At 37.9% G+C, this 72089-nt stretch overlaps 1 protein-coding gene across 1 annotated transcript; it reads left to right on the plus strand.

Annotated features, from left to right (window-relative positions):
* The first annotated feature begins 408 nt into the window (after positions 1 to 408).
* Positions 409 to 35913, plus strand: shisa9b (shisa family member 9b). The gene is given in 5 exon segments (XM_079865978.1): positions 409 to 729; positions 732 to 1258; positions 6173 to 6294; positions 29620 to 29772; positions 33978 to 35913. Coding segments are annotated over 5 exon segments (1299 nt in total). The 5' UTR covers positions 409 to 630; the 3' UTR covers positions 34376 to 35913.
* The last annotated feature ends 36176 nt before the right edge of the window (positions 35914 to 72089 follow it).

Genomic DNA, 72089 nt, shown 5'->3' on the forward strand with positions numbered 1-72089 from the left:
CCCTCAAGAAACCAAAACAAAAGGAGGGGCGGGGTTTCAAGGTTTTAAACATTTATGTAAAATCTTTTTTAGACGTTTATAAATATTGTAACTCGGGGCTAATATCGCACAGGACTTTCCATTGTGCTTCAACGCCTAAAAGTGGCATAAAAATCCTCATCATGAGTAGCCTATCCTATTGAACGACATAATTCGCACATTGCAGTTGGCTATTTGTAGCGTATGAGTTGCGCATTCATTTACGCGCAAAATGTATAGGCTTCTTTTTGTGAGAATCACAGGACTTAATATTGATTGACACATTCTGCTCTCTCTCCTCTTAATTCTTTTGCTGCTTCCTTCCATGTGCCCATACTTGGGGTCCCCTCCTCCTCTCTCATCATTACGCATTCAGTCTCACTCAGCGCTCCGTTCAACCGCAGCTCATTGCGATCCAGGCGCTCCACGCTCCCGAGTGCTCAAGAACGCCGTTGTTCAAGGATAATATATATTAGTAGATAAAACACAGTAGTGTTTATTGGAATGCCACACTTGATAAGATAGAAATCTCCATATTCAATCATTTGCATACTTCAAAACCTCTATAGACTCATTGTGGCGTTGAAGTATCATCAAACATGATCATCTCGGATGGCGGTGATGTTTTTGATGGAGATATGCGTCCTGACACTTCATGACAAAAGACACCCAACTCTGTCTTTCAGCGTCCGTTCAGCCGTGGCAAAGAAGAGGAGAGAAGAGAAGAGCGCAGGATGAAAAGCACTGGCTTACTACTGGGTTACTTTTTGATGAAAGTTCTTGTGTGCGACGCGGAAGGAGAACCTGGGAAGAACCTGGATGGTCTGGTGACAGCGTCAGGGTCTAACGACTCTAGAGACGGGGAAAACAGTCTCTCTGAGACCCCTCACACGGACAGGTGTCGGGGCTATTATGATGTGATGGGTCACTGGGATCCTCCGTTCGTGTGTCGGACGGGTAGTTACCTGTACTGCTGCGGGACCTGTGGCTTCAGGTTCTGCTGCGAGTTTAAAAACTCCAGGTTAGATCAGACCACTTGCAAAAACTACGACACCCCGCCGTGGTCCATGACGGGCAGACCACCGCCGAAGATGATGGACCAACACGATCCGACTAAGGATAAAGCGAATTTGATTGTGTATATAATATGCGGAGTAGTTGCTATCATGGCGCTGGTTGGGATATTCACCAAACTTGGCTTGGAGAAGGCGCATCGACCTCACAGAGAGAACATGTCCAGGTAAGAGAGGTTGAATAGCCTAAGTTCAAGTTCAAACGCTGTTGTATTGTCTGCGTGGTTGTTGTGGAGCTGCGCAGTTTAGAGACGGATAAAATCAAATGGGATTTCAAAAATCAAATTCTTCCCAAAACAAATTAGGCCTGAGCCGTCTTTTACATATGCACTCTGCATATTAATATGTAAAATTAACAGAGTGATATGCACTCTGACTGCATATCAATAATAATTTTTAGATATCCTTTGTATTTTTTTATAAACTGTTGTAAATTGTAATCTGTCTAGTTTATCCCATAGGAAAGAAAGGAAATCAAATGGGATTTAACCAAATAACCAGGGTAATATCCAATCTACATTTTACAGCTTAACATTGATGCATTTGTGTCTTGTCCTTTTTAAGAAGTTGTAAATTGTTTGTGTTGTTGTGGAGTGGAGCAGTTTATTCCATGGGAAATAAAAATACAAATGAGATCTTATTACCTCAACTGTTTCTTGTAGACAACAATGATATTACACAGAGAGAAAATTGAGAGTTGTTTACATAAGTCACTTGCTTGTTTCAACTTAAGAGTTTCAGAAGAGATCTGACACAATCACAAACTGTTCCAAAATCTGCAATCAGATGTCCTACATTTGTCCTAAAGAAGGTACAAAGGGTCTAAAGAAGGTCTAAAGAAGCACCCCAGTGACAGCTTTTTGTACCTTTTCTAATAGAGTGTAGATTAAATATTTATCAAACTCTTCCTAAATTATAAGAGCTTTTTTATTTGAATTAATTTAATTAGCTCAACAATCGGACTGTAAGTCAATAATTACCTCAGTTGTGTCTGTTTTTATTTTCTCCTAAGGAGATTTTATAAGTTGATATCAATAATGAAATATAATGCTTATGCCTTCAATGAGCAAACCTCTAAGGATGACAGTTTTTCTCTGGGATGTCATTCGGCATAGCTCAAGGATTACACTGACACAACTATCTCTCACCATGACTTTGTGCTTTTCCCTGAAGACACAGTATAAAGTGTTGATAATCAGAGAGAGCTGAAAGCAGGTGTACTACAAAATATACTGACTAGCATTCAGGTCTAATTCATCTGTTGATCAGCAAACATTCATCAACATCTCTCTAAGTCTCTAATTATCTCCATGGCGAAGCACAGATTTTGTCTGAAAAAGCGTCTACTCCAAACAAACAAACACAACCACATAGACGCTTACTCATCTAAACATCAGTAGAGAGGTGTCCGTGACATTAGTAGGATAATGGACACTGATCTGTGTCTAATGATACTAATATTTCAAGGACATTCTATTTGTGCACTGACCTTTCATTTTATCTTTCACTCTATTTAGGCGTGAACACAATAAAAACTCACATGGGCCATAGTATCCTATCCACCTCCCACAACCAGTCATTTACACCATTTTAATTGAGTGCCTTTTGAATATGTCACTGTACTGACTTGCACAATTTTAATGATTGTTCAGAATGGTTTAATGTATCTCCACAAAAAGTTATTATTTTTATATATTTTTTTTTTACCATTTAAAAGCATGATGTGAATTAATCTATTAGTTTTATGTACATGAGGTTGTTTGAAGACCCCAGGAAACCCAAATGGGAATTTCGTAGCTTTTAGATCGTAGCTGTTAGGTCAAGTCTGTTAGGTCTAGCATATGCTACTATACTCTTAAATGCTGAGTAAAGCTGTCTTTTAGCAGTTATACACAATTTAAATATTTATTTTCACGGAACACAGACTTAAAGGGATAGTTCACCCAAAAATAAAAATACGCAGCATGTTTGAGCTCAAGCAATAACCAACGAGGTTTATTCTCGTGTTACGCAGCACGTTTGAGCTTCAGCAAGAACCAATGAGGTTCGTTCTCGTGTTACAAAGCACGTTTTAACTTCTGCAATAACCAATGAGGTTCATTCTTGTGTTACGCAGCACGTTTGAGCTTCTGCAAGAACCAATGAGGTTCATTCTTGTGTTTCGCAGCACGTTTGAGCTTCTGCAAGAACCAATGAGGTTCATTCTTGTGTTTCGCAGCACGTTTGAGGTTCAGCAAGAACCAATGAGGTTCATTCTCGTGTTACGCAGCACGTTTTAACTTCTGCAATAACTAATGAGGTTCATTCTTGTGTTACGCAGCACGTTTGAGCTCAAGCAAGAACCAATGAGGTTCATTCTTGTGTTACGCAGCACGTTTTAACTTCTGCAATAACTAATGAGGTTCATTCTTGTGTTACGCAGCACGTTTGAGCTCAAGCAAGAACCAATGAGGTTCATTCTTGTGTTACAAAGCACGTTTTAACTTCTGCAATAACCAATGAGGTTCATTCTTGTGTTACGCAGCACGTTTGAGCTTCTGCAAGAACCAATGAGGTTCATTCTCGTGTTACGCAGCACGTTTGAGGTTCAGCAAGAACCAATGAGGTTCATTCTCGTGTTACGCAGCACGTTTGAGGTTCAGCAAGAACCAATGAGGTTCATTCTTGTGTTTCGCAGCACGTTTTAACTTCTGCAATAACTAATGAGGTTCATTCTTGTGTTACGCAGCATGTTTGAGCTCAAGCAAGAACCAATGAGGTTCATTCTCGTGTTACGCAGCACGTTTGAGCTTCTGCAAGAACCAATGAGGTTCATTCTCGTGTTACGCAGCACGTTTGAGGTTCAGCAAGAACCAATGAGGTTCATTCTCGTGTTACGCAGCACGTTTGAGGTTCAGCAAGAACCAATGAGGTTCATTCTCGTGTTACGCAGCACGTTTTAACTTCTGCAATAACTAATGAGGTTCATTCTTGTGTTACGCAGCATGTTTGAGCTCAAGCAAGAACCAATGAGGTTCATTCTTGTGTTACGCAGCACGTTTTAACTTCTGCAATAACTAATGAGGTTCATTCTTGTGTTACGCAGCATGTTTGAGCTCAAGCAAGAACCAATGAGGTTCATTCTCGTGTTACGCAGCACGTTTGAGCTTCTGCAAGAACCAATGAGGTTCATTCTCGTGTTACGCAGCACGTTTGAGGTTCAGCAAGAACCAATGAGGTTCATTCTCGTGTTACGCAGCACGTTTGAGGTTCAGCAAGAACCAATGAGGTTCATTCTCGTGTTACGCAGCACGTTTTAACTTCTGCAATAACTAATGAGGTTCATTCTTGTGTTACGCAGCATGTTTGAGCTCAAGCAAGAACCAATGAGGTTCATTCTTGTGTTACGCAGCACGTTTTAACTTCTGCAATAACTAATGAGGTTCATTCTTGTGTTACGCAGCACGTTTGAGCTCAAGCAAGAACCAATGAGGTTCATTCTTGTGTTACGCAGCACGTTTTAACTTCTGCAATAACTAATGAGGTTCATTCTTGTGTTACGCAGCACATTTGAGCTCAAGCAAGAACCAATGAGGTTCATTCTTGTGTTACGCAGCACGTTTGAGCTCAAGCAAGAACCAATGAGGTTCATTCTTGTGTTACGCAGCACGTTTTAACTTCTGCAATAACTAATGAGGTTCATTCTTGTGTTACGCAGCACATTTGAGCTCAAGCAAGAACCAATGAGGTTCATTCTTGTGTTACGCAGCACGTTTGAGCTCAAGCAAGAACCAATGAGGTTCATTCTTGTGTTACGCAGCACGTTTTAACTTCTGCAATAACTAATGAGGTTCATTCTTGTGTTACGCAGCACGTTTGAGCTCAAGCAATAACCAACAAGGTTCATTCTTGTGTTTCGCAGCACGTTTTAACTTCTGCAATAACTAATGAGGTTCATTCTTGTGTTACGCAGCACGTTTTAACTTCTGCAAGAACCAATGAGGTTCATTCTTGTGTTACGCAGCACGTTTTAACTTCTGCAAGAACCAATGAGGTTCATTCTCGTGTTACGCAGCACGTTTGAGCTTCTGCAAGAACCAATGAGGTTCATTCTCGTGTTACGCAGCACGTTTTAACTTCTGCAAGAACCAATGAGGTTCATTCTCGTGTTACGCAGCACGTTTGAGGTTCTGCAAGAACCAGTGAGGTTCATTTTCATGTTACGCAGCACGTTTTAACTTCTGCAATAACTAATGAGGTTCATTCTTGTGTTACGCAGCACGTTTGAGCTCAAGCAAGAACCAATGAGGTTCATTCTCGTGTGTGGAGAGGACAGAAAGCTCTCAGATTTCATCAAAAAGATCTTCATTTGTGTTCCAAAGATGAACGAAAGTCTGGAACAACATGAGGTGGAGTAATAAGTGACAGAATGTCATTTTTGGGTGAACCATTCCTTTAAAAATATGTATGACTCATCTTGCACAAAGGGGTGTATCTAAATTTGTATCCAATCAGATTCTCTTCAGAATGAGAACGTTCCACCCACTAATACAACCTGTCAGGATGTAGCAAATTCATGGAATCTGATATGAAACTAAAACTTATTATTGGCTATTAAAAAAAAAAAAGTTTTTCTTTTTCAAATGCGTCAACACAGGAAAGAAAACGGCTTCAAGTTATTTTATGGTGTATTTAATGTACCACACTCATTTCGGTCTAACATAACAGATCGTTGTAATCCCTCTTTGTCAACATTTATTTAAAATGTTCGGAACAAACTTTTCGATGAGGAAGTGTCTGTCAAGAACAGTATAAATATCTATTGAATTGCTCTACATCAGGGTTCACCAATCTCGGTCCTGGAGGGCCGCTGTCCCTGCAGAGTTTAGCTCCAACCAGCTCCAACACACCTGTTTGAAAGTTTCTAGTATGCCTAGTGAGACCTTGATTAGCTGGTTCAGGTGTGTTTAATTGGGGTTGGAGCTGGTTGGAGCTAAACTCTGCAGGACAGCGGCCCTCCAGGACCGAGATTGGTGAACCCTGCTCTACATCAATTTACAGTTTTTCTTTGTAAGATGAGTAAACAAAGTCTTTCTCCATAGAGCCCTGGCCCAGGTGATGCGCCAGACAGCTCCAGGAGAACACGTGGAGAGGGAGGAGAGTTTGGCAGTGCATGGACAACACTACGAGAACATGCAGGCCAGAGCAACAGGAAACAACCTGCGTAAGTAAATCTGTTCCTTACCATCAGAGCTCATGCACAACAGGTCGAATCCATGTCACTTAAAGCTCAGTTTAGCTCGTCTGGAAAACACTCTCCGCTGTGACAATCCAATAGTAGCAGATGCATCTTCTTCACCCCAGAGAAGCAGCTGTGAGGTCCTATGGTTATTCATCAGTAAATATCTTCGCCTGCTTGATTCGACTCCTACTGAGAACAGGGGAAGTAGTTAGAGAAGACCATTTTTGTCATGTCCGGTGGGCTGCAGTAGCACTTGTGTGCGTTTATAGTGATCATTTAACATGCTAAGATAGTAATTACCACAGGCTAAGTGGCTGACTAACACACAGAAAGCACACACATTCTCACTCACACACACAACTCTATCTCCCTCTCTCTCTGTTCACCTCACTCATGCTGTTATTTTATGCAAATAATACAAATGTGCAGGAAAATATGATAACTAGCGAATTGTCACCCTAAAATATCCATTTTACTTTGGCAAGTGTGCTAAGTTCTTTTATAAAATTGATAGTTCTGGTCCTGGGTCCTGACTGATCAAAAATATATTATAAAACATATAGTTCTGCTGATTAGCCAATATTATAAAACTGATCGCTCTGAGGCTGGATGCTGATTGTTCAATACAATTTATTATAAAGTGCATATTCTGTTCCTGGATGTTGATTGATCAATACAACAAAATATAAAACATATAATTTTGCTGATTGGTCAATACAGAATATTATAAAATTGATATTTCTGGACCTGGATGCTGATTGGGCAATACAATATAAAATGCGTAGTTCTGGTCCTGGCTTCTGATTGGTCAATACGAAGTCCAAGACATAATATACAGTAGTTACAGCTTTTATGTGAAACAGCTGATCACCATATCAAAGCTCTTATTATTTTGCAGATTATTTTTGTCGCATTGCAACGCTCTATTTTGTCAGGGACTGTATCAAAAGGATGGTTATTAAGGACTGAAAGATTTTGCATAGTAAAATAACGAAAATGGGTGTTCTTGATATTTTTAATATGTAGAAACCATTTATTAAAGCAATAAGGCATTCGAGGCTGTACTGTATTGTGAATATGGTCACTACTGTATTCATTAGCTAGCAAGGCATCTCATACTGTATCTAATTTCTGAAATACAACTTCCCTTAATTTAGCTGAGGGAAAAAATATTAAACAGCACCTTTCAAGTCGATGTAAATATGCCATTTGCAAAAAGATATTTGTGATGAAAAACAATCACAGTGAAGTTTCCTCCGTAAATAATGATTCAAATGAAATATTACAAGATAGGAAGTCTAATTCAATAAACTTCAGCCCGCAGACAGCGCTGATTTACTAACATTGTCTCGTGGCATGTCACAGTGTTGCCATGGTGCTGACGGAATCCCAATCGGTGTCCCAGTTGTCTTCCGGATGTTTAGATCAACATGCCTCGCGTCGAGTCAAACAGTCACACTTTATTTGATAGCCTCCTAATGAAAGTCAGAAAAGCAGTTGTAGCAGATGTCGTATGCTCTTTTTATAGCCCGTGTGTTTCACGAAAACACTCCGACGCATGCCTGGTAAGATATGTTTAGGTATCTTAATTGCTGAACAAAGTCTGGTTGGCTTTTATTTCACCACATTGTAATTCAATGGCCTGACAGCTGTTGCTTTAACAGTGGACAGGTGAAAAGCTCTTTGTTGATTTTCGACTGTTATCACAATACAAAATGCACGCTTGATTTTTCCCATTGGTCTCTGCTCATTCTCTGAGATTGAAGAAAGGGATTTCGTGGAAAGGAAACAAACCGAGCACTTATAGATCGCTGTCAGCTCTGAAAAAGAGAGTGAGAGAGAGTGAAATCTGTAGTGCACACCCATGTTATTTCTGCAACAACACTTGAGAGGCAATGGGGAGTGTATGTTAACAGGCTGGCTGAGTGATTGAGCTTTCTGCTGAAAGTGCAACGGAGCACAGCGAAGCGACGTGCAGGTGCTGCTCCTCTAAAGAGCTGTCTCTACGAACTCTGGGGAGAAAGAAAGTTATGAGAGAAGGGCCGTCTGCAGGGAACTCAAAATGTCTCGCTGAACAAAGCAGGGAAAACATGCAAACCTCTAGCTTGCTCACATTCAAGGCACTGCGGCCACAAACCCATTAACGTGTTTACTTGAGGAGTGCTGACCAGTGCCACACTGGGACCAGGGGTTGGCTTGGCCTTGTTTTGTTAAACAAGGTTACACTCAAGAAGTAAAGCATTGAAAATTCGAGAACCATGTCATTCATGAAAGGTGAGAAGTGTGAAGATAGTGTAGAAGTTAGTGACAGAGGCGTAGCACAGCGTTTGAATCATGTCTTCCTGACACTGTTCTGCTCATGTGGGTGACAAGTTTAGATATGACCCTAAATGTACACTACTGCTCAAAAGTTTGGAGTTAGTAAGATTTTGAATGTTTTATAAAGATGTCTCTTGTGCTCACCAAAGCTGCAGTTGTTTGATCAGAAATACAGTACAAACAGCAATAGGCCTATTGAGAAATATTACAGTTTAAGCAGTGACGTGCAGAGGTGTTCTGAAGTCCTCACAGTTTTTAATTATTATTAATAATTATTAAATGATTAAATGAAAAAAAATTGCATTATAAATAAAATGTAAAATTACACTTAATGTTGTCACATTTTCCTGGGTTAAATAAACATTATAATAAATCAAACACATTTCTATTTTGTATTTTTATATTACCAATGCTTTTAATGTTCTATTTATTAAAACCAAGTATACATCTCATCAAGTTAGTTTCTTTAAGCAGTTTTACATTTATTGCGAAATGGTGTCTAAAGGCAGTAATAATTTAAACAACACATTTTATTTGTGAAATAATGTCGAGCTGTTCTTTTTAATAGTCAACTTGTTTTCAGATCATCAGCCATCAAGCTTGTAAACACTGTCTGTCACAGACATGAAGATGTCACATTTTTATATCACATTTTGTAATATTTGTGTTGTAATACATTTGCATATAATATTTTCTCATCCGATTTTTTTGAGGAGCCACTGCCTCCCTTGCCTCCTCCTCGGAAACACCCCTGAGTTTAAGATGATTGTTTTCTACTTTAAAATACTATAAAATGTAATTTGTTCCTGTGATGTTATTTTCAGCATCATTACTCCAGTCTTCAGTGTCGCATGATCCTTCAGAAATCATTCTAATATGATGATTTGGTGCTCAAGCAACATTTCTTATTATTACCAATGTTGAAAACAGTTGCTATATATTTTTGTGGAAACCGTGATACATTTCTTTCAGGATTCTTTGATGAATAGAAAGTTTAAAAGAACAGCATATATTTAAAGTCCGCGTGAACCGGAAATTGCAAGCGACTTTTCTCCAGTGTTGTGACGTATTTCCCAGTGAAAAGGAATATTGAACAGAGGGCAGGGTTTTACTCTAGCGCTCCTCCTCTCCATCTCTGCTCATAGAAGACTAACGGTTTGAGGGGAGTGGTTAAGCGTTTCGCAACCCAAGCCGTCAAACCTACATCATCAGAGAAGGAACGCCATTCCAGACTGGAAGTAACTTTTCAGACTTTGATTAAAGATTACGACGGCAAACAATTTTTTTCTGTGTATTAACTTGCACGGATTAATTTTTCACCACAAGACTAGTAATATGCGCTAACAAAGTAAATAGGGTCAATTTTGATTTCAGTTGGACTTTAAAATATAAACATTTTTTTGTTTTATTATAAATACATTTTCTGTCACTTTTGATCGATTTAATGTTTAAATGTTTAAACTTTTTATACATTTTTTGACTTTTTTTGTCATTATTCAACCATCTTTTGGGGGAAAGTGGGGTGAGTTGTGCCAGTTTTTACTCAAAGTGACTTTAAAGTGAGGCCATGGCAGTAATGCCTTCAACTTAACGATGTACGTATATTTCAGGATGTGGTGCATCCCTGAGAACAATAACTTTGGATCTGAAATAAATTGTTTCAGAAATATAGCTTTTGGGGAAAAAGTGGTCTCATGGCACAACATGCCCCTGGTGCGGGGGAAGTTGTGCCTTTGGGGGAATACATTGGGGTAAATTGTGCCAGTGATTTCTGAAGTAAAACAGAACATTTTAATGTTATGAACCATAATGCTATATGAAAGCAAGACAAATTCAATAAAAAATTACTCATTTAAGGTTTATTTAGATATTGTCACCCTGGAATACCATAGCATGCGTTTTTCCTACTATGGTCAATTGCATAGGGATTTTGTATTGAACATAACTCTGGATCACAGTGTCATAGAGACAAGGGGGCGGGCTCATTTTACTCAGACGACCAATCAGTCTCTCAGGATCATTGTAAAGCTATCAAGCTATGCCCTAGCAACCACTTAGAGCACCATAGCAACACAATATATGATATTTGTGACTCATTTCAGGCAAAAAGGCTTTGGCAATAGATGCCTGTTGACATAGCGCTGTCTGTCAATTATGTAACATATAAGAATAAAGTGACTAGGCTAATTTCTAAACATCCTATTGTGACATAGGCCACTTAAAAACGGAATAAAACTTCTCTTTAATAACATAGTGCAAACTCAAAACTGAAATCAGTGTTAGCTAAATTAAACAAATAGCAGGCAGGTCTAAGTCAAACAATGATGAGGCATGCCCATCTCCTCACTTCTCAAGAGTATCCCCTGTGAGTATGTAGGTCTAGGTGGTCTGGATCTGGCACAACTTAACCCAGGCCCTTTGGCACAAATCACCCCAGACCCACAAGTTTGAAAAACTAGCATGATCCAGCAGTTAAGAGCTAACATCATGCTAACTCATTGTGTAGCCTACTAAAGCACTAAAACATGTGTGAAATGTTCTCAAACTTGTCTATAATTGTTCAGACACTACAATAAAAAAAACCTTAATCATAGAAATTTTACTTTGAAAGGGAAAAAACAGTTTTTTGCACTAAAATGTGCTTAACTCTCATGTCATGTGTCTCTCTTCTTTGGAGGACGAGTAAAAGTGATTGCTTTTCAAAATTATGTGGTCACATGACCAATTTCTTCTATGGTTTTCCAGAAACAAGGGGTGGAACTACTTCCCCCCTGGCACAAATCACCCCACTCTCCCCTATCTCAAGTCAGGCCAACAAACAATATTTTCCGATAGATTATGCTAATGTCCATAACCATTCTAAAATGACTTTACGGCGTATTTGCACTTAATCATGAAAATATATTCATTAATGTCTTTTAAATTACATTTTGCAAATCAATATTGAGTTAAAAATGGTGAAAGTAAATATTCCCTAATCGTTTTTGTCTTCAGTTAGCAAGCTAATACCTTAGCCTACCAGCTTAGCAGCACAGTGCTGTCTGGTTAAGAAAACCAGAAAATCAAAACCTCTTTTGATTAGGATCACAATGGTGCTACATTTTTGCTATCAATGGAGAAAGATGCTTTTTTTTTTTTTTTACTTATGTTTTAGATAAACTGTCAAGCTGTGGCTAACTGATGAATCTAGCCAAATCTGGACTCCCTGGTCGTTGAGGCAACTGGTTAATTTAACTGAAAGGTGGGACTTCCTTATTTGGCGTATCTTTCTATGAATGGTCCGTTTCCTCCTCCTCAAACTGTCTCACTGCCAAAAATGTCCATTCACTCTCTACTGTATCTACCTAATAAAGAGGCAAAAGCCCCAAAATATCTCTGTTTCACAACACACACAGACTTGACATTACGCTTGATATCCATATTGACAACCTGAGTCATCTGGTGACAGGGAAAACAGAATTAGCATGAGTAAATCAGTCACTGAAATGCAATTCATAGTCCCAATCCAGCAATCCGGGTTAACCAAGCACAAGAAACTCGGTTTGGCTTGAGTGCTTTATGTATTTACTGCCCAACCACTATACTTTCCATTACCATACAGATCAAATTTGCACAATTAGTCTGTGAAGCACAGAGTTCTGCTGTAAAGTTCAGGCCCAAACATTTACCAGCACAAGCTGAGAGTCTGTTTTTATTTAAACAGGTGACAGCAATAATATATAATTAATTCACCCCAGAGCCAGTGTTTGTACAGCACACTTTTACTCATGAGAATCTGCTTAAACTCAGAATCCGCTGGGCAAAGAAACTGTCGGTGACTCATTGCTATGCCAGTTAACCTAATCAACTCTCAGGCTTCTGTTTACACACCAGAACAGCTTACAGCAGTTTTTAGAGAGCTTATAGGACTAAATAACTGGTAGAGGTGAAATCAGCATTAAAATGAATGAAAATGCAATACCGCATGGAGTTCGTAAGACTGCAGCTGAGTTGCATAGTCATAAGCAAAAGTCACAGCTGATGAATCTGTATTATGATAATGCTGCGCCATCTCTGTGCTTAGAGTAGAGAAACACAACAGAAGAAATCTTTACCTGGAGTGAATATTCCTGTCAAAAGTCCTTGAATTCAGCTGTGGTTTAGTTACACAGACAGCTTTACCTGGTTTGCTGCACAGCTTGTTTCCATGGAGATGGTGAAAGATTTTGCTGACCATTGTTGTTCTTCCCCATGCATGGAAAAAAAATACAACTGAAAAATATGGCAAAATAAAGCATAATAATGGGATCCGATGGCTAGAAGATTTATGCCAGATGCATAAATGTTGCAAGTGATTTCCCATTTAGCAAGATGGGAAATAATGACCTGCTCATGAATTTGACCACATGTCAGTCTCAATATGACAGACACTCGTCACATAGTTTCATCATGTCACAAACTTTGTTTCCTAAATATTTGCCAAAAATGTGTCACTTGGAGGGCAAGTGAGGAAATGGTGCTGAGCTGTGTTTTTTTTTAGATTCTTAAAGTCTGAGACTAGGAATGCACAATATATCACTAGCATATTACTCATATATATGTATATACAGTGCTATGCATAAGTTTAGACACCCATGCTAAAGTTGACTAAAAAGAGGAATAAAAAATCATCTTTTGGAAATTGAAATGAATGCCTTAATTGAAAAAATTAGGAAAAATCCAACCTTTAAGGACACCAATTTTCTTTGTGAATGAATAATGTACTTTTTCTCAGAATTATGAGATATAAACTCACAAATGCGAGTTATAAAGTCAGAATTGTTGGATATAGCTTAAAAGTTTATATCTTGCAATTATTTTTCTCAGAATTGTGTGATATACTGTTTCCCCCCCCACAATTGCAAGTTTATATCTCGCAATGTTTTTAAAAAAGTCAGAATTGTGAGATAAAAATGACCTTATTATTCATTTTTATTCCGTGGCAGAAACAAACTTGCATAAAGATCACATTGAAAATCTGGAATTGGAAATTTTATTTAAACCTGTGAATAATCAGCCAGTTTTGGGATCTTGATTTCATAATATATATATATTTTTATCACAGAAAATGTTATGCTCAGTTTATAATGAAGAAAAAAAATCAATGAATTGCAAAAAGGAAGCATTTTCGCTAGTGATCTCACTTCTGGACTCTATATCAAAGTACCACGGTATTACCATCGTCTGACACCTTCACTACACCACAGTAATTTGTTTGTAATGCAGTAATTTGAACATTGCTGAGAAATGAGTGGCCATTTAATTCTTAAAATTCTGGTGGCTGAGATATATCAGGGAATGGTTTGAGAGTGCAGCTGAAATTACTGTTATTGATTTTAATGAATTTAGGCAAGGACAGATAGAGCCTAGGCAGTCAGATCAATTATCGCATCTTAAACAGAGTTCCCTCTTCCCTCTAATGCCCCTCCCCCCCCCCCCCCCAAGAATAATTATCAGTTCATTTCCTGCCAGTCGACGTGCTGACAAGTAGGTGGCTATGTAAATCAGCGGCATCCGAGGAAGGCTGCGATGACTGGCAAGCAATGGTGTGGACTTCTCAGATCGCATAGGCTCTAAGTTAACACATTATAATTAGAAAAAAAAACCTGCACACCATCAAAAACAAGCAAAACATATAAATAATCCCCGATTGGAGCTGTGACATAAATCGCCCGTCTGGCTCGTCAGAGGGAGCATGGAGCTCACACTGCTAAAGCAACTGTTGAAAAGATGAGAGCTGAGAAAGGCTGCTTTTTCATCGGGCCCAAATTGGCTCTTTGAGAGCTGTGTCACAATAGGAGGTGGATTGCTTCAGACCTTCATACATCCCACCATCAGTCATACACTCCCACGGCTTGAGCTGAAAACGGCCGTAGATGATTGTAGAGGAGCAGTTGCCCACTCCATGTTAAAGAGGTCACGTCAGTGGGAATCCAATTTGATCTTTTAAAAATCTGTTTGAAAGACGCAAAAATTACTCATTCTAAAATCCGTCAGAATCCCAAAAAATTTACATGAGACCATTTCCTATTCTGTATTCGGAAACTTGACTTTGAAATAATGGACGATGTGTAGCACCTACAGCTCTGCATATCCTTCTGAGCCAAAGAGCGGTTGGTTAGAAACCGCTATTTCTAACAAGATCATTTCAGTCTTATACTATGGGTTTGTTTGGTACAGAGCAACTCACGACATGCGGAGGAAAATATAGGTATCGTAGCCATGAATTAAGTATTTGTTCCCACAACTTATTTATTGCAGATTATTATACTGGAATATACAACTATATACAGAGTGCTGCACATGGAACAGAAAACAAAAACAAAAAGATTGTTACCACATTTTATTAATTCATTATCTTGATAAATCGCACATTGTGTGCAATTATAGCATAGTTAATTAATACAGTATAATATCCTTCATTTGTGTAGTGCAGGTTATTTTGCCATCTTCTTCCATATGATGCAGAATTTGTAAAGGAAAAAAGTAAGTAAACCAGGAACGAATGGAAGACAAAAAGTTGAATCAATAATTCTTAATAATTTCCCATAGCTCAATAAGACTATACACACAATATTCTGTGCCAGTGCAGATTAATTATGTTTCTTATATTTCTTCTTAAAATGCTTTTTATATTTCAAGCGTAACTAAAAAAGTGAATAATCACCTATTGAACAGCTCAGTGGGCTAATTGTAGGCATTTTTTTTTTTTTTTGATTTTTGCTTTGCTTTCCAAATATGGATTATTGCTGTGTACATTTTCCAGTATTCGTCCAAATGTATTCTGGAAGCATAATGGCACCCTACAAGAGCTGTTATTGTTATGCAAGTGCAGAGCCGTCATAAACGACATGAAAATCATTCTTCACTTTGTGTTTGAAGAACAGCACAGTTATAATGATGGGAGGGCATTCAAAGTCCAAATCAATGCAAACTTTGTCTGTAAACAAGACAGCATCATTAGAAAAAATAGTATCTTGAGAAATGGCATTTCAAAGAATGTCATTTCAAAAAGCCTATTTCACAACCATTACACTGACTCCAAACAATTAAAGGAAGGTAATGTAAAATAAAGCAAAACAACAAGATATCTTTGTCTGTTATGGTCTGTCCGTGTTTTTATTTAAGCATTTCTGCCACGGTGTCAACATGCCATCCCCCTGCCGTACTGGACGACTGACAGGTGACTGTGTGTTCCTGCTCCTATCATTTGTCCATGGCACAAGCCTCCCACAGCAACTGGAGCACTTACGGTAGCATGGCCTCTTTTTACCGCAGGTGGTCAAGCAGGGGAGAAGAATTTCCTCTCAACTTAAAAACCATGTCATTGAGTGGATATCAGACCACTTCCTCTCAGTCAAAATGTAAGCCCAGTGGTGATGTACAACTCCTGAAATGGGTCAGTCCAATCTGGATTTTATGGCACCGCTGTAAGAAATGGGTCCACTTCACTTTTTTTTTTTATTGGTCTACATTCTTCAGTGGCAGAATTTAGTCCAGAGGGCATTTCATCTTCCAGAGTTTTTGGACTGAGTGTTTGAAGCGTTTACTGAGAGAAAAAAAAAAATCAGGTTATAACTATGTTTAGCATTTAGAGAGCATTCAGAACAGACAAACTGAGGAGTTTATTAATGTATGCTGATTTTGAGCTTATTTTCAGTCTTCAGGTTGCATGTAGTTAGTGTTTATTTACTGCGTCAAATTTATTATAGTGAGTACAAATTTACCCAGTGTGAAAGAAACACAAAAATACTATAGGGAATTCATTAAGAATTGTGTTCATATTGTCATTTAGCTGTCTTACACTTCTGTAGTCGCCACCGCCACCTAGTGGATTGGCTGTATACGACGCAGAACTATAAATGTGAACAGCCATTGTGGAGATGGCAATGGTGTAAAGGTGCAGTCACAAAATGGAATTTTGCAGCCAAAATGGTCCATTGTCTACTGTAAACAGTGTAGCAATGTATAAAGCTCTGACAGAAGTAACTGGTCAACGTGGTGAATCTGTGACCAATTTGAACCCAATCTGCGTGGGAAATCTTTTGAGCTCCCGAAATTCCCAAATTCGTGAACTCCTATGGGAATTACTGGATTTCGTCCGCAAAATTTTAAGTTATAATTAGCGCACAAAAGTGACCTTAAATGGCCTTTTCTCCAAAAACAACACTAGATTTACAAATGTGTTATGCATTTTATCTTCATCAATGAAAAAATATATTATTGTTAAACTGTGAGCTCACCATTAAGTGAAACAACATTTAATGGCACTTCAATGATGTGAACCCAAAATTATTTGAACACTCAAGCCACACTTGAAAACGCAGTGTGGTGCAAAACATCAAACCAAATAGCATCTGTAAACAAATAAACTGTAAACTCTTATCTAAATCTACAAGGCAGTTGTTTTTAGCATTTTCAAGGTTTTTTTATTGCTCCATTAGTTTTATGTAGCATACTATGTCTCACATTTTGTATTCCCATGTTATGCCCTCTGGTCACTGTGGCGTGGCGCATTGAAAATAAAAAAACATGTTTCTGCTGTTATCCATTTTTTTCCAATCCCAGCCTGTCTGTCTCTCAAGGCTGCATCGGTACAATGTGAAGCCATTTTCCGCAGAGGAGCAAACAGTAGTACTAATAACTTTGGGAATATTTGAAGGTGGGTAATGGGTAATGCGGTGCCGATCTCTGTCCATTAATATTTATTGAATTTGAGGATGTGGGGATATTGAATATTTATGGATAATAACCACATGAGGCAGTGCCATACTAATGATGTGGTACAGGCAGGCATGAATTTTGGAAAATGTAATTTGTTTGCAACGTAATTCAAGAAATGCTGGTCGTTTTCAATAATTGTGGCCTGAGACTTTAAAATATTGTTGATCGACACAATATCAACCTCTAAGTCTTCTAAGCCATGGCAGAAAGTTAAGTTCAAAGACAAGCTAAAAGTTGAAGTTAAGCTAAGCTAAGCTTAGTTAAGAGTTTGGAAACATTTTATTTTGATGGTCCCTTTTGAACATTCTGTTTACTATAAGTAACTTTGTAACTACATGTCAAAAGCAATCATCAGAGTATTAGTAGACTGTCTGCTTAATATCTGCTAACTCTTATTGTGATGGTCCCCCAACCGACATTCTACTGACTATAAGTAACTTTGCAACTTCATGTCAACTTATTCTAAACCTAACCTTACCAGTCTACTAATACTATCCTAACACTCTAATGAGAGTTTGTTGACATGTATGTGCAACATTACTTATAGTCAACTGAATGTGTTAAAGGGGCCATGAAATAAAGTGAAACCAAGAGTTTAAGTTGAGTTGAGTTGAGTTGAGTTGAGTTGAGTTGAGTTGAGTTGAGTTGAGTTGAGTTGAGTTGAGTTGAGTTGAGTTGAGTTGAGTTGAAGGAGCTCTCTGTGGTGGACACATTGTTCTGCTGGAATACACCAAGACAAAAGGCAGGCTAAAAGTTCAAGGAGTGCCAGAAAATGAAACATGTATGCCAAGGCCGCCACAAGGCAAGCTTACCAAAGAGTTGCAGAAGATATGCTCACAGTCTTATTTATATTTACCGAATACTCTATTATTTACCCTGTTTACTGGCATTTCTTGCTCTGACTGAACAGAGCACAACACTGGCGATAAAAACCAGGGAAATAAAAAACAACTTGAGGCTTGTAAGGCTAGAGTTTGAGGTCTCGTCAGCCTGTCAGACCCAAAGCAGAGAACCTTTAAAGCTTTAGGAAATAGTGTCATCTAATGTTTTTCTCAAGTATCTGAAAAACAAAATAAGACATTGGGTCCTTTTTCATTTTATCAAATGTCAGATTATGTGCTGGGATGAGTGCAGTCCACATCCATGTTTGAGACTTTGAGGCATATTGGGGTCCGTGCCCATATGTGACATACTTATCCTAAACCAATGGGCCACTGACAGCACAACATCCAAATTTCCTGGGGAGAGATGAATATGCAGACGTGGGTTTCCAAATTTAAGATGGCTGCCCACGTGTGGAGTTGTGTTGAGTGCGTAATGAGTCATGTAATGGCAGATCAGGAAAAAATCAAAGTCAGAGCTTGTCTTGTTTTCTTCTGGCATTATGTTGTTGAATCACATGATAAGCTTTTAAAAAATACCAAACAAGGAATGGAAAGGGTATTCATGCATGACAGAAAGGGCTTCTGGGAATTTAAGAAAGACCTAACAACACAGTGTAGGTGCACAAAGCCTTCATTATGATATAGTGGTGGTGAAGATTGAACCGCATTTCCACTGTTCAGCACCCAGAAAAAGCTTTTACACAGGCTTTTGTGGATTTTTTTCCAATCATGTTTTTGTCATTTCGAAAGTAAAGGCTTGCACACCGCAGAAATCACGTTCTTAATCAACATTTATGTCTTGTTTCCCCAGCCTAACAAGATCAATTTACTTAAGATAAAAACTTTATTAGATATTAAAAACTTTTCTTAAAGCCCCCCTGTGGTGAAAATCAAGCTTTTAATGTGTTTTATATGTCTATGTGGTGTGTTTAATATGCTTTAAGACAAACCATGTGTAAATTCATAAGTCAACACCATTGCTGAGTATTTTCTCCATAAAACTGCAGTGAACCAAAGACAGTTTCAAAAACACGTTTTGAAATCGCTGGTGTTTCTGACGTCACAAACTACCTTGTAATCAATCAGGGGTGCGTTTCCCAAAACCATAGTTGCTAACCTGTTAGCAACTTAGTTGGTTGGCAATGGGAAATTGCATTGCAACCAACAAAGTTGCTAACTTAGTTAGCAACTATGGTTTTGGGAAACACACCCCTGGTCAATGCGTGATCGTCAACGAGTGGATCTCTGAGCTGGTGTGAGTGAGTGGAGACGGGGCTAATTTGCATATTTATAGAACTTCGTATACTAAAAGATGCAAGGGTGTAGAGTTACATTTAAGCTATTTTAAGGCATGAATAATTTTTGTGATCAAAGATTAGTTTTGGGGGTTAAAATATTGACTACAGGGGGACTTTAAGAGAGTGTATGTCAGAGAATGAAATTGTTAATTGGCAAAAAAAATAAATAAATAAATAACAATAATAATTTTGAAACAATCTTTCTATCTTTGTTAGATGTATGCTTAAAGGAGAACTCCGGTCAATTTTAACATTGAGCTCATTTTTTTGTACATTTGGAGTGCTGTCAGTACAGAGAACAACGACAAAAATCAGTGTTGCCTACACCGAGTTATCCTCTTTTTAAAATTTGCACCCTGTTGACTTCAATGGGGCAAGCTTTAAACCTGCTTTTAGCCTCTTAACATCCTTGATGTGTCATTACAAGTGCACAGCCATGTGAGTGATTCCTTCAGAGTGAACGCGGGTGAATCTGACTGCAGTAGATGTGAAAGATATGAATAAAAATGATATTTATTTAGCCAGCGCACATACCTGTATTTATTTCCTGTTTTCGGTCGAAGTCCATAGTAGTCGATTGTTGACTGATCTTTCACATCTACTGCAGTCAGATTCATCGCGTTCACTCTGAAGGAATCACTCACAATGGCTGTGCACTTGTAATGACACATCAAGGATGTTAAGAGGCTAAAAGCAGGTTTAAAACTTGCCCCATTTAAGTCAACAGGGTGCACATTTTAAAAAGAGGATAACACGGTGTAGGCAACACCGATTTTTGTCGTTGTTCTCTGTATTGACAGCACTCCAAATGTACAAAAAAATGACCTCAATGTTAAAATTGACCGGAGTTCTCCTTTAAAGTAAAAACAAAAAAGGGAAAAAAATTGTTACAATATTTTTTCTTTTACAGCAAATAAAATATTAAGTTGATGCTGCCAGTAAAATGTTTCTGCTCTAAAACGTGTTACAGGGTTAAATAAAACTGACAAAATTTTTAAATAACTTCAAATTGGTTTTATTGTTTACTCCCCCTTATGTCATTACAAACCTGTATGATTTCTTTTTTTTCTGTGGAACATGAAAAAACATATTTTTATTTATCCATACAATGGAAGTCAGTAGTTACCAAAAGTGTTTGGTTGCAAATGACAGTATTTTAATTTTTGGGTGTTTAGTATTTTTATTTTTATTTTTTTTTGTAGCATTTTTGTCAGGTTTTCCAGTAAAAATATCGAAACATGCTTAAGATAAATTTAACAACTGTTGTTAGGCTAATACGTAAAATTATTATTATTTTTAAAGATGTACGTATTTTTACAGAAAAACAAGTCATAAATACTGATTAAGCTGATTCTGCCAGTAAAAATGTTTCTGCTCTGGAAAAAAAATGTGGGTTTATTTTAAGGCAGACATTTGACAGTTAGCCCGTCATCAGTAACAGGAGATGCTGAAGGTCATAACACACCTGAAATTAGAAGGACCACAGACAGACACCAGCCAGCCTTTCAAATGTTCCATACATACACATACCATAGCAAGATATCCACATCCTTTCATGTGAAAGGCGAATGTAGTGGAAAGATGATAAATCCATTATTTCCGTTCCAGCTTTCAGATCGGTTCCAAAGTTTTCTTTGTGTGACAATGTCTGTGCCCTTCCCAAGTCACTATTGTGTTTAGATCCCAAAATACTCTATTGCATTTTTAATGAGGCCTTGCAAACTATCTGTGTCTGTTTTTGACTCACTTTGACTCATTTGAGCAGGTCTTTTTGTGTCCTTCTAATTTAAAGGGATAGTTGACTAAAAAATTAAAATTCAGATATCATTAACTCACCCTTACAAACCCTATAAAGGATCATTTTTCCCTTTTTAATGACATTGCAATTAATAGGCACTAGAGGTTTCAAAAAGGACATTGCACTCGGCCAACCTTATTATTGATAACATTTTGTTGACGTCTCCATTAGAAAGATATGAGCTAAGAATCTCAATTATTGGTGTCTTACAGCTACAGAGGATATTTCCGATATGTCAAATGTGTCTCTTCATCCTATTTAGTTAAGACTGTTTTTTATCAGACACAACATGTACTTTCATGCCCCTCTCTAATGTAATTAGCTTGGCACTGATATCTGGTTTTGACCAGTGGGAAATAAGGCTGTAATTAGCCCAATTTCTGTATTCATTATCTCTTTTTATCATTGAGATACAGCATTAAGTGGGCTCCTTCAAACTAAAACTTGAGACCACAAATACTGGATTTGGATGTTTTTTTTTTGTTTTGTTTTTTTTTATTCTTTTGAACTTAAAAAAAACCCTCCTGTTTGTGCTGTGTGATGTACTTTAAGTACATCCCAGATGCAAAATTAAAGGAGGAATTAAAATATGCCATAAATTCAAAGTATGCAGAACGTGTGTGTGCAGTTGCAATGTAGAATAATTTAAGTGCCTATTTATGTCCAAAAACCTGTGATCTAAAGATGTTTTTGGTAATATTAGATGTATTATTTATTAGAGAAATGCAGGTATATTGATTATTGTTTTCTTCGTGAAAAATTCAGCACAGGTCTTACTAACATATCTCCTTGGACCAATGTTTCTCTTATTGCAATATGCACCGAAGCATGTTTTTCCATTACGTATTGACGAAAATGTCTCATGCACCCCCCCCCCCCCCTCCCACCTGCCCATACCCCCCCAAAAAGCTGACCTCAGTCATTTATTAGCTATGTTAGATAAGGCTTCTGAATCACAGTCCAGGAGGGAATAGAACTGTGCATGTAACATAACTAAAACTGGCATATTCATTAAGTGCTCTCTTCAAAAATGGGCTAAATTCCAATCAGACTTCTTGGCAGAGCGAAACGATGAGAACCCAAAGCTGGGTGACATCTCACGCATAGCTGACATCTCCTCCCAGATAAACGGCCACTCGCTTTTTCTCCCTCTCTCTCTCTCTCTGAAACGCTCACAAATTATAGCAATTTCTGTCAGTCCAGCATTTATAGTTTTGTCACTTGAAAATCAATTTTTTTGCCAAATACAATAAGCTTTGTTTGCTATTTACTGTAGCTCCTGACCAGCCAAGGAGGTCTGTATTACCTGGAGAGAGCAATATGTTAGCATTCCCATTGAACTCCATGGCAATTGATATCTTTGGTCATGGATGCTTAAAAACTTATTTTTGAGACAAACACCTAAGCCACAACATAACTTACTGACTTTCTTATATATATATATATATTATGTATATGTGTTCGATATGTGTGTAGTAGGAATGTAATCTGGACGTACTAAATTCATCATGTTATAATTATCATGTGACCTACCAGCGTCAGTTGTGTCACTTCACTGCCATTCATAAATCCTCTATAAATCCATAAAGCCTCATGGGATATTAACGCGTCCATCATCTGCACACTTCAGAATCTCGCCGAAAGTAGTAGGTTATCCGGTTACTTTTTGCCTACTCTTTTATGAGTGCTGTGAATTCGGACATACTACTTTTGTCACGTACCGTTTTTCACCTACTATATAGTAGGGAAGTATATGCGATTTCTCCTCTATTGACGAGTTTTTCTAGCAATCCCATAGAATGTAAAAAAATATGGATAGTGTCCGTGACGTCACCCGTAGGTTTATGAAGAGCATTTTTGAAGGCTAAAGTGGGTGGAGCCGTCGCCATCTTGGCAGCATGTGCGTCACTCCCGGATAAACGAAAATGGGCAAAGAGGCAGGGTGTGGGTGGAGCTGAGGTGCCTGGATGCTGAAACCACGCCCGCCTAGCTTGACGTGATCAAGTTAGCTCAGGCTAAGGAGCTAAATAATGCTATGCTACTGGCAGTACCGTCGCAGGCTGTGCCAAGTGTGTGACCGCACAGGGCCTCACGCTAAAGTGAAAGCTGACTTGATGATGTAAAGCCAATAATTAAAGTTCATATTTTTCCACTTCGAAATAGTATATTATTTAAAAGAAAAAGCTAGAATAAAATTCTACAGGCCATGAAAGTTTTGTAAATATGATCGAAAATGCTGACTACTTTTCTAGAAAACTCCAGAGGGCGTTAAAGACTTAAGGATGTTTATATATTTTTTCCTTAAAAACACAAGACAGGAATACGGATTAAGATTTTGTGCAGTGTGTGAGTTTTATCATCTTTTCATGGAATGATTGTCCTCCACAAAAGATTTACTTTCTACTGTATCCACCCAAATGAGGGACCAGACAATTGTGAAAGATGAACCGCTGTCCTTACTGCATCCTAAATCAAGCCTACTCATTACTGGATTTGAGGTTGCATGGCAACGCTACAAAGAAGGCCAAAGAAATTAAAGCTCTCTACAGATGAGGAATCAGAGGCTAGTTATTCCCATGTCGTTTCTGGTGCGTCTTCTCATAGGGTGTGATTGTACTGTATAAGCAGTGAGCCAATCCAATTATCTGAAAGATAGGATGGTTTGTGGGCCACAAATAATAGGAATCATCTCCTTTCCACCTTCCGGTGCTTTTTTCAAGCTGGTTAAATATGTGATTTATACACAGGAGGGACATATTAATTTACCAGAGTCAATATATGATGTTAGCAGCTCTCTTCTAGGCTTCTCACATGCTGTATATTGGATAAACACACTGCTAATCAATGCTTGGCAATACTGGAACACCAATGTGAAGAAACATAGACTGTCTGTAAAAGGCATGAGGTCTAATTAGGGCTGGGTGATAAATCAGTATTGATATTTATAGAAAAAAAAAGATTGGTGTGTTGTGTTGCTAAACAGTCTGTATGTTCAAGTCTTTATCTATCTATCTATCTATCTATCTATCTATCTTGCCCATATCAACCAGCTCTAGGCCAAATATGAAGCGTACATCTCAGGGTTAATGGTAATAATGTGAATCAATTGTAAATCAGCATTGTGTCTTGTATAATGCCACACGTGTCTTTCGGCATCAATACTAATAAGCAGGAGGTAGTATCATACTCTGTTTGACTAATGACCTTGTCAAAAAGAAAATTCGTCACTGTCAGCAGATATTAAAAACCATTACCTGCCACCATGCCTACAGCTGCTCTGTCAGACCTAGTGGATGCCACAATCGAGTTAGACTGAGTCTGCAGAAACAGCATTTCAGGAGTTTGGTGTGAAGAAGCAGGTTGCGTCAGGTTAAGCTCAGCGTCTGAAGGATTGATTCGGGAGACACTCAATAATCATTCAGGAACCGCAGGACAGGCATTTCATTTTCTGCGAATGGACCCTCAACCCTGTCTTTATTACAGTTCCACTGCATAATGACTTATTTCCATCCCCTCTTTCGATTATCGAAATGGAATTAATCTTACTGCCTAAGAGATTATGGATCACAGTGTAATTAATTTCCTCACATTTTAATTAGATATTCTGCACACCTGGTTTATTACCTGATGCATTTATGGGAGCTTCATGTTTAGGAGACTGGAGAACTGTCAAACTGATTCTAATTGTCTGGGTTTATTTTATTTATGGTTACAGTAATTTCCTTTATGAGCTAAACTTCCAAATGATCTAGGTGATTGATTATATGAATCAAAAGATGTGATTTGCTCAGTTTCTTAATTATCACCACACAAAATAAAACTTTTTTTCTAGAAAAATAACGGATTCTTGAACTTTTATCTGATCTTTAGTGGAAAAAAATATTGACTTCAACCAATACAAGTCCATCTAGTTTAAGTAGACATCTTAAAAACACACTGGGTGGATTTTAATGAAGACAAAATGCCATTGTAGTGTCTGAAACATATCTAAGGGACTTAATTAACTGATTTAATATGTATTTGTTTGATAAGAAAATACTAATATAGTGCTGCAGTTATGACTTCAAAACCTGGAAGACTAATTCTCCTCTGGTTTCCTTGAGATTTTCCTATGGGTTTTTAGAATATACTGTATATATATTTTATATATATATATATATTTTTTTTTAATGAGTAAAATAAGAGTCTGTGGTAAACATAACTTGACGATACCTTGCTCTACAAAGTAAATTACACACACCCTTATCGAAAATTAAAATTTTGAAGCTGTTGTGTTAATTTGAACTCTTTCCCCGCTAGCTTTTTTTTTTTTTTACTGTTTTGTTCTACAACCTAAACTGCACAAACTCAGAACCCAAATGTTCTTATCTATTTACTTACATAACTCTTTCTTCGCCATTGACTGTATTTTCCGTCATTTAAAGCTTCCCTGCCATTGACAACATTTTCAAATTGAAAAGCCATGTTTTCACGGGGGCGCTATTACACATCTTTTGAAAGAGTACAGAAATCTCCAGATCAAAACACAGGTGAAGAAGTCGTCGAACGAAGTGATAGAAGTATTGTTGAAGTATAATGTTTACCCAGGATGAGGTGAAGGACTGTGAAGCTTGTGTTGATGGACTCGATCTACTCCATCTAGATTTTGATCATCGTTCTGAATCCAATCAGGATGTTTTGTGAAAATTATTATTTTTTTACATGCTGGTGCTAACTGGCAACTTTAAAAAAAAAAAAAAAAAAAAACACTGATGGAGAAAGAGTTCAAATTAAAATGACAGCTTCAAAAATTGCGTTTTCGATATGGGTGTGTGTAATTTACATTGTAGAGCAAAACGTTCAAGTATCATCAAGTTATTTTATTTTACTCAAATTGAAAAACTCCATAATAATACCCTATAGGATTCATATGATGATGATGTAACATTTCACAATTGCTTCTTGTTCACCACACAGAAATATTTTATTTATCATTGGAAAGTGTATGATCTAGATCCATTTAGACCAGTGTTCCCAATTCTACCACCATACTGCACATTTTGAATGTCTTTCTTATGTAACATAGCTGAATCAACTCATAAGATCATTAGTATTGGCGTTATGAACTGAACAGGTAGACATATGTGTTAAATGTTTTATGATTAGGCTGTTCCTGTAGCTCAAAGATCAAAGATCATGCTTGATTCGAAGGGAATGTTTGAAGTGACAAAATGTACAGCTTGAATGCAGTATAAGGGTACGTACACGAAAACGATGTGCTAATATGGAAAAGTTTTTTCTTTGTACAGATGACAACATTATACCACAGTGCACTCGAGCCGAATGCACATACCTATAGACACAAATTACATAATCTATAATTTTTTTCATTCTAAGGATGTTAATCTTGATAACACTGTAATAGCCTATTACTTTGTCCTCTGGGTAAATTTCATCTTCACAAAGCCAGAACCAATTTTAGAATGTTCTCCTCTGATATAAAGTCCCTTTTTACTTCCTTTAAGAAAATGTAAAATCCTTTGAACACAAAGGCAAATTTAAAATGTATCATCCTTGAGTCTGTTGTAAGGAACCTTTCACTTTTCATGATGACATAATGTTATATTGTGTTGATTTGTGTAATTCTTATAACCACTTGTGATGATGTCCACCCTTATTTCTTACTGTTACACTACAGTTTACACGGAGATGATAAGGGTGTCGTTTTCAGAAACTTGCACTTTGAAACCCATTTTCAGGCCCCGAAAACGGCATTGTTGTGTAAACGAAGGGCCAAAACACATAAAAAAGTATTGAAAACGGTGTCATGTGAATGGCCCCTCAGTCTACCTAAAGTGTAAATGTAATAAAAAACTGCATCAATTATTTTTTGGTTGAATCCTATATTTAATTTCATGTATATTACTAAAACCAGATGATTGTCAGAAGTCTCTGAAATGAGAAATTGTAGTGTCGTTATCCTTATCTAACCTAACGCAAACATGGATGCTCTTGATTTCTGCTTAGTTTTACTGTTGTTTTCCTGGCAGCTCAAACAGTGGAGCATGTTAGCAATGCCAAGGTCATCAACTAATAAAATGCACATCTTGAATGCTGTGTGAGTTGCTTTGGATGAAAGTCTCTGCCAAATACACTACCGTTCAAAAGTCCGGGCTCAGTAGGATTAAGATTTTTAATAAAGATTAAGGATAAAGATTTATTTCTCAAGGACACATTAAATTGATCAAAAGTGACAGTAAAGACATTTAAAACGTTACAAAATATTTCCTCAAGGAATGCTGAAAAAATATATATTTCCGTTTGTACAAAAATATGAAGCAGCACACCTGTTTTCAACATTGATATTTGATATATTGATATTTGGCTTCAGTCTAGTGCCTGAAGTGTGTGTTAAGAGAAGAGCCCTTCAGTAAGTCCTGTGATACAGATGGTACAATCTTGTAGCGAACAGCCATCCAGCTAGAAGAAATAGACTTAAAAGAGGTTTCCAAGACAACAACAGATCAAGGAGAGTTCAACAACTAAAACACATCTGAAGAACGGGAAAAGATCAGACAGCACTGTTGCAGTGTGGCACAATGCCACAGAGCACAGTTTCCATCACGGACACAAACAGACTCGTTCGCAATGAAAGAAGTGGACGGATGGTGCCCATTACAGCTAGTCTACTGTTTCCTAATTCCTTTCCAGCATTTGGCTGTATTTTCTCTGTCTCATTCGACTCATCAGAGTGGTTAGAGATAATACCCACAACATCTGGTTGGCCCCTCATGCCAGCCGGCAAAGGGCCAGTCAATTTGCCATGCTCCTGCGCCCCCATTCAGCTGGCCAGATGTCTACTAATGCAATCTCTAGAAAAGCGTTTATGATTTGCACCATCTGCGACCCTCAATAGGAAAGTCTTTGCTGTAATCAAGTGTGAAAACTTGTGAAACAAACAATTAATTTTCCATTGTGACCATCGCTTGCCAGTGCTTTTGGCATTAACGTGTTTTGACATTAGCAGTTCAAACGGATTCGATTAGTAGCCCAGGAGAGCCTGGCTGGAGCTCCAGAAATCCATGACTAATGATCTGCTTCCTGGGGGTATAGAGTGAATCACCAAAGAGAAAACTCACAAGTTGCGTTGATGGGTCGATGAAACAGGCCTCAAGCAGCTTAAGATATTGTTAAATGTTAATTTAGCGGTCTCTGATGGGAGGTATCCCAACTGCTATGAGCTTAAACAAAAGAAAAGGCACTGAGAATGACTTCTGAGGGTGTTAATGTGTAGAAGAACAACAGATTCTCATGCAGCATTTAGCCTTCCCGAATAATGTGTGTAATGCTCGCACACAAACAATAAGTAATGCCCAGAAGAGTCATAGTCATTCAGATGCTTGTGCCCCCTCAAGTGGATTTTTAATGCTACTTCTAAAAAAAAAAGAAGGCGTTTTTGATAGTTAAGCTGGATGGTTATTGTAGGTAACACAATAAAATAAATCACCCTCTCACATTGTTGGTCTAAATTGGTCAGTTCAGCAGAGTGGCTCCAAATGCACACCACTTTCAGTTGCCTAAATACATTAAAGTGTTAGTGTTTTTGTGTGTTTTGTGTGTTTGTGTACAAACATATAGTACATGCATACATACCTAAATTATTTAAATGTATTATAATTCAGCCAAAAACTTGCAGTATAATATATAAGTAATATATTTGGTCTGGTTTTTAAGGTCCCCTTGCACACTGAATGAAAACTTTACCACTGGACCAACACTTCCTGCTCTAACATGAAAAACATTATTTTATTTTTTTTCATTTTTCATTTTGTAACACTTTATTTTGATAGTCCACTTTAGACATTCTAGAAACACGCACACACACACACACACACACACACACACACACACACACACACACACACACACACACATAAATAAATAAATAAATGGGTGCATGATCCCACTGGATTCCTTTTATTTTAGAATAAAAATATTTAGGAAAAAACTGAGATCCTTTGTGATTTACCACTCATATCTGTTATTCGTTTCTATTTCTCTATCACTAAACTAACAATTCCTGCTCTAATATGAAAAACTACAAAGATGTGAAAAGTTTTTTAGTCCTGTCTGTCTTCATGTTTTATGTCATTTAGAGCACCAGATGAGCCAGGACTGACACTGAATCACCTTCAAAAATAAAAATAAAGATAGATGATAGATCATGGAAATATTATTTACCTTTCATATCGGTTATTCGTTTCTATTGTGTGTCTCTTTGCTTTAGAGTGTGCCCAAATGAACAGTGTGGGGTCTGGTTCATCTCTGATGCAAGCCATGACACAATACCCTTCGCTTGGACAGGTACCTGTAGCCCACCCCTATGAGCCATCTCAACCTGGAAAGGAGCTCAACAAGTACGCTTCGCTCAAGGCTGTGGGTAAGACGGCCATTCTTAAATCTGCCTGTATGTGGGTTTGATCAAAGCCTGTTCTCCTCTGGAAAAAAAACAAACAAACAAACACTCATTTTCTTGAATGTTATCTATAGTTTTTAAAAATGCTATTTTATCGATATGAGATCTGGCTTCCATAAATCTACCATTGTTCGGAATTACAAATGTAAGCAAGTCATCAAGTATTTAACATGGTATTCTTTTCTTGTTGTGCATTACTCTAAAATACAAGAAATAATGTTTGAAAGTCTTCAATATAGCCACCTTTAGTCAGAGTTCTTGATCATGTGATCTTGGTCTGAGATCTGGTTGTTGGACTGGCATGCTGGATTTTAGGTGGTCTCATATTGGTCTAGATCTGGATCGTAGGGGTCTTGTCTTGACATAATGTCTGTCCTATGTCAATATTTAGGGTCACTTACTGTTACAGTATTTTGCTTTTTTTTTTTTTTTTTATATAGCAAACACTTACAAGCTCAAATGGCTTTAATATCGGGAATGTTTATATGAGTTTGAATATATTTGCCATTATTATTGTCCAACCCAAAAGAACCAGCTCAATTGTTAATTTTGAAACATGTCCTGGCAGTTTAAGGCCTGGTTTCACAAACAGGGCTTAGATTAAGCCTGGATAAGACCTTAGTTCAATTAGGATATTTAAGTAGCTTTTATAAACATGCCTTAAAGGAGAACTCCGGTCAATTTTAACATTGAGCTCATTTTTTTGTACATTTGGAGTGCTGTCAATACAGAGAACAACGACAAAAATCGGTGTTGCCTACACCGAGTTATTCTATTTTTAAAATTTGCACCCTGTTGACTTCAATGGGGCAAGTACTAAACCTGCTTTTAGCCTCTTAACATCCTTGATGTGTCATTACAAGTGCACAGAAAATGTGAGTGATTCCTTCAGAGTGAACACGAGTGAATTTGACTGCAGTAGATGTGAAAGATATGTATAAAAATTATGTTATTTAAGCCAGCGCAAATACCTGTGTTTACATCCTGTTTTTCGGTTGAAGTCCAAAGTAGTCGATTGCCGAGTTCATTGCGTGATCATTGGTAACTAAACCTATGTGCGTGAACTCGGCAATCGACTACTTTGGACTTCAACCGAAAAACAAGATGTAAACACAGGTATTTGCGCTGGCTTAAATAACATCATTTTTATTCATATCTTTCACATCTACTGCAGTCAAATTCACTCGTGATCACTCTGAAGGAATCACTCACGTTTTCTGTGCACTTGTAATGACACATCAAGGATGTTAAGAGGCTAAAAGCAGGTTTAGTACTTGCCCCATTGAAGTCAACAGGGTGCAAATTTTAAAAATAGAATAACTCGGTGTAGGCAACACCGATTTTTGTCGTTGTTCTCTGTATTGACAGCACTCCAAATGTACAAAAAAATGAGCTCAATGTTAAAATTGACCGGAGTTCTCCTTTAAGGTCCTTGCACACTGAATCCGAAATTTTCGCATGCGTTTTTTCGTATCCGTCATTCTGTGGCTCTAAACTGTCAAAACACCATTCAAATGCTTGTTACGGATGCGAAAAACGCAGAAAATCGAACCCGATCCAATTTTTTTTTTGACGGACGAAAGTTTCGGAGGCAGTGTGCAAGTGTGATTGACATAACGTGAGGTTGTATTTATTTTTTAACGTGCGAAAATTTCGGACACGAATTTCGCACTCAGTGTGCATGGGCCTTTAGAGACAAAACAATGGCACTGACATATTTTAAGATATGCCAGTGCAAGTTGCTTTCAGTTAAAACAGCTCAAACATGCATTTTAGTTCTGGACTAGGCTTAAGTCTTGTCTCTGAAACCGGGGGTCAGTGTTTTTATTTATTTATTTTAGCAAATCTGTATTCAGATTTTGATTTCAGGAGAGCTGAAAACTCTCATTACTCTTTCCCAGTCACTTACGTATCAGAAATACTTCAGAAATGTCTGACTGCACCAGTGACATTGCTAACTTGTTCTAAAAGCAGAAACCAGAAGGTTCTAGAAGCTTCTCATATGGTTTGTGATCATTTTAATTACTTAATTTATCATTTAATTAATTGTTTAAAACTGTTTTACAGTGGTAACATTGGGTAGTAATATAGTCACTTCACTTGTTTTCACATCAGTTAGTCTGGCATCAGAGTAAAGCCTATGAAAAGACGTCCGTGAGATGACAGCTAGCAAACAGTAGACAAACAACCATCAGAAGCAGCGACGTGTGATGACATTCTTTCTCTGAGACTTTCGGCCACAGGTGAAACTGCTCAGTTGCTAATCCACTGAAGTACAGTCTGTGCAGACCGATCCCTGGGAAAACAAAAAAAGGACAGTTTATAACGAGAGAGGCCCAGGAGACGAGCCACACGACGAGCCGAGGAGTAGCCAGAGAGCCGAAGTGCCTGAGTTCCTCTGATGTGCGTTAATCTCAGCGCATTGATGTTAATGAAAGAGTCGCATCAAAGATCAGCACTTCTCTGGGCCGGCTGGCTTATTTTGCGCTCTGCCTCCTGGTATGAGGTTTTAGATCTGTGGTTTGTTGTGACTCTTTGGGGTGTCGAGGCTATTAAAAAGGTCACCTGAAGGATATTTAATTTAAAAAGTCTAAAATGTCATGCTGAAATGAGGTGGATTTCAAGCAGAGTGTAGTCAGTCCCAATTAAGGCCTGGCTGAGTTGGAAGGTGATACACCGTTAGCGACATTGCATGGAATTTATGAAAAAGAAATGATTAGTGACACGCTAGGATCGTTTATACTCGTTTGTCTGGTCTGGTTTTAGCAAGTTGTGATTCACACTGTCAGTGATCGACTAGCACTGGTTAAAAAAAAATACAGTAGTCAACATTTAAAGTGGATCAAAACCTTTCATCAAAGTTATACATGAATTTTGAACAAAACCCGTTCTTGTCTTAGGACAACTTTGATGAACTTTTTTGATCCACTTCAAATGTTGAATACTGCGTTTGCAGCAAACAAAATTTATAACACCTTTTTTTCTAAGGAAACTGTTGGTTGCCGTTTTAATGTCAGTGTTGATATGGCTGTAATCATTATTGTCCAAAAATAACATTTACAGTAGCGGCAAAGTGAGATTTTTTTTAAGTGCACAATAACTACAGATTTAAAAAAAAGTGGTTTCAACAGACAAATAAAACCCCAAACCATCTTCTGGAAGAGTAAAAAGCTGCATGTTTCCATTTGAGGATGGAAGCAATCCAGGCTAATTTGCATTCAAAGAAAAACATTTACTTGTAACAAATAGAAACCTTAGGCGAAAAGAAAAGCATTAGCATGTTGAAGACTAACAATTTTGGTTGCCATTCACAATGGAACATTAACTGCTCTTATAAATATTTGAGGCACTGTTAGCTATTTGCATTTTACAAGTTATTTTTGTAAACAAACCCAAGTTTTTAATAGTGCAAAAAGAACTGAATATGTTGGCATTATTTACTCACCTTCACGACATTCCAAAAACATAAAACTTATACTCTATTTTCTCGTCTTCTGCTGCCATATGATAGGTTTGTATGATGATAAAACCAAAATGTACAATACTGTTCAAATGTTGTCTCCTCTGCTCACCAAGTCTGCATTTATTTGATAAAAAATTGATTAAAACTAATATTGTGAAATATTATTACAGTTTAAAATAGTTCAATATATTAAAAATTGTATATATTTCTGTGATGGCAGAGCTGAATTATTCCAGTAGTGTAAAAGAAAACAAAAAAAACAATACTACTGTACATTGATACACACAAAATGATTTAAAAAAAAATGTCAGGATCCTAAATAAACTGATCCCAAACCTTTGGGTGTATGTGTACATGTTTGGTTATTTGAAAATGTTGTAGGAAAAAGAGCTCTTCAAAAAAAAAAAAAAAAAAAAACAGGTTCAGAATGACATGGAGGTGAGTAAATAATGGCAGAATGTCACTATACCTCTACAAAAACATCCGGTTCTATTTGTTGTTTGTAGAAGGAAACGATCAGGCCAAGTATTTTCTGAGAAAAATGGCTCATATTGGGAAAAACAAGTGATTGCCCTTGATCTATTAAATGTGTAATTCTCTGGTGGGGAGTAAAACAGCAATCAGGTTTTTTTTTTTTTTTTGCATCTGACTAATGAAGTGTTGTTGAATTTTCCTCGCTTTTGCTCTCTCTATCTCTCTTTTCCAGCTGAAAAAGCGAATGAAAACTTCTACACTAACAGACGGCACTTAGCCGACCTGGCAGTGAAAGGCGCTCTTCCCATGCACTCGGTGAGTCTGGAGCAGGAGCCCACCAACCCTTACAGCCCAGAGCTGCCCTGCCAAAAGCAGAACGGACACAAGTCCAAAAGCACCAAGGTCCACAGTTCCCACCCGCTGGCTTTTGGCTCGAACACCATCGCCAACCCCGGCATGCTGAAGAGCTGGGAGGGGACAGAAACGCTGGGCCGCCGGCAGACGTACGGCCCCAAGAGGCACAGCGCCACCGTGGAGCAAGTGAACGAGTTGACGTCCGCCCAGAGCCAGCACTACCTGCCTCCACATCCGTACTTTGTCACCAACAGCAAGACTGAGGTGACCGTGTGAACGGGGCCGCGACAGCGGGTTTATCGAGCCCAGGCCTTGAGTGGATGCGTGGAGCGAGGATAACAAAAGGAAGCCTGACGGAGGAAGAAGTGTGGATTAGGAGCCCGTCCTGCTGGAAGGATTGACCGAACGGTCTGGCTTGAGATCTGCATGGCTGTATGTGTGCTGTTTGTCTTTGAGCGGTTGTGCATCGAAAATGCATGCATTGGACTTCAGCCTCATTTGAAAGGGAAAGTATAACATTACTCAAATGAACTCTTTCTGTGTCCATTCCGTCACAATGCAAATGGATAATCTGACTTGTAGTGATGAGTTTGTCACAAGGCCATCCGTCAATATGATGAGGACATGCTCAAACACGAAACAATCAATGCAGTCAAACGTTCTACATGGGGCCACCGTCATGATTCGCAACAACTTGAAAGCTTGTGAGAAAGTCGCTCTAGTCCTAAACACACATTGTTTTTCTCCGAATCTTGTACATAACAGAATGTTACCAAGGACGTATAATGTCAAAGGCTTCCTCGGATAATCACAGAACATCAGTCTGGAAGATTAAGGTCGATGTGAGGACAATCGTGTCTCTAGTTCTTCTCATCTCAACTATCGAGACTTTCCAGAGCGTGTGCACCAAAAGCATCCTGTAGCAATGCAACACGCTATATCCTGACAAAACACTGGGCTTGTGCCTTTCCAAAAGAAGAACTCATTATCTAAGAGCTCTTGTGCTTTTCAGCAAGCACATGGTGTTTCTTCAAAAACAAAGATGCATAAAATTTAAACAAATCTATTGTTTACGGCTGTCATATTCAGTAGAAAATGTTGATTGTCAGTGTTCTGAAATACACATTTCTCCTTTCTGTTCCGCCATTTTTCCTCTGATGTGTTCACATACTGTACTACCCAATCTTTTAGTGCAACTGTAGACTGTAGAAAAAGGAAGTGCTGTAGGGTTAATGATAGACATTCATTATCTTTCAATGTTAGATATGATAAAAATGAATGGTTAATTATGATACCGAACAAGATTGTCAAAACACTGCCATTGTTGGATTCCCAGTAGTTTTGGTATTGAAAACTGATTCAGTAGTTTCTTTTGTTTTTAGCATCATAATGTGAACCATTTCAATTAGCATAAGGGCAAAAGGCTGCATTCAATTTCGAAAACTTAGTGTTTTGTCACCTACATCCAAATAGTCCCAAGTACCCTGTATCTGGTTGTGAATAAAGTGGGTCACATAAACTTTAATTGCTCTGAAACAAGTGGCTTTATCTCAGTGCACTTGAAATGTTGTTGACCTACGTCATTTACTCTTACCCTAATTGAGCTGGAAAATTAGCAGGCTAACTAAAATAAAAAGACATTTACATATCTAGTAGCACAGCTTTCTGCAGTTTCACGTTCTCTAATTTCGCAAGTAGAAAACTCATTCTCAGTATTTACAGTAAGTAGTAAACTTAAGGGGTGGTAACACTAGATTTTGTGTTCGCTTTATGCTGTTTTTAAGTTTGGTGAACTATAGCCTGCAAATTCGTATAGTGATATATAAATTCAACTTTAAGTTAAGCTATGTGCATGGTTTGCAGGACTTGCGTTTTTTATGTATTATTATTACGACTATCAAAGTTAACAACACATAGGGTTAACAAAATTGGGGTTAATTTCTCTTAATGCTATTACAAAATTCATCCAACAAAATGATTAACAGTCAGTTACATTTGTTTACAGAGTCTACACTGTATGAAAAATTGTATTTTTCTGTTAAATTTACAGACATTTCCTTCTACCTTAAAACACAGCACAATGTAACACCTGTAAAAAATCAATACAGAAAATTTTATATTAACATGCTACATTGTGACATATGTCAGCTAATAGCAACTTTGTATGTGTGATATTAAAAAAAGTAATTTACAGCACATTTAAATATCATCAAAGCATAACACCAATTAATGAATCATTTGTACAATATTGGAGCACTGCAACAGCAAGTCAGCAACAAAAACCTCCTTTGTTTTTTATGTTAAATAACAAAATTTAAATGAACAGTTTGAAATGTTAAAAATAAATATGTATATTCTTTTTTAATTTATTCAAAACAGAAGACCTGGAGTGTTGCGTAATATCCTTTTGCCCATGTGCATTGCAGGTCTGAAATAATTCTTAAATCTAGTGCGACCACCCAAGCCACATATTAATAAAACATTTTAAGATCCGCAGATAATAGAGTTTGATTCCATGTAAATGGAAATGGTATGTACATTTGGGGCTGATTATTTATGAGGAGAAATAAAAATTGTAGCAATATCAGTATTATGTCAAATTTTGGCCTCTGCTTTCCTAAGAATTCCCTCTAAAAGAAAAACACTCCAGCAAATAATACAAGGCCTTCCTCCAGTTTAACCGCTTTTCTTCTCCACACCATTGAATACTGTCTATGTGCGTCACTGCCAAACAGCTTGTGACAAACCAGTACTTAAGAATATTCCCGTAATTGCCGCTGGTCTGTCAGTCTCTGAGTCCACTCAACATCTATTGAACCTGAATGTTTCACTGCAGGTCACCTCATGACTCAGATCGCACTACAGGATCACTCACCGGGGGGGGGCACATTTCTTGGAATTAAATCACGTAGTGAATATCTTTTCCATTGAAATCTCTGAACACCGCAGAAATTGATTAGCACAGATAATGTCAAGATCCGCCATGTAGCTAAAAAGACTTTCACAGCTGGATTCTTGCAGTCTGGCTGCACAATCTAACATATGAAATCGGGATATAGAAATCAGACGTGTGAAATAATCTAGGTTGGCAGTCGGGAGATAATTTACTAAGCACCCAAGTTAGCACCCAAGTTAAGGAGTTATGCTAATATATGACCAAGATACTAGTGGTAAACACAATTTTGCACAATATAGAATACAGCAGACGGTAACACTTTATTTCGATGATCCAGTACTAACTATAAGTAACTTTGCAACTAGATGTCAACTAACTCTCATTAGAGTATTAGTAGACTATTGGGTTAGGGTTCAGGCTAGTAGAGTAAGTTGACATGTAGTTAAAACAAATGCTGCCACAACTGTTTAGTGAATTCAGCTTAGAGCTTGTTGAAATGTATGAAACTGTATGCTACTTTGAGACTACATAGGGGGTAGTCTAATCACTGATTGCTGTTTCCACCTCTCATTGTTTCTTGCTGTTCATTAACAGACACTATAGGTCCCGTTTTTGTGTTTCAATTCATACATTTGTTTGCTTTTATCAGTTTTAAGGAGGATTGGGGTTGGCCTCAGATGAATGCATAGAACACATGTCCTAGATGTTTTTATCAATTGCCATCAGCACAAGGTCATTTTAGATAGAGACATGATGAACTAGTACATAACAGATGCAGTCTTGAACAGTCATCTGTACATTATACATCACAAAAGGGCTGAATATTAGCAGAACAACTTTAATGCTGTGATCATGAAGGTTAGATGTTGAGTGAATGCATTCTGACCCTCACTGAAAACACATTGAAATGTACAGGCAGATGTTATAAAATGATTTTGCCCTTTATTTAATGTCTAAAAAACTCCCACCGCAGTTGATATTGATGTTATTTTGTGTATTTGTATCTGTAACTTGTTCATTTTAAACACACAAATGCGATTAAAGGTAATACCTCAAATACTTTTGACAAGTAGGAACCCACTGTTTTATTAATTGAATTATTTGTTATTTATTCTGGGAATAGCTATGCCAATGGAATACTAGTCTTTTATGATATGATATTGTCATATTCTTCATATAACACCGGAATAGATACACAATAACTTTATATTTGTAAGTAGTAGCATAGTTGCTGATCAGACCAAGTTGTCCAGTTCAGTGGTTTATATTGTGAATCACATAGATGAATCATTGAGGGTTAAAATGATACCCGCCAAACTAATACCTGCATAAGCTCAAATTATACTGAGAAACCTGAGTGTCATTTATTGAAGCGTTATTTTGTGATCCAGGTTTATTAAAAAAAAAATTATCAATATGGATTCAGTCCATTATAACACTGTTCTGTGTTCTCTGTATTGGCGATGCACAAAGTATCTGGGAAACAGAGACAACTTTGTCACATCCTACTGCCCGTGGATCACATTAAATACACTAAGGTACATTTTTCAAACAAAGTATTCTGTGTAACATTTCTATGTGGAAGTTGAAAGTTTAAGCACTGTTGTACCATTCACATCATAAAACTTATTTACAATAAATGTCTCTTCTCTATACATTCTGTGTATTTTTGAGTTAAGGAATTGAAAGTGTTAGCTGTGCTGATGCAGGTTATGTTTAACATGATATTAGACAAACAAAGAATATGTTGTCATCTGTTATCCTACAATGAAGATGAGGCATAACATTCTGATTTGGGCTATTAGGCACAGAATGTGTCATTTGAATAAATATATTGTATCTGGCCAAGGGGTAAATATTTAGCTTGTTAGCATGGCTCTGTTAGCTTCCTTATTGAAAATAAGCTGTACATTCTGACAATATCTTTTTTTGAAAGGATCTTAAAAGTGTGAAATGGACCATGTGTGCTGCCTTGGATGTCACAGAGACCAGAACAGTCACTATGGCATTGACCTGATCGAGATGAATGAGAGCGCTAACAAATAGCTTTCTCCAGGTAATATAGACCTAGCTGATTCTGGCTAAGATCACCCTTTTAGACCAAAAAAGGAAGATTCTGTCATCATTTACTCTCCCTCACGTCGTTCCAACCTGTATGACTTTTAGGGCCCTATTTTAACGATCTGAAACGCAAGTATCAAACGCGAAACGCAAGTAACTGTGTGGGCGGATCTCGGGCGCTGTTGCTATTATACCAGCGGGATAAATGACTCTTGCGCCCGACGCAAATCTAAAATGGGTTTGTCTGAAGTATAGCTATATTATTCATAGGTGTGGTTTGGGTGTAACGTGCAATAAACCAATCAGAGCATCAGCTCACATTCCCTTTAAGAGCAGGTGCGCTTGTTCCATGGCGGATTGCTATTATAACGGCGGATTTGCCAGGCGCACGCCAGGAGCGGCCGTCAGGGCCGTAAAAGACAGAGAAGTGACATTGTATGGGGATGGGAGAAACCCACCCAAATTAGCTTTGGTTAAACAGGCGTATAATAATTTGAGTAAATGATTTTTTTTCACATCTTCATGGACACCACAATGATTTCCCTCATTCGGAATATTTTTCCTTGTAATTATGTATGGTTTGCAAAAATGGCAACTGCTGCATCTGTGTAGATGAGAGAAGCCAAGTGTATGCGCGTTGTGCACACACTACATTGTGGCCAAGCATGCGCCCTTAAAATAGCATCTGAACGCGCCACTGAAAACTCGCCACTGACTTTAGACTAGGTTTTTCCTGGTCTGTGGCGGAATTTTTTTCTGGAACTGCAAAATAGCACCAGGAACGTTTGCGCCGGAACACGCCTCCTCTTTTCGCTGAACCGCCCCCGGGAGCGCAAGTTCATTCCCTAATTTACCGACGTGCGTCTGTCGAGGGAAAAGTCTGCTGTGCGTCGGGTGCAAAATAGGAATGATACATGCATCAGTGTGCAAAGTCAATTGCGCTGGGTGCAAGATAGGGCCCACTGTCTTCTATGAAACTAAAAAAAAAAAAAAACATGTATTTTAAACTGAGTTGAGTTGAACTGGACGCTCCCTTCTCGGGGACTAACGTTTTCCAGCTTTCGTGCAAAAAGAAAGTAATTTGGTTGGGTGAGGAAACCATGGCAGAATTTCAATCCAAGATGACCTATTCCTTTAAATAGGGACAATTAATGTATTACTTTAAATGTTCTTGAAATAGGACAATTGAAGAGTTCAGATGCAAAAGCAAGTACCATCTGAAATTTTCTTCTAGAATGATCATTTTTATCAAGCTTGTATATTTAAGTTCAGTAATTGCACTTAACTATGAATTGTCATTTAAGTGAAATTACTGAATTTAAATATTCAAGCTTGATAAAAATGATCATTCTAGAAGGAAATTTCAGATGGCACTTGCTTTTGCATCTGAACTCTTCACATGTACATCTGATAAGGATGAGGGCATCTGAATTTTGGAGGTATTCAGAAAGCCTTGCCAGAATTGTTCTTTTGGGAAAACGACCGAGATGGTGTGAGGGTTTAGATCTGCATCATTGATGTGCTGAACAGAGAATCAGCACTAATCTGGATTTTGCTGAAGGGTTTGCTGTAGCCAACTGTGATCACCGTAAGTTTACAAAAGCACAGTTTCAATCATGACTTCTCCCAGATGATAGTTAATCAGCTCATCTTCAATAATAAACATTAACATGACTGTCAGCTGCTTCACTGTAGGAGTATGTGCCCTTTATCCACAGAAACAAAGGCCTTTAATTATTGTCTAATGTGCTCCTGGCCATTTTATGAAGAAAGACCTCACTGACCTTTAATAGGAAATTATCCGTCTCCTTTAACTCATTTAAAGAAGTAATTTCCTGCGTTTGAATATGCCTACTTCCATACTATATAGTAGGCGAAAAACAGTATGTGAGCCAAGTATTATGTCCAAATTCATACTATTCATTAACACAGTATTGGTGAAAAGTACACTCGCTGACTGAAATGTGCATTCGATGGACACTTTACTATCCCATGAGGCCATGGGAGAGGATATGTGAATGGTCGTGAAGCGACGCAACTGACGCTGGTAGGTCACATGATAATAACAACATGACGGATGTAGTACGTTCAAATTTTTATTCACACATTCGTACTATATAGAACTATATAAAGTACTATATAGAGTTTTTTAACAGTCAGGATTAAGTTTCAAACCAAATGTAGTTCCTACTATACAGTACGCGATTTCGAATGGAGTGAATGTTTGGCATGGTTAGCATAGTCTCGTTAGCTTCTACCAACCTAAACTCATGAGAAATTTTAAGTATTTTATGAGGTGGCAATTTTGTAAGAATTTATGAGATATTATTGACTCCTGCTGTTAGATGCCTTAACTACACCATTTGGATAGCTTCTAAAGTTGGCATCAAACGGAAGTTGCGACAGTCTTTTGTTCTCAAATGAGATGTACTGTATATCCCAGTGAAATGGCTTCTCAAACAAGAAAAAAATGTAGGCTAGGATTTTGTCTATGGGGAATTGATTGGATGGTTGTGGTTTGCTCTTGCAGTGATGTCATGTGAGTGACAGGTTGTCCCGCCCTCACGCCAGTAAACACATCATCAGAGAAGAGATGTCACTGCAAGAGGGAGTGATATATATTTTGATTAAAACTCACGAGGACATTGTCCATATTGATTTCATGGTGACTTTAATTCGAGTACTTCAGACCACAACTAAGATAAATGTTTAGGATAGTCTCTTGAGTTTGAACAAAATCTTGTAGATTGTAAGACAAAGTATTTCATTATGTGCTTGTGAAAAAGAAGTGCGCTTGAACTGAATACATATAGTGTACCTAAAATATATAGATTTTTTAAAAAGTGCCCAAAAACTTTACATTCACCCTTTAAAATAAAGGTTTCTAAGAAAGCTTTTTACGGCGACGCCATCGAAGAACCATTTTGGGTTCCCCCAAACCACCTTTCAGTGAACAATTCTTAAAATATCCTTTTTTTTTCTTAGTGTAAAGAACATTTTAAAAATCTAAAGAACATTTTCCCAATATAAAGAACCTTTTGTGGAATGGAAAGGTTCCATGGATGTTAAAGGTTCTTCATAGAACCATGGATGCCGATAAAGAACCTTTATTTTTAAGAGTTCAAACTTAAGTATATTATTTCCATAAGTACTCTTTTTAAAAGTTTGCTGAAGTACTTGAATCGGAATGATTTAATGAATCTAAATTATTTGATTCATTAATTAATAGGCCATATTTCCTGGAGGAAGAGCCCAGCAATCAAATCTTTACTGAAAGGAGAGAGCAGTGGCTCTTTTTTACTTGGTAACAAAAGCAAGATAGACAGAGAAGCTATGCGGGGATTAAAGTATTGACATGCCGAGTGTGGCCTCAGAACAGACAGACTCCCGCCGCTGACACAAACCTTACACAAACCATCCTTTTCTGAGGAGGTGGTCAATAACGGCTTATCTCCCGCCCCAAAACTTTGAGACGAAAAAGCCTTTCAGGAAGGAATTAGCTGGCGCGACTCAATTTGCGGGCAACAAATGACATGAGAAATGGAGCGTCTGCACATATATTCTCATTTTTAATGCATAAAAAAGGTTTTGTCCTAAAGCAATGCTATTTTTTGCTTCAGACGCTTGAGTATTAACCTAGAAACCGAGGTAAAATTGTGTATCAACAGTGCGACTGCCTGTTGTAATTTTTAAAGTTCCTATCGAAAGTGACAAGGACATAACAGCGTCCTGTTTCTCCCATGACACATGCTGTTTCAGGTGTAAAAGTGTCTTTCACCTGCTTAAAGCGTGGCCTCATTATTATGGCTGATTAAACCCTTCAGTAATTAAGGCCAGGGTACCGCTGTTTAGAAATTATGCTAATTTTCCAGCCCTCTTGCAGACAGGGTCTCCCTGTGCAGCAGCGATTCCAGTACAGAATAGCATTAGAGAATGGAATAGGGCACATGCGAATGCCTCTGCTTGAACGCTTGAATTTCGGAAGACAAAGTATCTTGCTTGAATATTCCGTAAAAACGGTGCACTGAGGGGGTCTTACATTTTCTACCTCTGCCAGCAGAAGGTTTAATTGATCTCGTGGTCCACAGGTACACAATGTCACAGCTGCATTTTCATGTCAGAGAAGAAAGCGCCTTCTGTTGTTTGGCATCTGTCTCAGCTGTCTAGTGCATTTATGGGAGAAGAAAGAGACTTGGGCTACTGAACCTGGATGAAAGGCGAATGGAAACGCAACTCTGATAAAATCAAAATGACAAATGTATTTTTGTGCCTTGACAAAACCTTTTGGTGTGCTTGCATTTGCAATGTATTTGCACTGATAACAAAAAAAAAGTATTATAGTATTAAAGTATTATGCTGTTGCAGATTGCAATGATAGACTACTGTTCAAATGAATACTTTTATTCAGCAAGGCTATTTTAAAATGATTAAAAGTGACATTTGTCACATGTTAGGTGCAATCTACGCTCAGCCTCAGACGTCACACCCACAGACCGTTGGCTGAACGTCTGATGCATACGGCACATGAAATGGGAAACACTTCAGGAGTTTCAAAGCCGTAATTTGGTTGAATTCTACAGGATTTCCGAGAGAGACGTGTGTGTTGCGTTATTCAACGTTCCATCTGGAAACAAAGCCGCCGTGAAGCCAAGCCCCCTCATGGAAGAAGAAAGCCATAGGGCCCTATTTTAACGATCTGAAATGCAAGTATCAAGCGCGAAACGCAAGTAACTTTGTGGGCGGATCTCGGGCGCTGTTGCTATTATACTGGCGGGATAAATGACTCTTGCGCCCGACGCAAATCTAAAATGGGTTTGTCTGAAGTATAGCTACATTACTCATAGGTGTGGTTTGGGCGTAACGTGAAATAAACCAATCAGAGCGACATCTCACATTCCCTTTAAAAGCAGGTGCGCTTGTTCCATGGCGGATTGCTATTATAACGGCGGATTTGCCAGGCGCACGGCAGGAGCGGTTCACAGCCGAGGAGACCGATGTTCTCGTCAGGGCTGTAAAAGACGAGAAGTGACATTGTATGGGGATGGGAGAAACCCACCCAAATTAGCTTTGGTTAAACAGGCGTATAATAATTTGGGTAAATGATTTCCCTTTTGTGGTAATATTTTTCCTTGTAATTATGTATGGTTTGCAAAAATGGCAACTGCTGCGTCTGTGTAGATGAGAGAAGCCAAGTGTATGCGCGTTGTGCACACACTACATTATGGCCAAGCATGCGCCCTTAAAATAGCATCTGAACGCGCCACTGAAAACTCGCCACTGACTTTAGACTAGGTTTTTCCTGGTCTGTGGCGGAATTGTTTTCTGGAACTGCAAAATAGCACCAGGAACGTTTGCGCCGGAACACGCCTCCTCTTTTCGCTGAACTGCCCCCCAGGAGCGCAAGTTCATTCCCTAATTTACCGCTTTAAAGTCCGCTGTGCGCCGGGTGCAGAATGATACATGCGTCGGTGTACAAAGTCAATTGCGCTGGGTGCAAGATAGGACCCATAGTGTTTACAACTGTGACAATGAGCACCGGGTTTTCAAAAGTATGAGAAATTCACGGCTTTATTGTTGCAGTAAACTTGCACAACGTTCTTGAATTAATAATTTATTATATGCAATATAATAAAGGTGCAATCCAAACTGGAATGACTCAGGTAGATACTTTCATATGAGCCCAAGATGCATGGAGAATCCACAACGCACACAAAACTATAACACAGACAATAACCGAAAGTGAACAGTAACCTGGGTAAGAAGAATTAGTAAAGGAGACGAGAACTAAACTGATAGTAAAAACAGGAAACACAGGAAAATGAACAAAAACACAAGGAAACATAATGTGACCCTGACAACATTAAAGACATGTATAATGTTACAAAAGATTTCTATTTTAAATAAATGCGGTTTGTTTGACCTTCCTATTCATCAAAGAATCCTGAAGCAGCACAACTTTTTTTTTCAACATGGCTAATAATAAGAAATGTTTCTTGAGCAGCAAATCATCATATTAGAATGATTTCTGAAGGATCATGTGACACTGAACACTGTAGAAATTATGCTGAAAATTCAGCTTTGATATTACAGGAATAAATTACTTTTTAAAATATATTACAATATAAATTGCAATTTAAAACAACCGAAAACTGTTGTTTTGAATTGTAATACTATTTCACAATATTAGTTTTTCAGTATTTTTGATCAAATAAATGCAGCCTTGGTGAGCAAAACAGGTTTCTTTTGAAAAACATTGAAAAATCATACCAACCTGAAACTTTTTAATAATCATGTACCAGTAGGTCAATAAATGTATGTTTGGTTTAAGTTGAAATTAAGAAAGCATAGAGAAAGAGTGTGTAGACTTCAGAATGTTGTGGTTGACCAGACAAAAATACTGGCAATCCCAGTTTGAGTCTGAAATGTGTTATGATCCATCAATCCTAGCAATAAAAAATATATGAACCAGAATGCAAAGATGTACGTGCACCAAGAAGTCTATACAATAAACCATATGATTCTGATCCAGATATTTCTTCCACTATGACACACAGAAAAAAGATGCCCTAAATGACAATGGCAACATATAGACAGACATTTACTCTTCTTTTGTGTCAGTAAATGGGTCATACACTATTTTAGATAGAGTAGCACCAAAACTTCAGAATATGTCCAAGTTTGGTCTGCGTTTAAATGGGCCAGTGCCACTCATTTGAACACTTTCCTTTTCAAACATTTGGGAAAAGGGCATTTATCACATTTATCTCCAGTAGTTAACCTACTTTTGTTGGTTTGGAATTGACACATACAAGAGATCTTGCCCTAATGCAGAGTCCTGCAGTGATCTCTCACAGTGATTGGGGGAAATGCACATTCAATTAGCTGAAACTTTGTGCTAAAGTGAACAATACTGAAACATACAAGTAAATAAAAAAAAAACAGGCTTTGTAACGGTATGTTATTGTCTGTTTGCAAATTGACAAGCATGATTTATTCAAACATAACAAACCCTAAAATTAGAAACAACCCATGTGTTTTAATCCATGGTATGATATGTTTCTGATCACGGGAGGTGTGACAGAAACAGTCAGACTGACTTAAATAGGACATCTTTCCTTTGAGACATCTGAGTTGTCTTTTTGTTTTTCATCTACTTTGAACTACTACCCCTATTGGTAGTGTGATTTGAACTAAATCCAAACTACAGTAAAAGAATAAAACAGACACCAAACTTCTAGAGTAATAAATGAAGGTTGTGATTTAATACAGGCCAGACTTGCTTTTGGTCTTTCTGCACAGTTCTCATCTTTCTTTAACAGCAGGTTACTTATTCCCTTAGACATCAGAACGTCTTCTGCTCCATGTGTCTCAGAAAATGAGTGTTGTGAGTGTTTTATATCAAAAAGTGGATGTTCTGGTGACAGACTCTCAACATGAGGGTGCGATAATGCAATTCGATTTTGATGTCTCCTGATATGCTGTTTTCACATAAATGGGCAAAGACCAGTTTTTTTACTATAAAGGATGACAAAAATCTGTGTTACCTGTCCATTCATGATTAGGCTAAAATTGTAGATTCAAAATCTGCATGAGGAGAGGAATAATAAAGGTTTTTGTTGTTGTTGTTGTTTATATTAACTTACAGGAGTAGTTCAACCAATGACATAATATAATTGATTATATATGTTTGATTATTATAAGTTTAAAATAAGGCTGCATTTAGTTGATCAAAAATACAGTAATATTGTGAGATATTATTGCAATTTAAAATATCTGTTTTCTATTTGAATCTATTTTAAAATATAATGTATTCATGTGATGCAAAGCTGAACTTCTCCTTAGGCTATAATAACACATCTGTCATCATTTTATGTCTCTCACTGTTTAAATGGCCTCCAGTCATACCTTTAACAAGACATCTGAAATGTGTCTGCTTTTATCACCATTTCTTTTCTGGAAACCCTGAACAGATGTGTTGTTCTGTGGTCAGATAGCGTCCAGCATATAGTGTCATCTTAATGGTGATGGTGGACCGGCCCGGTCCCTCTTAAAGCCCTGAGGACGAGGCACCGGTCCCGCTAGCAGATGGGTGGGTGGAAGCACAAATGGCTACTACTTTATTAAATGAAATGTGAATTCATTTGGAGGCCATTGGTCATGTTTTGCTAGGTTTACATTTACTCTGGAGACTTTTTGACAGGGCTTTTTTTTCACACTCCCCCTGCAGCACTCTCAGGATTTCCTCAAATGTTTCACACATACAGCTCATGGTATTTATAAAGTGGATTATGGAACTAATTAATTGTGGCAATAGTCCACTTTAAGTTGGCATGACTGAGTGTACACGGAAAGAGTTTGCCACTTTACCACCGACAGACATTAATTGCCTTTGAAGGGAACATTTTATGGGGGATTATTTTTAAATGTAACAGTTTATTTAAACTCTAGACAAAAATATATATTATTTATTTATTGTTTTTATGGCCTGTCTGATATAATAAGATATGGTGAGAATTTGGATCTCATACCTGAGGAGGACGTAACTCAAACTGAGCAAAAGTATGCAAATTGGTGCAGTTTCTGACATTCATATGGCCAAATAATAAGATTTTGATAGCTTCTAATGTAAATCAGTGAGATCTTTATAGCAGTATAACTTACATAAAATGCACATACTTTGTTACTCTATGACTCCCAATAATATGTCTTATTAAGATGACATTTAAATGCTTAGTTTTATAATCAGCGTTTCCATTGTAGCGGGCAAGAAATATATAATGGAATGCAATACAATGATGATTCAGAGATACAAATAAATGTTCCTAGAAAGATTGATGGATTTGATACATAATATTAGATTTTTCTAAAAAGTGATGTATGCATAATCAAGTAAACCAAAGTTGCTTTAGTCCAGTAAGTGTTCATCTTGAAATATTACTAATATAAAAGTTACTCTTTTGTTTATTTTATACAAATCAGTTATGATTTCAGAGCAAAAATACACATGTATCACGCCCTGGACATTTTTATAATTATACTAAAGGCCTATACTAAAAGTACAAACTATCAATCAGACAACATAGTCATGTAGTAGATTGTGTACAACAGGTTTTTTAGCAAAGTTTTGATCATTTTGTTAAAAAAAAACTTGTAGGCCTACAAAAAATAATTACATTTGCATTTCAAATATGATATAGGCTTTATCGTGTTAATACATTTTTAATGTTGTTATGTAGTGATCGTATTTACTTTCACATTTATTACAATGTTCCTCTTTTCCTTAATCAGTTCATGGTGGATAAATCCTAAAAAAAATTCTCACTGAAGATCATTAAGTCAGACTGTATAAGTATGGTTTGCGAATGATGATTTACATTGATATGCAGTATATAAGAGTATATACTGAGCAACTGAGGCTTTTGGCTGTCGTGGCTAAAAAAAGGCTGAATGAATATCATTATGTAGTACAGTACGTTATCATTAACACCAGGTAATTTTTTTCCTGTGAGTGCTTGGAGGTGAACAACTTTAACAGCTTTTGCGAGACAGTAATGTATTCTGGACTATAACAAATGCTACATGTGAATGGGCATTTCCTTTTCCTTCTCTGTCGCTCCTCTGTTGCATCAATTGGTAGTTTGTCCTAGCCATCACACAGGGTCTCTCAGTCACGAGTGGGGATAAGGGTCGTCATTGTATGTCAGGTCTACTAACTTCCAATCATGCAAAAATATAGTTCATGTGCTACAGATGGACAAAGCAATAGCAAACTACAAATAAAACTATGACACTAGGTGACCAAAGGTCATTTAATAACATCCATTGATAACTCTGCTTTATGTGTCTGTGTGTGCGGGTGAATGATTATAATTATGATAATTTGTCTGCTTTATGTGTCAGTGTGTGCGGGTGAATGCGTAAGGCAATTATTCATAATTATACATGACTGCCACAAGGTTGTTTCTGGCATTTAAGGTTATTTCACAGTTCTGTTCACATCTGGAGTCATGGAGTGTGGTTTTGCTGGCGTCTCATTGTGGTAACCTTGCCAGCTTAAGCTCCTGGGATGGAAAGCAAGAGCCGTGTAAGAGCGAAAACATTGATTTTTGGTGGAGCAATGCTCTGATCGAAATGTTTATTTTAATTACAAAACAGTTAGTTGTCTGATTGGCCACATCAACTTTTTGTTAATAGAACTGTTGTATAAAATCACTTTTGTTCTTGTAATATTGCTTATACAGAGTATACAGAATAAGTAGCACTGTCCATCTATGACTTATCAGGTCGAAAATACTCTCGGGCATATTGAAGTAAGACAGTAATCAACAGTTAATGGAGTCATGTAGAGACCTGAGCGGATGAAGGGTTACTGTAGCATTTCTAAAGGGCCATTTAATTGATTAACACTCCAGAATTACAGCAACCTGGAATCAACCTACGATGTGACTTGGTGATTCAAAGCATGAGCTCTCAAAAAAGTTATTCAGTTGAGGTCTTTCAGTACATTCAAGACAACGATGTACTAAAAACTGAAAAGTTTTTCGCATACAGACAACCACCTCGTCAAAATGATCCCCTTTCACACAGATCCGTGAAAATGACTAAAAACGCTATATCATCCATGCCAGGCCAGTAGGTGGCGACGTAACTTTGTAAAGAAACACTACGTGCCTATAGACTGAACTTGTAATATGCATATGCATGACGTCACTGTTTTCACAAATTCACATTTTTGTAGTTTACACGGAAATGATAATTTGAATTCCGTTTTTAAAAGTTTGTGTTTTTAGAGCCCCAGTGCCGTTTAAACGCCCCTAAATATATAGAAACTAACTATATACTGAAAATACGTAAAGACATTTTCAGACAAAAGTAGTACCAACACTGGTACTTTGATACTAGTGGATACCATAGACTGGAAACAATAGACGTAGGGCTCTATCATACACCCAGCGCAATGCAGTGCCAAGTGCAACGCAAGTGTTGTTTGCTGGTTTCAGCCCGACACAGTTATCATTTTCACGTCCTGCGCCACGTTGTTTAAATAGCAAATGCATTTATGCCTATTTATGCGCCCATGGGCGTGCTGGTCTGAAAATGAGGTGTGTTCAGTTGCGTTACTATTTTGAGGCAACTGAAATAGACTGCGCCATTGACCAACAAAAACCTAGTCTAAAGTCAATGGCGCAATTTTTTTTGTTCTTATTTAAAGAGCGCGTTAGTAATGTGCGGCTATAGGCGGGTCCACAACATGGTTCATTCAGCCTATTACACACACAGGGACGCGCAGCAGCACACAAACTAGCCAGATATTCAAAATAAAAGGATTACAATGTAAAAGATCAATATTATGGACATAAAGATATGGTGGAATCCGTCTTGTCCTGTAGATGGTCTGCTTGAGCACTTTAACCTCGCGCACGAGTAGATCCATTTGCGCTCTGGAGACGTGTTCAGTCTTTTTCGCTTGCAAATTCCGCCATGTAAATAGCGAATCCGCCATGGCGATACCACAACTGGCTTTTAAAGGGAATGGGAGATGAGACTCTGATTGGATTATTTCACTTTACGCCCAAAACACACCCATTACTCATTAAGAGAATAGGGACAATCCTTTTAGACCATGCACCGCACTCGCCAACCATTTTTCCCGTTGTTAAACTCGCAAAAGTGGATTCAGACACGCCCTAAGTGCAATTGCGCCGTGCGCTTTAGACCATGCGCTTAGATCATTAAAACCCGTAGGTTTCTGAAGAGCATTTTTGAAGCCCAAAGTGGGAGGAGTGCGCCACTCGTGGATAATTGAAAATTGGCAAAGAGGCAGGATTAACTGAGGGGCCTTGACGGCTAACAGACAGCAGACAAACAGCTTGTAGTGACAGCAGTGGCAATCCACCTGTCACTCAAGGGGCCATGCCTTTAATTATGCAGAACCTTAAGGCTCAATATAATTTAAACGGATGAGTTATAAAAAAAATTCACCCCTCTCACAGTTGTCATGAAGGGCAAAATTAGCTATATAGACCAAAACCACTTTTTGTACCAGGCTGTAAAAAAATGTTTTCTGCTATAAAGTTTTAACATGGGATTGACTCTCTTTTGGAGCCTGTCTCTAGCGGCCAGTCAATGAATTGCAGTTTAAGTCACTTCAGTGTTGGATTCAAGAGAGAGACCGGAAGGTCGATGCTTATCGCTTGGTCGATGCTTATATTTTTCACTACCCACTGATAGACAGTTGTTTTTAAATGCTAATAAATGTGTATTTGTGTGTGCACTCTGTAAAGAGCTAGCCTGACGTTGTCATACTCAGATTTAGTCAGAATATGAGTCTGATACTGCTCCATTGGGCTGTGATTATGGGCCGTGTTTCAACCGAACCAGGAAAGAAAATGCCTCTGCACTCAATTGGATAGACCTACAACCAATCAGAGCAAAGGAGTAAGTGACGTATGCCAGCCATGGATTCCGGGCTTCCGAAAAGGAGCTGGCAACGGCCGCTGGTTATGCCCACCTCGTCGTGCACGCCGAGTTGCATCTCCGAGATGCCCATTTCTGTTGTTTCTTTCAATTGGCCCTCCATGAGTACGACCGAAGGAGAAACCACAATGACCACAGGGTTTTCATTGCACCCCATCTTCTTAGCGACCATCGGGGCCAGCTGATAAATTAAACTTTTGCCGAATCCTGTAGGAAGGTCGGCAAAAACATCTTTCCGATCGACAAATGCCTTGATCGCGGTTCTCTGTTCCTCTTTAATTAATTAATTAATGCGCTGTCAATATTTTCTATAACAGACGCGATGGCGGAATCTACACATCTCAATTCTCCAGCGGCAGCCATCTTTGTTGTAAACTAATTCAACCCAAGCGCTCTTTGGTGACGTGGATGATTACGTTAATGTTGATCATCTGTCCATCATCGTATAAAGCCTGCCCTGACAATTTGATTGGTCCAAACAGCTCTGGTTCGAGCATAGTTGCTCCACAACGGATCAAGTCCAGACTGAACTTCCCGACCTCAAATGTTGTGGGCAGGGCAAAGTTCGGCTGTCATCCGATTTTTTTTATTCTGAGCATTATAGCCAATCACAGATGTCTGTTGAGTTCTGTTGAGTTCTGCATGCTCCCGAATCCCTTCTAAGTACTTATCAACAAAGTGAACCAAGGAAACACATGACAAGATGGAATGACAGGTTCAGGAGGGGAGCAGGGAATCACATGACAAAAACAGAAAACATGACTATGACTAATAAACATAAACTTCAAAATATAAGACAGGACATAATAAACATGAACTAAGAGCATGAAAACATGAACAGAGAACAAATACATAAAAAGACGTGACAACTGCACTTTATTCTTGGTTATTTACCGGCAAATGAATCGGAAGTCTTGCACATTCACACAAAATAGCTTACTTTTGCGTTGCAAAACAAGGTGGATCGATTGTATATCCTCACACAGTTAATATTGGTCCAAACTGAAATTTTTAACTTACATCTCTCTTAATCTCTTGAAATATGTTATTTTGCCATATAGAATTATAAATTACTTAAGGATTATTTTGAATGAATAAAATAAATTTTATATTAAAAATATAATATTAAATCAAGATTTAATGAATAAATAGACGTTAAAAGACTTATTGATCCCGAACCCATCCCATGGAATGAGGCATATAGTGAAAAGATTTATGGCATAACTTTTTTTATTTGTTGAACATTGTTACATAAGCGAGAGCTCAAATTTTCTGGTTTTGGCTCTTACGTCATTAAAGGTAAGTAGCTATCTCAGCAAAGTGGCATTGAAACCCTTCTGTGCTCATCACAATCCCGAATTTGGCAGTATTTGACACTGGGATCTCAGTGGGAAGTCACTCCACCCCTCCTACACCGCTTCAGACAACACGACAGAAGTATCCGTCAACAGGTTATGTGTGTGTGCGATATTCTGTTGTGCTCATTTGATTTTCCTCTTGAAACATGATTAAATCACATGCTGTATGCTGAATGCTTCACCCTGTGCATATTCAATTGATGTGTATTTTTGTGAACAGATGCACCATATGCATTTACCATATTGCGTTTGTTTGTTTTAGATTTATATTTTTATTTATTACCATGTTCTGTAGGTACACTGTGAGGTGACTAAATAATACTGAATATGTAAAAGCATTGTGATATCTTATTTTTTCCAATATGTCAAAAACTAAGATAGACATAAAAATGTAAATGGCACTTATTCAAAACCAAAAACATTTATTCTAAGTAATCAGTCACATGTCAAAGACTAAACAGTCAGACAAGGGGTCAATGTTTTGTTGATTAACACAGTCCCATTAGCTGGGTGATGCTACAACAACACAATTCGCCTGCAAAAAGCATATCTCCATTGATGGCCATTCGGAAACTCTATTGTTTATTATTTTGTGCTCTGACAAAATAATTGTTGCAGGAAACAGGTAAGTGTTTCATTATATTTTTTAAGTATATGTCTTACCAGTAAGCAATATTTAAAAGGGTCCGAAAAATGTAACAGTTTATTTAACGTATATAGCCTATACTGTATATATATTTAAATCAATTTTATTCATAATGCTAAACTGAAAGAAATTGGTGCAGATGTTGTTTATATGTTGTTATTATTTAATTCTGATAATGTAAATAAGATCAGACTACTTACTGATGATATTTAAAGGTTTACTTTTATGATCAAATGCAATGCAATACATTGATGATTAAGAGATCCTCAACATTCTTCAAAAGACTGATGGATCATATTTGATACCCACATTTTTCAATAACAACAACAACAAAATAATTGTACGCATACTCAAGTAAACCTAAATTGCTTCAGCCCATAAGTGTTCATCTTGAAATATTACTAAACATATAAAAGTTATTCTTAGGTTTACTTTATAAAAATCATTAAAGATTTTACTGCAAAAAACTATGGATGTAGTAGATATAAAAAGCATGTAGTAGATTGTTTGCAACAGGTTTTATAGTAAAGTTTTGATCATGCTGATAATTTAGAGGCCTTAGAATTGTGCAAACCAAATATGATACAGTAAGAATTATAGGGTTAATTAGTCACATTTACAGCTTCAAATCACAAACTTCCTGCAGCCGAACAACTGCCATTGAGATGAATGGGAATGTCAGATGCCTATCTGTGACATTGACAAATGCAACACTCCCTCTCATGGACACGGACACACACACACGCACACACACACACACACATGCACGCGCACACGCACACGCACACACTCACACTCCTAATAGATTAGCTTTCCAATCTCACAGTGATGAGTGGCATAAAGTTGACTAGCACACACAGTTGGGAGCTCTAGACCAAAATGTTGAGATGAACAGATGTCTTTGAGAAAATTCATTAGCATATCCATCTTGTTTGATTATGAGAGTCAAGAGTGATTTTCACCTTCAAAACATTCAGAATGCAATCTGACTGAATCGTTTGGGCAGAATATACCTTTAAAGTCAGTGCACACGCATGATCACAAGCACATACACACACACACACACACACGCATGCAAACCATATCATCTGGGGAGTGGGATCCTTTGAATGAGTCCCAAGTGACTCCCTCCCCAGCCTCCTCATGGCTGATCTCCTCTGCCGCCCGCTGAGCAGTCGTGCGGCCCGGTGTGTGATTCAGACAGAGATGAACGTTCTGCTCCATTTAACACATATGCTGAAGTTTTCCAGCACATGTACCTGATTGACATCTATCATTCCATCTGAGCTCACTCACTTACTCCAGCGATCTTCGGGGACTTCAGATCTTCAAACTTCACAGTGCAACTTTATGAACTTTAGATATGTTTGTAATATACAATACTTATTTTATTTGACAGATATTAAGCATGTGACTGATGAATATTGCAATAGGCAATGAGCTATATATATATATATATATATATATATATATATATATATATATATATATATATATATATATATATATATATATATATATATATATATACAGTGCAATGCATAAGTTAATACACCCATGCTAAAGTTGACTAAAAAGAGGAATAAAAAATCATATTTTGGAAATTGAACTTAATGCCTTAATTTAAAAAATTAGGAAAAATCCAACCTTTTAGGACACCAATTTTCTTTGTGAATGAATAATGTATCGTAAATAAATAAATGTTCTTCCTTAAAATACATGGTGCATAAGTGTGTACACCCCTATGTTAAATTCCCATAAAGGCAGGCAGATTTTTATTTTTAAGTATTTTTTTTTTATTAATTTTTAGGATACTATGCATCCTGATAAAGTTCCCTTGGCCTTTGGAATTAAAATAGCCCCACATCCTCACACACCCTTCACCATACCTAGAGATTGGCATGGTTTTATTTCAGTTAGCCTAAAAGCTAGTTTGATTTGCATTGAGAGATGATCTTATGGAAAGTACTCCATGCCAATCTCTAGGTATGGTGAAGGCTATGTGATGATGTGGGGCTATTTTAATTCCAAAGGCCAAGGGAACTTTATCAGGATGCATAGTATCCTAAAAATTAATAAAAAAAAAATACTTAAAAATAAAAATCTGCCTGCCTCTATGGGAATTTAACATAGGGGTGTACTAACTTATGCACCATGTATTTTAAGGAAGAACATTTATTTATTTACGATACATTATTCATTCACAAAGAAAATTGGTGTCCTAAAAGGTTGGATTTTTCCTAATTTTTAAAATTAAGGCATTAAGTTCAATTTCCAAAATATGATTTTTTATTCCTCTTTTAAGTCAACTTTAGCATGGGTGTATTAACTTATGCATTGCACTGTATATATATATATATACACACACATATATATACAGTTGCAATCAACATTATTCCACCCCCCATTGCAAATCAGGCGTATTGGCAACATTTCAGCTGTTTCAGCTGTTCAGCTCAAACTTTCAGCTGTTTGCAATAACAAAATCAAACAAAAGTAATTGAAATAGCTCAACACAGCAAATGTTTCAGTGGTTTCCCCAAATTTAACTGAAAATGTAACTTTTAATGAATTCTGCAGTTTCTATATATATATACTGTATACACCGGGCCGCACGACAGCACTTCTCCTTTGCCAAGATAATCCATCCACCTCACAGGTGTGGCATATCAAGATGCTGATTAGACAGCATGATTATTGCACAGGTGTGCCTTAGGCTGGCCACAGTAAAAGGCCACTCTAAAATGTGGAGTTTTATCACACAGCACAATGCCACAGATTTGTCGCAAGTTTTGAGAGAGCGTGCAATTGGCATGCTGACTGCAGAAATGTCCACCAGAGCTGTTGCCCGTGAATTGAATGTTCATTTCTCTACCATAAGCCGTCTCCAAAGTCGTTTCAGAGAATTTGGCAGTACATCCAACTGGCCTCACAACCACAGACCACGTGTAACCACACCAGCCCAGGACCTCCACATTCAGCATCTTCACCTCCAAGATTGTCTGAGATCAGCCACCCGGACAGCTGCTGCAACAATCAGTTTGCATAACCAAAGAACTCCTGCACAAACTGTCAGAAACCAGTCTCAGGGAAGCTCATCTGCATGCTCGTCATCCTCATCGGGGTCTCGACCTGACTGCAGTTCACATGTGCTCACATTCAATGGCACTTTGGAGAGGTGTTCTCTTCACGGATGAATTCCGGTTTTCACTGTACAGGGCAGATGGCAGACAGCGTGTATGGCGTTGTGTGGGTGAGCGGTTTGCTGATGTCAACGTTGTGGATCGAGTGGCCCATGGTGGTGGTGGGGTTATGGTATGGGCAGGTGTATGTTATGGACATCGAACACAGGTGCATTTTATTGATGGCATTTTGAATGCACAGAGAAACCGTGACGAGATCCTGAGGCCCATTGTTGTGCCCACATGAGGTGATGGTCCACATGATCCACGACCATCACCTCATGTTGCAGCATGATAATGCACAGACCCATGTTGCAAGGATCTGTACACAGTTCCTGGAAGTTGAAAACATGCATGGCCAGCATACTCACCAGACATGTCACCCATTGAGCATGTTTAGGATGCTCTGGATCGGCGTATACGACAGCGTGTTCCAGGTCCTGCCAATCCAGCAACTTTGCACAACCATTGAAGAAGGAGTGGACCAACATTCCACAGGCCAAAATCAACAACCTCATCAACTCTATACGAAGGAGATGTGTTGCACTGCGTGAGGCAAATGGTGGTCACACCAAATACTGACTGGTTTTCGGACCTTATAATTCACCTGTCATTGCCTATTATATACATATTATATATTTATACACACACACGTATATGTATATATATATATATATATATATATATATATATATATATATATATATATATATATATAAAATTTAGAATCTGTATTTTGAGTTGTTTTTTTGTTGTTTTTTGTCAAACCATGTGTCACTCGCAGAGTATGCCACTTTAATGAGAGGAATACAATTGTACTGAGGAACACTTGTTTTCTTTTGCATTTTTTTATTTTATTTTAAATGATTCAGTCAGAAAAATAACTTCGCCAAAGTTATTTACTCACATCTGGCCATCTGCGAGTGTTAATTTTGTACCCTGTGGTTACATGTTACAAGTGATGAGCAGAAAAAATATTTAAATTACAATGGCAGCATGTGCACGCTACCATTAAACATCTGCGTCATTAGTTAATGAATAAAAATAATCTCTAAAATAACTTCTGGCAGGCCTTGAGAGACGTGCTGATGCGAGCAGCAATGCGTACAAACCAGGGGCATGTCTGACATCCTATATTTCCTGTGTGCCATGTGCTTAATATATCTTTTACTTAATAAATTTTTTTGTTGACATTATGTATTAGACATCCTTTCCTAATACATACTGTCAAAAAAAACTGAAATTATCAAAAGTGGGGAACATGATCGATAAATTATGCGAGCCATATTCAAACTTGAATTTGTGAGCATTTAAATTGTAAAAAGAAAAGATACCCTTGTAAAAAAGCAGTACAATTTAGTATTCTTTTAACGTATATTTAAAAAAAAAAAAAAAAAATAGCCTACTTATAGAAATAATACACTTTAAAATAATACGGATGCAATGTTTTCGGACACTTGCAGTTCTAATTGAATTAATTGCAATTAAATGAAATTTAAAGATTACATTCATATTTTTTTTCCAGTCGGCTAATGACAGCTGATAGTCGAGCTTGACGATATAGCCTGCCTAAACTAACGCGGTGCTTGATTTTTATGTTATTTTGGTAACATTTTATTTTACAGTGTCCTTGTTATGTTACATGTACTTACCAAAGTAATAACAGTAAATTAGGCATAATTACATGCAACAAACCCTCAACCAAATTCTAATCCTACCCTAACCCTATAGTAAGTACAAGTAGTTAATAAATATTACTCAGTACTTAAATATATACTTACAATGTGTAAGTATATGTGTGAAGTCCATAGTAATCGATTGTCGAGTTCACGCGCATGATCATAGGTACTAAACCAATGCGCGTGAACTCGACAATCGATTACTATGGACTTTGACCGAAAACAGGATGTAAATACAGGTATGAGCGCTGGCTAAATATATATCATTTTTATTCATATCTTTCACATCTACTGCAGTCAGATTGACCCGCGTTCACTCCGAAGGAATCACTCACATGACCTGTGCACTTGTAATGACACATCAAGGATGTTAAGAGGCTAAAAGCAGGTTTAAAACTTGCCCCATTGAAGTCAACAGGGTGCAAATTTTAAAAAGAGGATAACATGGTGTAGGCAACACCGATTTTTGTCGTTGTTCTCTGTATTGACAGCACTCCAAATGTACAAAAAAAAAAAAAGAGCTCAATGTTAAAATTGACCGGAGTTCTCTTTAAGTATGTTAAAAAAGTTGACTGAAGTATTTTTTAAAAAATATGACATTTTACTCTTGTTGCCTTTTATTTCAAGTACAGTATACTTTTCAAATTGAATTAACCCATTAACATTCATTATAAGGATGAGAGAGAGAGAGAGAGAGAGAGAGAGAGAGAGAGAGAGAGAGAGAGAGAGAGAGAAATAAAAATTGTGTTAATTGTGCCACTGTATACCTAATATCCATGTATGTTTTTGGAAACACAGAATATCTGAAAATGAAGTGAAAAATCTTCCAATGCCTCTCCCATAGCAAGGGAGCTTTTTCGCCTCTGCCAATTATCCACAGTCTGCCGCTCGAGACCGTCGTTTTATCCGTCCATTGAAACACAGCAACTGATGGATTACCAGTGTGAGATGTGAAGAGGAGGGCAAACTAAATCATACAGGCCGAGTTCAGACGTGTAGGAGGGCGAGTCCGAACCATGAAGACACAGCAGACAAAGTTAGATGGAAGTCCCATCACCTCTTCACGACACCCTTTGAAGGATTAAGCCTTTAAGCGTCTGAAAGTTTGCCTTTTAATGGAAACAGAGAGCAAGGATTAGACAGATAAAAATCACCTCTATAGAAGCGACACTCCCTGCCTCCACATGCACTGAGGTGAGATACATGTCAATGCTCAGGGGAGGAAGGGATTAATTGTTTGCTCCCCTCGGTGATACAATCATGTTTTACAACCGGAACCCTGAGGGAGGACCAGACAGCTTCTGCCAGTCGCTGTGCCTGTTGAAAGTATTTTTTAATTGGATATGAGAAATGAAGACTTGCTAGGAACAACTCAGTCTTGTGTCGACAGACTTCTGAGTAAAGCCACCAGCTCTGGTTTACAGTGCAACAGGTTCTTGCCACGAACTGCCCATTTAGACAAGAAAAGGCTGCCTGACTGACCTGGAAAGCTGCCAATCACAGTTTGTGTTGTTTTCATGTGACATTTACTCTGCAAAAAATAACTTAATTCATTTTGCAATTAGTGTTTTTGATTAATTATTTTGTTTCAGTCACTGAAATAGTTAACCCTGGGTCATTCTAAAAAGAATCCTGGGTTATCTCGCTTCATGTTTCACACTGATCATAATTTACCTGGGGTTAACAGTTAATCCTGGTTATTCACAGCTGAGGTTTCACATTGTACATTCCCAAACCCTGGGTTAATATCCTTATTTGCATATTTGCGATGTCAGTGTCACTGATTGGACGAATGCTGCAAGCAAGTCCACAAAGGCTATAACAAAGGCACAAAGGCTTTTACACAAAGGCTATAAAATTGCGCATCCTCATATTATATATTGCCGACTACTGTAAAGTTTATACTTGATGGACTTTTCGGACTATAAAGGTAAGAATGAAACGGTCTCTTTTTCACACCAATTTTCATCAGTACTTCCACAATAGCACTGATGTGGCGACCACGAAACAACAAGCAGATGTAGGCCACGAGTCCGGTGGACAACGGAGATGGAGGAACGGCTGGTCGAAATGTGGCAACAACACAACTGCCTTTATAATGTCTCCTCATGTAATGTCTACAGCAATTTGCAGCGACACAGTATCCATTTTGTTTACATACGCTTCCCCATGAGATCACGTGTGGTGCTAAATCTGGCATGATAATCCTAAGAATATCTTGTAGTTTGTTATGCACCATGATTTTTAAATCTTGTAGTGTGTGCAGGTTTGAGATTTGTAAGAAGAAAATCTGTGAAGATTCTCCTTATGCAACCAGATTTCACAAACTCTGAGTATCTGTCAATGATTTGATGCCACTAACCTGACGCAGACGGAGAGTGAAAGGACTTTACGGGGTCCGTGGGTGTGCTGTCTGGAACTGTGAGAAGAAACAAACACTGTTGAAACCTTTCTTTCAAGTCATCAGGATTATATAGCCTATAGTTCACTTTCTTCTATCTTCTGCGTATCTCAATTTGTGATGTCCGTGAACTGTTTCTGCAGTTTTCTTTGCTGCTTTTACAATGACAGCTGAATGACAAACAAGGTCCTCTCGAAACCTTATTGAGACTTCTGATGGAGCAGCTGGCACTAGAACGTGGACGCGGTTACGCACGCCGCTTATTTCCATATCACGGCCACACTGCCAGATATAAGTGGACTGCACTTCCATCACACAAACACAGAAAAGGCCCTCTCATGCCATAAAAGACACAGCATGAAACATGCAGTGATGAGAGGAACTATACGGGGTGGGGAATTGCACCGCTCAGCTCGGAAAATGTGCCTGGAGTTTATGGATTTTGAGGTTGCTGTGGCAACAGCAGCAACCGTTCTTTGAAATAGCTTTAGAAGAAAATTTTGACAGTCTATTAAAAGCAGGGGAGACTATAGGAAAAATGCACATCATTTACCATGTTCATCCTTACATAAAAAGAGGCTCCCCGTGGACTCATCCATTTCAACCGCACCCCAATACGTTTTTTTTAAAAAGTGTTGAATGTTATGTTATGAGTTCTTTTGGTCTCTCCTCATTGTTCCTTTCAGGTGGAGTCTCGAACAGATCCATTATCTGCCCTCTACTAAAGGTACTGACAGAGTTTAAAAGCAATTACGAATCTGTTCATTTCAACAGAGGAAATTACCATTCTTGAATGTTCATTTGCAGTGCAAATTATTTCACAATTATTGCATATTCTCAGCCATTTATCTCTCTTCAAAGAGATCAGAATGTACCGTGAAACTGGAAAGCGTCTCACTGGAAATATCACAGAAACCGACGACAGCCACTCAAGTGAATGTAGGTTGAGGAGGAGAGAGATTTGACATTATGTAAACAGACTCTAGTCGAGCTGAGAGTGGCCGCTAAAGCTGTGGAAGTGACAAATTCTCAGCGGGGAGACGGAGACGCAGCCCGATGGATCTGGCCGAACAATAGGGATGGCAACGGCTTCTGCTGCTTCGCTCTCTATGGAAACATGCAGAACAAGAGGGATTACGGCAGCACGGAGACCGTCCAATCAAACGGTGCCCACAAAAGCCTTCGTAATCAAAAAGGCTTCACATGAGAATAAAGGTGCTTCTCTGAATCTTGACATGCTGATGATAGCCTTAGGCACAGGAAATCATTTCAATTACTAAAGCAGTCGATAATGTTGCAAATTTCCATCGGATTTTCTTTTTTTTCCTCTCACAGTCCTTACTGTCAGTAAGGAAAACATTGGTGTATCAACTATTGTCTTGCACCACCTAATGTTGCCTTTGTAGTAGCTTGTTGGTTCAGAGGATTCTGTCAAAAACTTGGCAAATTATTATACATATAACAGTATTAAGTAATTGTATCTTATAATATTATTTGTGTATGTGCATGTGTGTAATAATTTTAAAATGTAATTTATTCCTGTGTGTCAGGGTTATGTTCAGTTCTGTTCAGTTTGATTGTGTTTTAGGGGATGTTTACACGACACCATTTTCACTAAAAACTGAATACTTTTTATACGTTTTGGCCGTTCGTTTACCCGACAACTGCGTTTTGGGTGCCTGAAAAACGCAAACCTTTGAAAAAGATGATGTCATGCATGCATATTACGTGTTCAGTCTATAGTGTTTCATCGCCATCTAATGGCCTGGCAGCAGAATTCATCATTTTTAGTCGTTTTTCGCGGATCCGTGTGAATGGGGATTGTTTTGACTATGGTGTTGTCTGTACGAGGAAAACTCGAAGGAAAAACTTCTCCGTTTTAAGCATATCGTTGTCATGTAAACGTACCCTTTGGTTTCCCTGTTTCCATTTGCCTGTGTTCTAGCTTCTTGTTAGTTTCCGTAGTTAATCATTTGTTGTCCTAGTTTCTAATTTGTTACGCATCTGTTTCGGTTTCTGTTGATTAGCCTCCCTTGTGTATTTAAGCCTTCAGTTCTCACAGTTCTTCGGCTACACCTCGGTCCTCCATCCCTTCGGCTCTGTTGGGCTCTGCCTTCCCTCTGGGTCTGCCTCAGTCCTCCGATGAATTCCTGGTTCCACCTCATCCACTATGGCCTCCAGGACCTACGGTGGCACCCAGTCTCTGTGTCTCCTTGGCTCCGCCTGGGTCTCCAACTCTCCTGGATCCACTGCTGGAGGTCGGGCATCTGACTCCTCCCTGGATCCTCTGCTCTTGGTTCCTGTTTTCCCTGTGATGACCATGGGACACGGGGCTATCTCGTTTTCTCTTATATCCACTTAACCATCGGGTTAGATAAACAAAATATTATGAAAAGGTCAGTTTAGAATAAGAATTTAATATTATATAGCACGAGGCTCACGCTACATATAAGGTCATAATATCAATGTCACCAGACAGCATATTCTTTTAGATCCCTAGAGACTTTTTTAAATTGCCCTTCACTAGATTGAAAAGTTCACATTTCACTATCGCAAGCCTGCCCAGGGTGGGAATTCAGGTCTCCAGATAAAGTCGTAATTGTTCTGCCATTCTGCTGCCAGAATAGACATCCCGCTATCTTCCTCCAAACCATGAGTTTCCCAAACTCTCCCAGAGTTTTTCCATAAAAGAGTGAAAACCAAAAATAGAACCGATACAAAGACTCTCAGCATCTCTGCAGTGATGAAAAACTGCAAACTGCACTGACTAGTCAACAAGTTCAGTGTGTTGTGTTGACTAGTCATGGATCACAAGACATTGGTCATGCTTGTTGTATGCAACTGCAGGAAGAACATTCCTTACAGAAACTGTGAATTGGACATTTGCGTTTTTGGACCATTTATGACAATGCAAGCAGCATGAATCTGACAACGGACATGCACACTTTCATTTCTCACCTGCACAGAAATTCTCAGTTCTCACACACTTTCCGTCAAAGTTTCGCTTGACTTGCCAGAAACAGCAAAGACTGCTGAAGCTGCATTTACATAATGTAAACAAGGACTCGCCAAGTACTCTGTTACTTTTCTGGACTAGTCAGCTATTAAACATTAGTAGTTGTGCGAGCTCTAATGGAAGACAGGAATCAGAAACTGTTTGAGAATTTTCAATGATGTTTCACCACAGAAAAATAAATAAAAAGCCAGCGCAGTTACAATCCCTTACGAAAAAGAAGTATACTTCAAGTTCATTTTATGAAGTATACTTAAGTAATGTTCAAGTATATTTTTAAGTATACATTATGCAGTAAGTATACTAATGTCAGTATGTACTTGTAGTAAACTTGTAAGTGTACTATTTTAATACCGCTTGGGACTAAATTGGCCAACTTTTAGTATATAAAAGTATATGTATAAGTATAACAGTAGTAATCTTTAAGTGCACAACTAGTTAATAATTACGTTTCTCATTTGTACTGCAAGTGAACTTATGGGTATACTAGTAGTTTACTATTTTAATACTTGTAGCAAATCTTTAGTTTATGTAAGTACACTTTGAAGTATACTTTCAGTAAACTACTAGTTTAGTAGTTTTATACTACAAGTTTTCTTTAAGTGAACTTAACATTATACTTGTAGTTTACTATTTATTTTTTTATACGTGAAAAATACCTTTAACTATACTTTAATCTCAAAAATACTTTATTAGCTTCATGCATACTATACAAAGAACTACAAACAACAGCTTCAAATTGCAGTTGCTTGTGCTGGACTCTGACACTCCACTAGCTGTTGCTGTGGTCTATAGGCCTCCAAAGCCACATAAAGATTTGCTAATGGATTTTGCAGACTTTCTGGGGGGTATTATCCCCAATTTTTTAATTGTTGGGGATTTTAATATTCACATATGCTGCCCCCAAAACTTATTCACTAAAGATTTATTAATTTAACAGAAGATTTTGACTTAATGCAGCTGCTTACAAGACCTACACACATAAAGGGGCATACTCTCAATCTTATTCTGTCCCATGGGATCCTGTTGGGTGACATTGAAATATGCGACCATAGTTTTTTCTGATCACAATCCTATTATCTTCAATATGCCACTAGCACTGAATACCATAAATCCCTATAAAACTGCCCATGTGGCGTGGAGGATCACTGCTGCTACCTCTGCTACTTTCTCTGCAGCGTTTGAGGAGCTTTCCTATTATCCTGAACTTGCTTCACCAGAGCTCAGCCCGGACGAATTGCTTTATAATTTTAATTCTGTTTGCAGTACAAGTTTTAGATGATGTCGCTCCAGTGAGGACACAAAAATGAATCCCTGAGCCATGGGTGAATAATACCACTCGGACACTGAGACGGTTATTTAAAAAAAGTGTTTAATGTAATGTGTCCGACGCTCTTAAATTTTATAAACAAATTCCTTGAGTTCCACCAACTGCGGAACGGCTGCGGATCGGCTCCGCTGCGTGTCGGCTCCGTGCTCCGCCGTAATTCAATACCCACCAGGTCCGGATTTGTTGTTGAACGGCTGAGGCCATGACTGACAGCTGAAGTCACGAGGACCCACGAGATCTTGTGAATTCACGTATGATCGCGCAATATAAATGCTGAATTGCTGTGGAGCTCTCCGGCATCCAGCAAAAATAGAAGCTCTGCGTATCTGCTCCGGAGGGCTGGGACGGAGTCAGAACGCAGCCAGCCTTTAATGGAAACCTATTGACTCCGCCGCCATTCCGGAGCGGATCCGCAGCCGTTCAGCATTTGGTGGAAATTAAGGGTTAGGAGTCGTTCCTGAGTATCTGAAACATGCCTCAGTGTAACCCAGACTTAAAGGGCACCTATTATGCAAAATTCACTTTTACATGGTGTTTGAACATAAATGTGTGTTGGCAGTGTGTGAGCAAAACCACCCTATAATGATAAAAATCCACCCAGTGTTTTTTTTACAATCTCAATAAATCATAAGCACTGTATCAGAACGAGCTGTTCTAAGATTCTATGCAATGTGACGTAGAATTGCACAGGCCCCTCCCACGACTGTTGATTGACACTGCAGTTTGAGCATAGACCCGCCCTGAGGGAGTGGGACACAGTCCTCCATTGTTTCGACACTTGAGAAGCTATAGACAAGAATGTCTCCTAAACGATTGAGGTGTTTTGTTGTTGGATGTAAGAATGAACATAGCAGTCTTCATTTACTCTCGTTGTTAATCGAGGATGGATCTGTACCAACTGTTCGTGATCCAGCTTACAGTCTCCGGAGGAGCGACAGGCCTAACGTTACTGACCACGGCAGAAATGAAAGTGAGAGCGCGCACTTTATGACAGCTCATTGAATAGTTTTACGGATTTACAGTGTACCAGTTTATTAAGCACAAACTGAAAAGGTGTGTATATATTTGTTTACTGTTAGTTGTAACGAGTGTTTTGTGTACTTCGCTGTGTATGTTCCATACTAATGAAAGGGAGAGAGAGAGTTTTGGATAAGACTTAAATGCTCACATCTTATACTGTGTTTATTTAGCTGCTCTTACAGTGATTTTATGGAGTAAAACTAACGCTTCATCTTTTGTGTCATGTACAATAAACTTCACTGAACTCATCACATCAGTATATTTTGATCATCATTCGGACAGGGTCTGCTACAGCAGGCTTGTATTAATAGTGGATAAAAGCAGATGACAAATACGTTATAACCATAATTAAGCTAAACTATACCTGTTCAATCTCCATACACCATATATTCTCTGGCTCTGTGGGCATTATTGTCCGACTCCGAGTCGAAATGAACACCGCAACTGAGAGTTTCAGTTCTGATATCATCAGATGAGATTGTCCTGGCTCTGAGTGCGAGCTCGTGAGGCTCCGCCTTTTGGGCCGGCAGCAGCAGTTCATTTGCATTTAAAGGGATACACACTAAAACAGCGCGTTTTTCTGAGCCCCAAAAAATGACAATTTAAACATGCTGTAAAAAAATATCTGTTGGGTATTTTGAGCTAAAACTTCACATACACACTCTGGGGACATCAGAGACTTATTTTACATCTTGTGAAAAGGGTCATAATAGGTGCCCTTTAAGAGGCCAAACTTGGATTCCTTCGATTTATCAAATTTTAGACCTATTTATAATCTCCCATTCTTAACAAAAATTTAGACAAAGTAGTTCTGTGTCAGCTTCAAAAAATTTTGGTCGACAACAACATTTCTGATATATTTCAATCAGGCTTCAGAAAATTTCACTCCACTGAAACGGCTCTTGTAAAAGTGCTCAATGACATCTTTTTAGCCACTGACTCTGGGGTTGCATTGGTACTTCTGGACTTAAGTGCTGCATTCGACACGGTAGACCATAATGTCCTGCTGTCTCGTTTAGAACACATAGTGGGCATCAGAGGTTCAGCCTTACATTGGTTTCAGTCCTATCTGACAAAAAGGAGTTTTTCTGTTAATATTGGTAATTATCGATTTTCCTCTGTAAAGTTGACGTGTGGAATTCCTCAAGGCTCCACACTAGCTCCTATGTTATTTTCTTATTATATGCTTCCTCTCGGTACTATTTATAGAAAATATGACTTGAGTTATCGCTGTTATGCAGACGACACACAAATATATTTTCCTCTTAAACATAAAAATAGTTTAGAACAGATGGCTGTCTGCCTTGTGTATGTTAAAGCATGGATGTCTCTGAATTTTCTAAGTCTGAATGAGAGTAAAACTGAGGTTATGGTGTTTACCCCTTCCAATGTACATTACACAACACGTGTAAATCTTGGTGCTCTGGCACCTTATGTTAAGCCATATGTCAAAAACTTGGGTGTGGTGTTGGATAGTGGCCTAAAGCTTGATAAACAGGTCAACCAAGTTGTGAAGTCAAGCTTTTACCAGCTACGAACCCTGGTAAAATGAAGTATTTCCTTTCATTCTCAAATTTTGAAAAAGTAATACATGGTTTTATCATCACAAGGCTGGATTATTGCAATTCGCTTTATTTGGGGATTAGTCAATCGTCCATAAACCACCTTCAGACAGTCCAGAATGCTGCTGCCAGAGCTTTGACAGGAGTTCGTAAACGGGAACATACAACTCCTGTCCTTCAGTCACTTCACTGGCTGCCGGTGCATCATAAGATTAATTTTAAAGTTCTGTTACTAGTTTCCCATCTGCTGACAGTCCATAAACCTGCAAGAGCTCTAGGTCTGCAAACTTAGGTCCCTTAGTGGCTCCTAGATCAAGGCTTAAGACTAGAGCATTTTCCATTGCTGCCCCAAGACTTTGGAACAATCTGCCTATTGAAATTAGAACTGCACCCACCCTGTCCATTTTTAAAGTTAGGTTAAAAACATTTTAATTTGATCTGTCTTATAAAATATGAATGTTGATGCAGTTGTCCTGTTTATCCATGTTTTCTTTTATTCTGTTATTGTTTTTACTTTTTACTCTGTACAGCACATTGGTCAATGGAAATTGTGTTTAATTGTGCTTTATAAATAAAGTGATTAATTGATTGATTGATTGATTGATTGATTGATTGATTGATTGATTGATTGATTGATTGATTGATTGAAAAATGCTGCCTTCGGAGGATGCATTAGAATGCATCAAAGCATGTGCGAATCCAATGTTAGCTTCACCCTGTCTCCTGAAGATATATTCATCTGAGGCCCTGTCCCAAATGGCACACTTCCTCAGAGTCCACATTTTGGTGACATCATGTAGTGCAGACCTATAGGGCCCTTGGCGCGAGTCCACGAGGGCTCATTGGCCCTGTCCCAAATGGCGCACTTCATGCGGACTTTCTGTCTCGTGGACTTGAATTGCGCGTGCTCGCTGAGTCTACGAGTCCGTAGGCTGTCCCATTCAGCATTTTACCGCTCTGAAGTGTGCTCAGCAGCGCCCCCTTTGTACCCTTGAAGCGGTCTTCCGCGAAGCCCGCATAGAAGCAGGCTCCACGCACTTTAACTACCCAGGAATCCTTGCGAAAGGCCAATCAGACAGCGGATGGGAGGAGATTTTACTCACGGATAATTGTTGACATGGCTGAGAAGAAAATATTACGGTTTTTATGACCTAAATGTACATTTTACCAGTTACCTACAGTTTATACAAACATTATGGTCATCGACCAGTGGTTGATGTCTCAAACATAATAATAGCGCGTTTAATAATACGATCGCATTATTCATTAAATAAATAGAACCGAATGGCAGGGCTTTACTGAGTCAGATGTAAACAAAGTATGAATATTGAAACCTGTAAATTCATCTGAAACTCATGCACATTTTCATTATGTTTTAAAATTGCAATCTTAGTTCAAATGGAACATTATGTATTATTATGTACAACTGTACATCATTTAAATAAGCATGATATATCTATTGTAATGCCCAGGTGATATGCACAATATCAAAATATAGAACTGCAAAATTAGGCTGTGTAGTTGACATGGAGATAAGACGTTGGAGCGCAAAAAATGTGATTTCTCCTGTCCAACAACAACCAGGCCTGTAATATTTCTGTCAGTAAGGTTATTTTTCACTCTGATGTCTCTGAAAATAAAAAGCTAGATGATATATTAAACTTTTTCTGTACGATGGGTAAATATCATATTCACAAAGCAAGATACCTTAAATTCAAACCTAGTTGCACATTTTTTGCTTATGATTTACAGTTATTCTTCACTTCAAAAAATCCCCTCCAATAAAAGAGCTTCGAAAATATCCTGTATTATAGAACAAGTTTTATATAAATTGTAAAAATATTTTATTTACTGTTATTATTTACTTTCATTTTCTCTGTATCCCCACATGTTCATTGTTTTGTATTATTTCCATTGTAATGATTTATATTGTAATGAAAAAACAAACAAACCAAAAAACAGCCCATTATTTCCGGCGTGACCATCGAGTCTGTCCCAAAAATACCTCTCAATGCGCCCTCGTGGACTCGCGCCAAGGGCCCTATAGGTCTGCACTACATGACGTCACCAAAGTGTGGACTCTGAGGAAGTCCACAAGTCCGGAGTGTGCCATTTGGGACAGGGCCAAGAGGTATTTTTTGGACAGACTCGATCGTCACGCCGGAAATAATGGCCTGGTTGTTGTTGGACAGGAGAAATCACATTTTTGCGCTCCGACGTCTTATCTCCATGTCAACTACACAGCCTAATTTTACAGTTCTGTATTTTGATATTGTGCATGCCACCTGGGCATTAGACAATAGATACATCATTCTTATTTAAATGATTTATACAGTTGTACATAATAATACATAATGTTCCATTTGAACTAATTACAATTTTAACACATAATAAAAATGTGATCGTATTATTCAATGCACTATTATTATGTTTGAGACATCAACCACTGCTCGTTGACCATAATGTTTGTATAAACTGTAGGTTACAACTGGTAAAATGTACATCTAGGTCATAAAAACTGTAATATTTTCTTCTCAGCCATGTCAACAATCGTCCGTGAGCGAAATCTCCTCCCATCCATTATCTGCTTAGCCTTTCGCAAGGATTCCTGGGTAGTTAAAGTGTGTGGAGCCTGCATCTATGCGGGCTTCGCGGAAGACCACTTCAAGGGTACAAAGGGGGCGCTGCTGAGCACACTTCAGAGCGTTAAAATGCTGAATGGGACGGTCTACGGACTTGTAGACTCGGCGAGCATGCGCAATTTAAGTCCACGAGACCGAAAGTCCACATGAAGTGCGCCATTTGGGACAGGGCCTGATTGATTTTTGTAGTGTGACGAGTCTCCGGTTGTTCCTGCTGTTGTCGACCGGTGGGTCTGGCTGGGAGACTCAACTTTGAGCTTGGTTCTGTCTGACACTTTAACATCGTTTGTCAGACAGAAATTGTTAGTTATTTTTGTAATTGATTTCTCGTTTTACATATTTTCCTACAAATGTTAACAAATATTTGTTGCAACTTTACCAACCTTTACTATGTCCTCCACTTATTTGTCACGGCTTTGAGCCGGTCGTGACAGTAGGCAGCATGGATGTATCCTTCACTCCCTATGTCATGTCACATGTCACATTTATTTATGTTTCAAAGCAGCTTTACAGAGATAACAGGAAAATAATGCAAACAAGTTTGTTTCCAGAATAAAATAGCGTCACAGTCCAGCTAAAGTAAGTTTTTATTTTTATTTCACATTTTTGTTTAAAAAAAGTTATTTAGTTCATTTATATATATATATATATATATATTAGGGCTGTCAAACGATTAATCGCATCCAAAATAAAAGTTTGTTTTTACATAATATTTGTGTGTGTACGGTGTATAATTATTTTCTATATATAAATACACACACATGCATGTATATATTTAAGAATATAAATTTATATAAATATATAAATAACAGATTTTTCTTAAATATATATGCATGTGTGTGTATTTATATATAGAAAATAATTATACTCCATACACACACATATATTATGTAAACACAAAATTTTATTTTGGATGCGATTAATCGCGATTAATCGTTTGACAGCCCTAATATATATATATAGCCGCTCTGGAGTAAACCATGATGTCATCGTCCAGCTCAGTTCAGTTCTTGTATAAACTTTGCAAGCAAGTGGACTTTGAGGGCCAGAGTTGAGAACCCCGTCTAAGTCATGAATGAATCAACACGTTACAATGAGGTTCAGTTTTCATTTCAGAGTTCATTAGTTATTGCATTAGGCATCATGAACTAACATTTTCACAGCATTTATAATCTAAGTTAATTTATATTCATTGTTAAAATTGTTCTAATTCTTTTCGTTTCAATTTGTTTGTATATTGCTTTTCATAATACCTATCGTTTCAAAGCAGCTTTACAGAAAGTTGTACTGTTATGTCAATAATGCCTTAATGCTGTATACATGGTTATTCATTATACAGTACATTAAATGGTAAATTTACCTGAAATGTTAATATGTCTAAATTAACATCCATTTTATAAAAGGTCATTGTCACTTCATGTTAGCTATTGCATTAACCAATGTTAACTTATTTAACCTTGTTTTAAAGTGTTACCGAATGGTTAAATATTAAAATATATAAAATATTAATCAGTTAGCCCTGTTCACTAAACCAATCTGAACAATTCAAGCTTATTCATTGAACTGACAGCTGTGTTTCAAACATGTCTGATTCACACTTATCAGCACTCATTAGAGAGAACTGGTGGTTGAAAAGTATGTTGTGATTTTATCAACAAAGATTTGAAACTGAGTTGGTTTTAATAAATAGTATAAATAACATAGCATTCTAAGTGATGTTATT

Source organism: Squalius cephalus (assembly GCF_949319135.1).
Source record: "Squalius cephalus genome assembly, chromosome: 1".
NCBI classification, from domain to species: domain Eukaryota; kingdom Metazoa; phylum Chordata; class Actinopteri; order Cypriniformes; family Leuciscidae; genus Squalius; species Squalius cephalus.